We start from the raw sequence: 72,089 nt of genomic DNA on the forward strand, positions 1-72,089 counted from the left end.
TGTTAGGCACCCAAAACGTCCTAGGTACTCCTAGGGAGCCCTTTTCACACTTGTTGTATAAAAATGTTTATTTGTTTATGAAATATTGTGCAAACATGAATGGGAAGATGAGAAAAGAATGTACAAATTTATTATTTTTGTGTTTGAACGGATGAACCCGTTGCCTACGTACCTTCCATGAAAGGTAAGGATCAAAACGCCGTAGTTCGGCTAAAAGATTTCCAAAAATTAGTGAATTCATTTTAAAACACAAGCACTAAGGCTTTTCATTACCAATGGGAGAAAACTCAACCTGAATCAACAATCCACCATGCGAGGACGGCTTCAACATACTAGTGAGGGGTTGACCCTATAATAAGTATGGAAGACTTACAATCAACTCACTAAGGATAAGGCAAGATTTACATCAACCACTATGGTAATTGAAACCTATGGCTAATGCATGAAAGCATATTAACAATGGACAAAGCCACAAAACAATTGAATGGGTGAAGTTAATTGATTATGAGTATTCACAAAAATATGGTCAAAATATGATTAAGATTCAATTCAAAGAAGTGTTATGAAAAGGAGTTTGAAAAGTCAAGGACTTAGGGTCCAGGTTTCTAATTTGAAAGGACATGAAAATGTTTGCACACTATGCATTTACAAATTTTAAAAGTCAACAAGTGAAAAGGGATTTTGAAACAGAAAGGATGCGGATGGAGGAGTGTAAAACTTCCTAGAGGTTCACCTCTTGAAATCATATAGAAGATGATTCAAGTGTGTCATTTGGAATGAGGCAACAAAGCAAGCAAGTAAAAAAAACAAGGTGATACCGGATGCCATCAATGGACTTATACCAATCTCACAAACAAAGGCGGATACCGGATACCAATAAATGGATTTACACCAATCTCTTAAAACAAAACAATGATACCGGATGCCAATAAATGGACTTACTCCAATCTCACAAAGCAAAACAGAACAAAAGGGTGGATACCGGATGCCATCAATGGACTTATACCAATCTCCAAAGAAATCAAGACATGGATGTCAGATGCCAATCTATCTGGACTTATACCAACCTCCAACGGATGATCATAGGAGTATAAAGGCCAATAACAATGGTCTTACAATTGCATCCTCACATACAACAAACAAAATAAAAGCACTAAACAAAGAGGACATGAGTGGCCAATGAAATGGTCTTACACTCAATCCCTTCCAAATCATAGGAACAATGGCCAATGAATGGACTTACAATTGTCCTCAATGGGCAAACTCAAACAAATCACAAAGATATGAAATGATGATCATGCAATAATGAACAATTAATGATGATAAATGCACAAAGGCAAACAAGCAAACATGTACATATGAATCAAGCAATCAATCAAACAAAGTCATTTAGCACACACTATAACCAAGCAATTAGGCTCAAGCAAGGGTTAGACTTAAAAGTCAACTGGAATGGGGTAAGTGGTGCTCTTAACCTTAACATTGAGAGTTAAGGTGAAGCAGATGAAAGGATATGAGGGGTGTGCCTCATTGCTCTTATCCCTGGTCAGGGAGAGCATTGAATATCAGAAGGTGTGGGAGTTCAGAAAGTTGGAACTCTCTCCACAAGTTAATGACTCGATAGATCTTGGGTTAGGATCCACAATGCTTCAACATGTGATGTGAGCAAAGGGAAGACACACAGAATAGTAGGATATGGACTACACATCTCTTCTATCTACCAATTGCCTTATTCAAAGGACTTTTCCTGCTTGGGGACAAAGATAAACAATCACAAACATTGCCTCTTAAGGAGGACTTCAGACAGGTGCCTGGCTAGGTAACAAGCCAGGTCTTCCAGACTACATGAAGAAAAGAGATTCTACCTTAATGCTTAAGCTATCAAGCAAAGCAATAGCAAGTTCACAATGAACTATAGCAACTAAGGTACCTGAAAACATCAAACAAATCAGTATACCAATCACAAAGTCAAAACAGACAAGATAAGAACCAACAGTCAACACAATCAATCACATGTGCAAAGCACAAACTCAAATGAAATGAGCTAGAGGAATCCTACAAAACAAACCAAGTTAGTCCATAACAATCAAATAAACCAAACTCAATCCACTTGAATTAATCTCCTTAAAGCAATTGCTTCTTAACCTGAAAATCAAACTCAAACATGAGAAGCAAGACCACTAGGACAAAGCCTAGGATCAAAGAAGGAGAGATAAACCAAAACAGAACATGAAAGTTGATCAAAATCAAGATTAATCAAATAAGAATAATTTCCAATTGGTCTCATATCAAAACTATGCATTAAATCCATTTCACAAGCAAAACATGTCAAACTATGCAAGTAGGAAGCTCAATGAGGTAAACAGAATGAACACAAGCATATCAATACCAAAATGGCTCAATAAATTCCAAGAAAAATCATGCTTAAATAGAACACATTGAATGAGCAACACACCAAAAATCAAGCCAATTGGATAAAGGGAAGCAAGTCAATTAAAATCCCTAAGTCAAAGCATGTTCAAACAAGCTCATACAAGGCACTAAATCATGCATCAACTTCAAGCAAACATAAAACATAAACCAAACATGATAAATGAATGAAACCAAAGCCATGGAAACCTTCAAGATGTCTACAATGCACATGCAAAATTTCAAGTCCATCCAATAAACACCAAGAATTTCACAAATCATATGATATCATGACTCACAAAAGGTCCACAATTGGTCAAACAGAGGGAAAATTCTCAAACAAATAGAAAATGCATTCAAAAATTCCAGGAAAAATCACAACCAAACTTAACATCCATAAGTATCAACATGCAAAAATCCAGATCAATTCAAGTTCAATAGGCATGGCAAAGAAATTCCACAAGTTGGACAAGAAATGGTGTGACATACATTGTCAGACCTCCAAAGATCAGGTCATATCTCACAATCCAGAAATGAAAAAGTCACAAACTGTATACCAAAATGTTCATCAAAGTGTCTAGATTACACATGTAAAATTTCAAGAATTTTGGATCAACCATCATGATTTTACAAATGAAATGGCAAGCTATATGCAAGAAATGACATGTGAGAACAAACCCTAGGCAATTATTTTTTCCGACCGTGCACAAATTCATTAAAAATCAACAAAAAATAGTAGACTTGATGAGGATCATGGTTGAAAAAATCTCATGTGATTTGGATTATTATTGAGAGAGTTATGATTTTTTCCAATGTGAAAGAAAATAAAAAATGAATGAATGGAAGCATGTTAACATGGAAGCATAATTGAAAAAGAAATGCAAAAGCCAAAAGAGAAAAGTCCTTGGAACGGACTCGAACACGCGCGCTATTCAAATGAAGCACTACTTAAGTGAAACGCTGCGTTTCACTTAAGTACATGGCACGGCGTGATTGGTTACATGGCTCACAAACACCAAAATCACATGCAAACAAGGCCAAGGCAGATTGAAACGCGATCTGGAAACAAAAATTTAGAACATTCATCGTGTTCATCCTGTTCATAATCATCAAGAACTTTTGGTCACAGAAATTAACAAGCAATACACCCGATTCATCTTATCATGCACAACACTATTCCAGCCTCAATTTCAATTAATTCTAACTATATTAAGAGCATCGATCAAAACAAGTTTCAACATCCAGATTTCAAATCAAGATAACTTTCTCAAAACCTAATGAAATTAAGAGATCTAAATTGCAGAATGATCTACATGCTAAGATCTACAAGAACCACATGAGAATTGCAAGAATTGGAGCGATCGAGTTCTAACCTCTTTGAAGATGCAGAACTTGATTCGTGAGTTTCAAGGCCTCAAAGGTGAAAACATATGATGTATGATGATGAGGAAGATGAATGAATGCAAGGCTTTAGTTCAACAGTGCTTGAATTTGAAGAAATCTCCAAATGCCATGAACATGCTCAAGCTCCAACAGTTCCAATTCTTCAAGAATTCTCCAACATTTGCTTCAACAGATCTTCAATACTTCCTGCAGATGATGATTAGCACAAGAACAAGCCAAAGAAATGATGAAATTCGATGAAAAAAAGTTGAAGAACTTTGAGAGAATTTGAGAGAATTTGAGATGAAAAGTGTTTGGATCTGAAATTGTGAATGTGTTCTTTGCAGAATTCTGTTATGATTAGGACTTTATAGTTCCTGTTAATCACACTTGCTAAACATGATTAGGCAAAATGCAATGGATTAGTGAAAATGAAGGTTTATGCCAAAATGCCAAAATCACCCTTATGCATATGTGATCAATGGAACAGTGCAACTTCACTTGAAGCAAGTCCAAAATTCTGTTTTAAGGCAAATGCAATTGGTTTGGAGTGAAAATTATGCATACTTTTCAAAATCACTTTTTCCCACCAAAATTCAAAATGAAGTCAAGTGAAAAATGCACTTTTTGTGTGATGATTTTTGATGAAATGTAATGAATGATTATGATAGAGCATGTCAAAAGGAGATTGTAACAATAAACCCCACTCAATTTGGCCAAATGGTGTGAAAGTTATCCAAGCTTGAAGTTCAAAATTTCTTGACAATGATTTGATCATAACTTGCCAACCACACATGAGAAATGGATGTTCTTGGACTTTTTGGAAAGGTGAGAGCAAGATATTCAACTTTCATGTTGGACAAAATTTGATTTGAAGCATTCTTGGTGATGTAAATTTGAGGAGAACACCTTTCCATTTTTGGCAGTTTGAAATTACAGGTCACCTACTATTTTTGGCAACTTTTTGTCTGACCTCAAATTCCTCAATGTGGATGTTTGACATGTTATATGAGGCTTGTATGGACATGAATGAGACCTCTCAAACCATTTCCCACCTTAAAATCCCTGATTTTATGCACAGTTGACCACAGTTGACTTTGCTAGGGTTTTGGTCGACTGAACAATGCCTTGATGAATTTCAAGCCTCTACCACTTGAGATCTTGATTCCAAATGATGTCATGGTTCATATGAACTCTTGATGAATGATCATGGTGCCCAAATTCTTCAGAATGGCCACCATCTATGGCTCAATGAATGCCTTAACTACCTTGACCTAGAATTTCTTCATCTAGAAGTAACAAGGTTAGATGACAATATTTTTGTACTTTTGGGTTAGTAAACAAATGAAAAGCAATGATATACAAATGCTAAACATGCTTGGGGATCAAGAACCACACTCAAAAGATGACCCACCCACAAAGAGGGAGGCAAGGTGCACAATGATCCTTGAGGCAATGATATGAATGATATGATATGATGCCATGAGGGATCTTAGGGACAAAATTGGGGTCTTACAAACGCCCATTGATTTAATTCGAATTAATATATGCATTTGAATATGATTGATGTTTACCGAAAATACATGCATAAAATAGAAATAGCAGTTACTAAAAGACTTTAGGGTCGAGGATAAAGCCTAACCATGCAATGTTCGCATTTATCTTCAAAAGCATAAAACATCTCATGCATCATGACATGGCATGAGGCTAACTTTTTTCAGGTTAATTATCCTCCCGATACAGTCAAAATAAAGGTTCATTCAGACGGACACCCTCATCGGTTACATTTGAGATTCAGATGCATCTTTCAGATATAATCCATATGAATGTTCATTCTGGCAAGCATTCTGACATCCTTCTAGTGATGGCATCTTTAAGCCCAACCCAGACATTTATTGCAAATACAACATATACAAATAGTATCAGATATAGCCTAACGTACGGTTCATTCTGATTCGGCCTAACGTATGGTTCCTTCAACTATTCCAATACGGTCTAGCGTACGACCCATTTGAATATTCATCCCCTCAGATACTACCTAGCATACGGTACATTCTGAAATGTAGTCTAGCGTATGACTACCCCTTTTATCATCAGATACAGCCTAACGGACGGCTCATTCTGCTCTTCAGATACGATCTAGCGTACGATCCATTCTGATCTTTATTTCTTCAGATACAGCCTAACGGACGGTTCATTCTGCTACTCAGATACTGCCTAGCGTACGGTACATTATGAAATATGGTCTAGCATACGACTCCCCTTTCATCCTCAGATACAGCCTAATGGACGACTCATTCTGCAACTCAGATACAATCTAGCGTAGGATCCATTCTGATCTTTCATCCCCAGTGAAGTCGCCAGCCTAACGGACGACTCATTCTGCTATTCAGATACGATCTAGCGTACGATCCATTCTGATCTTTATTTCTCCGGATACAGCCTAACAGACAACTCATTCTGCTATTCAGATATGATCTAGCGTACGATCCATTCTGATCTTTCATCATCAAACTTCCCGGGTGGCATCTTTAAGCCCATCTCCATCGAGATTAACTCTTAATTAACAAGCGCAAATTTTTGGGGCATTCTAAGTGTTCAATAATCTTCCACCTCCAGATCGCGAATGACATACATACCATTCTAACTCTCTCGGTTTATGAATATTGAACAGGGGCAGCTGTCATACCCCAAAATTTTCCCGTTAAGTTTTCAGGACATTTTTCAAGACATTCTAATCCATTTTCAAGACATTAATGTTAAAGGAACAAGGATCCAGCGCACAGGTTACCAAATCCAGAAGATGACCTAAACTGGCATACTCGCTAGGCGAGCAAACCCTTCGCTAGGCGAAGCCCACGCGTCATTCCTCGCTCCAGCGAGTTTTGATGAATTAGCTACTGGAATCCTTCGCTAGCTGCTCGCCCAGCGAACCCTTCGCTACCTCACTCACCTAGCGAGCTCACGAAATACCAGAAAATTTTGGGCTTAATTCTGAGCCCACCAAGACAATTATTATAAATACCAGAACTTCACACAGAGAAAGATAGAGGGAGGACAGAGAGGGAACAAGCAAACCCTAACAAAGGCAACCGGAAAAACCCTGGAGGCTAACGAAGAGAATTCAGAGTAACCCCCGGATACCCCGAAGGAAACTCATCTGCACAAAGGTTACCTCCACCCAACTCAATCTGGTACAAACCATAAGAGTGATCTGCAAGTCCAACGGTGCAATTGCAATTGCAAACAGGTTTGCCACACCCCACTATTTTATGCTCCTAATTTGACATCTTCAAATACATGAGGCATTATGATTGAATTCCTAAATATATCATTAGGTTCTGCATATGGGTTTAAGTATGCATGAATGTGTAACACGATATCTTGAATGTTTAACCATGTAATTTCTGTAATGAATGCCATAGGGTTTGGGTTTCCTGAAATCACACTGTTATCAAAGAAGAACCCAGAACCCGCAGCCGTTCGCTAGCACTTCGCAGAGCGAACACGCAGCGAGGGTTCGCTAAGCCTTCGCTAGGCGAGGCAGTAGCGAACATGACAGTATTTGTTTCTTCGTTTGCATTCTAATCTGTTATGTACTTGATCGACATGTTTTCTATTGCATCTATACGCTGTTTGCCTGACACTATTATTGTTGTGATTCTTTTGTTTGGTGCAACTCTTGGGTTGCACCCTAGCTTGGTATTCTAACCCGTTTGTTGAATTTTTGTGAGGGTTCACATACTCCTGAAGAGACAGTTTGCTAGGTATTCCACTTTATTTGTGGGATACCCTTGTGAAGATTCATTTTAATTACTTGACTTATTACATTGCCTTCGAACATATGATTTGGGCCCTCTCTTTGTTGCCTTATGATATTACAGTCATGTCCCGCGAATGTAAGGATACCCTTTGCAAAGACCCTTCGGTTAAATCATCATAGTCCCTCGAACGTTGCCTTCGAATACATGACTTTGTCCCTCGATGACCCTTCGTGGTAGCCTACGGTTAAATGATGATCGTCCCTTCGAATGCTAAGGTATCCTTACAAATGTTGCCTTCAATGACCAATCGACGACCCTACGATGTCCCTTTACATCCAAAGGATAAGACTACTTACTTCTCAATAGTAAGGACAGTTTTACCCTCCTAAGGATAGGAAATACCCATAAAGACCTTGGTTAGGTATAATTCTTAAATGCCTACTCGCAGCTTAAAATACTTTTCACACCTCACACTTTTCAAAACATCCTTTAGAAAATCACCATTTGGTATACATTCGCACCAAAATCATTACCGAGTTATAGTTTTTTCTAAACATCTTTCAAAAATCAAACGAGATAAACACTTTGTATACATTCATACAAGAATCATTACAAAGTTAAACTCTCCTTCCAAAATATTTTCTAAACACACCATATTTATCAAACACTTTCTCAAACAAAGAAAACATAAGTGAGTTAAGCAATTAAGAGCCCAGGATAACCATGGATACAAAGGGTGCTAACACCTTCCCTTTGTATAATGTACCTCCCGAACCCAAAATCTAATCAAGGTCTTTCCTGTTCTTTTCCGCCTTTCCTTATTGGATAAAAGAAAAGTCGGTGGCGACTCTTGCTATCCGCGACATTGCTTTTCAAAGCAAAACACAAAAGTCAGTTCACCGTATAACAGTCTGCAACGGTCATATGCTCGTAACGGTCATTTGCATGCCGTGTGACGATCGTGGTAGATCCGTGACGGTCGTCACGACTGTGAGATGGGCGTCACACTATATGTGACGGTCGTCACACGCTTATTTTCAATTTTCTCATCAAAGGTTGCAGCAGTTTTAATTACAGTAGCATATGATAACAGTATAATATGATAATTGAGCAATTGAATTTAAAAGCATAAATGAATAAATAAATAAATATAGAAGCATAAATAAATGAATAGCAATGTTATTGAATTAATAGATTGAAATTAAATGTAACATAAGAAAGAAAAAAATAATAACGCATTAAACAAAATTAATAAAATAATTAAACAAAAGCAATAAAATGAATGCGCTCCCTCCCCACACAAAACAAAGTAGTGTCCTTATTTCTTAGTGCGAGTAGGAGATATCAGTGGTCAGTAGTATTAGCCACAGTTTTGTCCCAATGCAGCTACAGCCTGGTTCAGGTGATGAAACTGCTCGACGACTATATCCATCAGGCCTAAGATATCAAAGCGCATGATTTTTATCTCTTCTTTCACAATTGTGATGTCAGTTTGGAAATCATTCAGACAGGTTAGAAGCATGGTAAGATTATCATCATATGATGGAGGAACCGGTTCATCAATGTTATAGTAGTTGGGAGGTGTTTCAGGGTCAGATTCTTCAACATGGATAGGGTCATTGATATACTCATATATAGGCGGTGTCTCGGGAGGTGAAGGTGGATCAATTGGGTGTTCATCTAAGTCATAAAGCCAGTTGTTACGGTTGTGAAAACTCGTTCTCTCATGGTTAGGCAAGGTAAATAGTCGGACCACTTCGTTATTGATTAGATAATCAAAAGTATCCGGCCCAAGGTTGCCTATGATTCTACGGTTAAGGCTCAGATGTTTCCAAATGGTACATGCTCGTAAAGTGGGCGTCTAAGTCCGATGGCATCTACTATCATGGTTACTAGGCCACCTATTATTATTGGGGTACGATTGTTCTTAGCAAGGTGAACAAATATTTCCATCATGAATGTCACGATCTTGACATGTCGACCTTGATCGACACATAACAAGATGAAAAGTTCATCGCGGGACACTATGGTGTTGTTCTCTTCCTTACCAAATAGGGTATGGGCCAATATTTTATGGAAGTAGCGGATATCTGGGTTATGGATCATTTGTGAGTGCATCTCATTCGGGTTAGGGTTTGATTCTCCAGTTAAGCTACCCCAAAAGTAATCTAGGTCGATGTCCTCGATTAGTTCCTCCTGGCGGGTAGTAAAAATGAAAGGGCCACTAGGAAATCCTAGGAGGTCAGCAAGGTATCGACGGCTATAGGTGAAGTCCATGCTAAACAGCCTAAAGGATATTAACCCTTTGTTAAGTCCGTAACCATGCTCGGGGTTGAAAACCAGGGAGCTAAGGAATTCTAAGGTTAGTTCACGGTAAGTGACAAACCGTCTCCTAATAGCTGCATTCTCCCACCCTAGCTGGTTAAACATAAATAGGATGCTATCTCGGATACCTAACTTATCCATGGTAGGTCCATCATAATATATGGTCAATTCCATATCCTTCCGAGCTAGATAATCATACCGCCGTCTCTGAACTCTGCCTCTAAAAACTGTATCTACTTGTTGCATGATGAAAGTGAGTAACTAACTAGTTAGTAATTTTCCTGTTTATCAGTATCCAATATGTCTAAGTTAGTAACTAGAAGCAACAAGAATGACTGCAAAGAATCAAGAAGAGGGGAGCAAAAGATAAAGAAGAAATTCAAAGAAGGAAAATAGTTTGTAACAAAGATAACAAAAAAAAGGAAAAAGGGTGGGTTGTCTCCCACTAAGCACTTTGTTTAATGTCGTAAGTTCGACAGTAGCATCGCGATGTACTAGGTTTGGGGTTGAGCGAGCAGCTCTATGAGTCTGAGACTGTTCAAATAGTCTCTATTTTCAATATTATGATAATGCTTTAATCGCTTCCCGTTTACTATAAAAGGTTCACTATTCCTACCTTTTATTTGTATCGCACCGCTTTTGAGGACTTTGGTGATCTCGAAAGAGCCGGACCACCGAGATTTAAGTTTTCCTGGAAAAAGTTTAAGTCTTGAATTAAATAGTAGCACTATGTCGCCGACTTTAAACTCCTTCCTAGAAATGCGTTTGTCATGCCATCTTTTGGTTCGCTTTTTGTATATCCTGGCATTCTCATAGGCGTCCAGTCTCAGCTCTTCCAATTCGTGAATGTCCAGAATTCGTTTCTCGCCTGCGGAAGTATAGTTTATATTTAGGATCTTAATTGCCCAATATGCTTTGTGTTCTAATTCCACAGGGAGATGATATGATTTACCATAGACTAGTTTAAAGGGTGTGGTTCCTATTGGGGTTTTGTAAACCGTCCTATAGGCCCACAGAGCTTCGTTTAGTTTAAATGACCAGTCTTTTCTGGATATTCCTACAGTCTTCTCTAGAATTTGTTTTATTTCTCTATTCGAGACTTCGACTTGCCCGCTAGTTTGTGGGTGATAAGGTGTTGCTACACGGTGTTGAACTCCATACTTTAGAAGAAGTTTTCCAAAGATATTCGATATGAAGTGGGAGCCACTGTCACTAACTACTAGTTTTGGCATACCGAGTCTAGGAAAGATGATGTTCTTGAATAACTTAATCACTACTCGTGTGTCATTTTTCGGAGAGGCTACAGCCTCGATCCATTTTGAAACATAGTCGACAGCAACAAGTATGTACTTATTACCAAAAGAAGCTGGGAATGGTCCCATGAAGTCAATCCCCCATACACCGAAGACTTCCACTTCTAAGATTCCTGTTTGTGGCATTTCATCGCGTCTTGAGATGTTGCCAGTGCGTTGGCACCGGTCGCATTTTATAACCGTGTTATGGACATCTTTCCATAGAGTGGGCCAAAAGAGGTCTGATTATAGGATCTTAGTACAGGTCTTTGAGGTACTTGCATGCCCTCCATAGGGAGCAGAATGGCAATGAGAGATTATATCATCTATTTCATCCTCAGGAACACATCGACGAAAAATACCGTCGGTACCTCTTTTGAAAAGTAGAGGTTCATCCCAGTAGTATTGTTTTAGGTCATGGAATAATTTCTTCTTTTGTTGGTAAGATAGGTCCGGTGGAAGTATTCCTACAGCTAGGTAGTTGACAAAATCAGCATACCATGGCAGAGTTGCATTCGCATGTATTTCTTCCACGGATTCTTCTATTTCTGTATCGTTTAATGTTAGTTCAAACATATCACTTTCCATTTGGGCTATGAGTCGTTCGTAAGGGAAATCATCATTAATTAGGATTTGTTCAGGTTTATTCCCTTCGATTTAGGATAAGTGGTCTGCTACTATGTTTTTAGTACCTTTCTTATCTTTTATCTCTAAGTCAAATTTTTGTAAGAGCAGGATCCATCTTAAAAGTCTTGGTTTGGCATCCTTCTTACTTAGTAGATATCTAATAGCGGCGTGGTCGGTATAGATGATAATTTTCGCCCCTACTAGGTAGGAACAAAATTTGTCCAAAGCGAACATGACGGTTAGAAGTTCTTTTTCAGTGGTGGCGTAGTTCATTTGGGTTGGATCTAGTGTTTTACTTTCATAGTAAATAGCATGAAGCTTCTTATCCTTTCTTTGTCCTAGTACTGCGCCTACTGCGTAATCACTCGCATCACACATGATTTCAAAAGGTAATCTCCAGTCACGTGGTTGCATTATGGGTGCGGTGATTAAAGATGTTTTCAGTTGGTTGAACGCTGTTAAACATTTTTCATCAAATATGAAATTAGCGTCTTTCATTAATTAACCCGTAAGTGGCTTGGTAATTTTCGAGAAATCTTTGATAAAACTTCGGTAGAAACCGGCGTGTCCTAAAAAGCTTCGTATTTCTCGAACGGTTTTAGGAGGTTGAAGGTTCTCTATGATTTCGATCTTAGCTTTGTCTACTTCAATTCCTCTATCAGATACTACGTGACCTAACACGATTCCTTGTTGAACCATGAAATGGCATTTCTCCCAGTTTAAAACGAGGTTTACTTTTACGCATATTTCGAGTACCATTTCAAGGTTTGATAGACATCCTTCTAAACTCTTCCCACAACCAGAAAAGTCGTCCATAAAGACTTCCATGATGTCGTCTATAAAATCGGCGAAGATTGCCATCATGCATCTTTGAAATGTTGCGGGAGCGTTGCATAACCCAAATGGCATTCGTCGGTAAGCGAGTGTACCATAAGGGCCTGTGAAGGTAGTCTTTTCTTGGTCGTCAGAATGGATTGGGATTTGAAAGAATCCTGAATAACCGTCTAGATAGCAGAAGTGAGAATGCTTAGCCAATCGTTCAAGCATTTGGTCAATGAAGGGTAGAGGGAAATGATCTTTTCGAGTGGCTTTGTTTAGTTTTCTATAGTCGATGCATATTCTACTTCCGGTCACAACTCTTTGTGCTATAGATTCTCCCTTCTCATTCTTAACAACTGTAACACCCCCTTTCTTGGGTACTACATGAACGGGGCTAACCCATTGACTATCGGAGATCAGGTATATGATTCCAGCATCTAGTAGCTTTTTTACTTCATCCTTGACTACTGTACTTAGGATTGGGTTGATCCTTCTCTGGTGTTCTCTAGAGGTTTTACAATCTTCCTCCAGCATAATGCGATGCATATAGATAGAAGGACTTATTCCTTTTAGATCGGCGATGTTATATCCTAACGCAGTTGGATATTTTCTTAGGATATCTAGTAATTTCTTGGTTTCCATCTGTCCTAAATCAGCATTGACTATTACTGGTCTTTTCAGTTCAGTGTCTAGGAATTCGTATCTTAGGTTCTTTGGTAGTGCTTTTAATTCCAAGTCAGGTTTCTTTGGGCATGGCATGTGGTTGGGTGTAAGTGCTAAGCATTCGCTTAGACTGTCATTTTGGTATGGTTCATGCCAATTATCGTCTTCAAAGATTGGAGGGATTTGGATTTTCATTATATCAGAATATGTGGTTTCTTGCATCTCCATCTCTCTCACGCACTCGTCTATGACATCAAGTAGATAACAAGTGTCGTCTATAGCCGGCGCTTGTAAGAATTGGGCCAAGATGAATTCAACCTTTTCCTGTCCAACTTCGAATGTCAGCTTACCTCTCTTTACGTCTATTATGGCTCCGGCGGTAGCCAAGAATGGCCTTCCTAAAATGATAGGTGTACTGGCATCTTCTTTGATGTCCATGATTATGAAGTCTGTAGGAATGTAAAATTGTCCAACACGTACGGGGACATTCTCTAGTATACCGACAGGATATTTGATTGAGCGGTCATCTAATTGAACAGACATCTAGGTTGGTCTTAATTATCCCATACTGAGCCTTTTACAGATGGTTAAGGGCATTACACTAATGTTGGCTCCTAGATCGCATAGAGCTTTGTCTATGACGAATTTTCCAATGACACAAGGTATGGAAAAACTACCTGGGTCTTTTAGTTTGGGAGGCATGTTATTCTGGATTATTGCGCTACACTCGGCAATAAGTGTAATTGTTTCGTTATCCTCAATCTTTTTCTTATTGGATAGGATCTCCTTAAGAAATTTAGCATAGGAGGGCATTTGTGTGATGGCTTATGTAAAGGGTATTGTAATGTTTAGTTGCTTCAAAAGTTCAACAAATTTCCTAAATTGACTTGCAGATTTAGAACTTGCAAGTCTTTGAGGATACGAAATGGGTGGTTTATAAGGAGGCAGAGGCACATAAGGTTTTTCTTTTTCTTCGGCCTCTTGGGTATTATCTTCTATTTCCTTTGGTTCATTCACCTGCTCAGTTGTAGTTTTGTCTGGTTTTTGGTACATGGCAGGGTTTTGGAGTCTTGGATCTACGGGTCCGTCTATTTCTTTTCCACTTCTCAGTATAACAACATTTGCATGTCCTTTTGGATTCGGTTGCGGTTGTCCAGGAAATGTTCCAGCTGGAGCGGCTGTAGATGCTTGATGTTGAGCCACCTGTGAAATCTGTGTTTCAAGTATTTTATTGTGGGTGGCTCAGGAGTCTACTTTGCTCGCTAGTTGTTTGAGTTGCTCGCTAGTATGTATGTTTTGGTTCAAGAAGTCTTTGTTTGTCTGAGCTTGGGTAGCTATGAAGCTTTCCATCATTAATTCCAGGTTCAACTTCCTAGGCGTGTTAGGAGCATTATTAGCTGGCTTTTGATATCCAAGCGGAACAGCTGGTGCTTGGCCAGGTGCATACAAGGCATTGTTATTCTTATACGAGAAATTATGATGGTTTTTCCAACCTGGGTTATAGGTATTCGAATATGGATTTCATTGTGTGTAATTCACTTGATCGGTTGGGACTCTTGCTAATATTTGACATTCTTGTGCAGTGTGTCCAGGGTTTCCACATAACTCACAATTTGGAGTTACAACAACCACGGTGGCTGTGGGTGGTATGGTCAAGTTATCTAATTTTTGAACAAGGGCATCTACCTTTGCATGAACATGGTCAAGGCTACTGATTTCATACATTCCACCCTTTGTCTGGGACTTTTCCACTAGAGTTCTTTCATCTCCCCATTGGCAATGGATTTGGGCCATGTTTTCATGAGTTGATATGCTTCATTGTATGGCTTGTCCATAAGTGCACCGCCTGCGGCAACATCTACTGTCAGTCTTGTGTTATACAGAAGCCCATTGTAAAATGTGTGAATGATCACCCAGTCTTCGAGACTATGATGTGGACATATCCTCATCATGTCCCTGTATCTCTCCCACGCTTCGTAGAGAGATTCTACATCTTTTTCCCTGAATCCGTTGATTTGAGCTCTCAGCATAGCAATTTTGCTCAGCGGGAAATATCGGGATAAGAAAACATTCTTCAGTTCTTCCCATGTTGTAACGGAGTTGGAGGGCAAGGATTGCAGCCAAGCCCAAGCTCTGTCTCTTAGTGAGAAAGGAAAGAGACACAGTCTTATCGCATCTTGAGATACACCATTCGCCTTTACAGTGTCTACGTACTGCAAAAACTTGGTCAGGTGTTCATTAGGATCATCCGTAGGATTTCCGGAAAATTGATGTTGTTGGACGGCTGATAATAATGAGGGTTTCAGCTCGAAATCGTTTCGATCGATAGCGGGGGCAACAATGCTGTTGTGAGGTTCTTGTTGGGACGGGGTAGCGTAGAATTTAAGAGGACGATTATGTGGTCCTTTTTCAGCCATGGTTGGTTTTTCTTCTGGTTTAGAAGGAGAGAAGATATCGGGAATATCATACTTTTGTTGATATTCGTGTATTCGGGGTCTTACGTATAAGAAACGCTCTAACTCTGGGACCGGTGGTGCTAAGTTATCGCCTTATGAACGAGTACTTGGCATACAATCGGGGAAATAAGGGAGAGTAAATTAGTTTTTATTTTTACCTTAGTCTATACCGTGCAATGAAAGAATTGCACTATTCGACTAAAACAGGTCCCCGACAACGACGCAAAAAACTTGATGCTTGTCGTGACTATATATAAAATATAGTCTACCGGGTACTTGACTGCAAGTGCACAGTCCAATCGCTTTAGTTTTAAAAGATATCGATCCCACAAGGACCTATGGTCAAACTAGTGTTACTAACGTCACTATGTTTAGCTAAGGGAATGATTAGTAGAAGTTCGGGTGCAGAATAGTAAATCTAAGGGAAATTTAGTTTTAAGAAAGAATTGATGGAAGGAATCAGTATGCAACACATTAATTGTCAGGGATTCTATAAGTCACCGGTGAATAGTTTAAATGCCAAATATCTCTCAGTAAAAAATATTTATTTAAAAAGCTCTATCTCACACTCTCGTGATTGTTGATTCGACATATAACTTTAAGTCAGAATGTACGCTCTCGCTGTCCCATTTGAAGTTAAAATTACTTTTTGAAAATAAATAATTTCTAATTGCTTTTAAAGTGCTCTCGCTGTTTTTAAACTCAATGCCTAATTTTTACTATCCAGCTCGAGCCTCACGCTCTCGCGATTGTTGGTTCTCACCTTAGTTAATTTCCCACTCTCGTGGCAAAATCGTATTAAATAGCTTCTCACGCTTTTGTGATAAAGTTAATTACATTTAAATTAAAAACCTCAGCCTAAAAGATTGTTTGAGAAAAAGAGTTTTCACCGATTATTATTAAATCCCATCTAATTAAATTGTTACATACCGATACCAGTAATTTAGCCGGACATGTTAAATAAAGCAAACACAAAGCTTAAACAGATTAACATTGCAGCAAGCATAATTATAATAATAACAAGGAAATAATAATAATTTGATAAAAACCTGGTAATTGAAGTAACAGAGTAGGCGAATCTTGGAGTACTTGAGCAGTCCTCCACAAGTCGGTAGGATTCTGCTTCTTCAATACAATTGCTTACTAAATTAAATAAAGTGTAGTAGTTCCCCATTGTAGGAAACTACTACTATGGCTAACTGGAAAACAAAAAGGAAAAGAGAAAAAGGAAATTCTAAAAAGAATGGCAAATGAACTAAGGCAACGGAAACAAAGTTGCTGAAAAAAGAAAATAACTAAAAAGCTAGAATGCTGTAAAAAATTCAATTGCAGAGCGTAAGTGTAGATGTTCCAATTTTTTCAAACTTTGGTCCTTTATATATTGCCTTGGTAGGTCTTGGCGGTTGAGAAATTTAAGGAAGACTGGTTGAATGAGGAATCCACGGGGGAGTCTTGTTGTTGGAGAGAATTTAGGCACGTTTGGGTGCCTCTGGCTGACTATTTCAAAGCGTAAAATCTGGTCGTGTGACGCTCGTCATGGGCCTGTGACGGTCGTCCCAGGCTGGGTCGTGACGGTCGTCATGAAGCTTGTGACGGTCGTCATCAACAGTTTTTGCATTCTGGTTTTCTGCTTTTTCCTGTGATTTCTCATCTGTTTCTTCTTCTTTTTCTTCCTTTTCTACATTTTGCTCATTAATGCTTGGAGATTTAAATACCTGCAAAAACAACTCGAATACTTGCGGAATAATCGGAATATTAATTAAAATGGTATGATCTTTGAGTGTAAATCAAGGCAAATATCTGATGCATTTTCGCGTTATCAATTGGGAGTCTATATAAAGTGATAACCAAATTTTTAGAAAATAGGCTTAGTAAGGTTATATGTAATCTTATACCAAGCAATCAAACGACCTTTATTTCGGGTAGGCAAATCCTTGATAATGTGTTGGTTACTAACAAAGTATTGGATTATGCTAAAAGGAAATGGAAAGATTGTATGCTGGTTAAAGTAGACTTCCAAAAAGAATATGAGTGTGTCGATTGGGATTTTTTGAGGAAGATGTTGAGGAAAATCGGGTTTGGACATAAGTGGATGGACAAGATGGAGGCAGGAATTTTTACCAGTTCAATGTCTATATTGGTAAATGGGAGTCCCACAGCAGCAGAGGTTTGAGACAGGGAGATCCTTTGTCTCCATTCTTATTCACAATAATAGCAGAAGGTTTGGCAAGATTGGTCAGTGAGGTTATCACAGTGGGTATGTATAAACCTTTTTGTTTGAGTGAACAAGTATCATATAGCCTGTTCCAATTTGCTGACGATACGATATTTGTGGGGTAAAGTTCATGGGATAATGTGTGGGCTTTAAAAGCTATTTTAAGGGCATTTGAGATGTTGTCAGGGTTAAGGATTAACATGTGGAAGAGTAAGTTGTATCGTTGTGGTGTATATGACTATTTTTTGGGGATGGAGGCTTTTTCCATGTCGTGTAGGATTGATAAGATCCTGTTTACATTCCTGGGTATTTGTATAGGGGGAAATCATAGACTTATAAACTTTTGGAAGCCAGTGATGAATATTGTGAAGGCTAAATTATCAACATAGAAGGGTAGGTTGTTATCCGTAGGAGGGAGGATGACACTTATCAATTGAATGTTATCTAAATTGCATATATACAATATTTTCTTTTTTAAAATACCAGCTGAAGTCATCAATGAAATTCATAGAAATTCAAAGAAATGTTTTGTGGAACGGTATATGTAATAAAAGAGGTGTGTGTTGGATAAGTTGGGAATTGATTTGTAGATCTAAATAGGAGGGTGGATTGGGGATAAAATACATTGCAAGCTTTAATAAGTCCCTCCTGAGTAAGTGGATCTAGAGAATTTTGTTTGAGGAACATGCTCTTTGGTCTGAGATCATTCAACTTAGGTATGGGTGTCTAAGTAAGATTTTATGGTGTATTGAAGATAATAGAGGAAAGAAGTTGGATTCTTTGTGGTAGAGGGATCTCATATCAGTGGTGGGTTCAGTTGACTCTGTTGGATTACGTTAGTTAGTGACTTTTAAACTGGGCAATGGTGCTAGATATATTTTCTGGACAGTTAAATGGCTAAGTTCAGTTACTTTTGCAAGTTAATTTCTGGAACTCTATCATAGAAGTGTGGCTCTTGATGTGAATGTCGCAGGCATGAGGGAATGAGGTGGGTTGAGTTGGCATTGGAATGTTTCAAGGAATGTCATTGTTGATAATTTTATAAAGCAAGAGCAGATGGAGGCCTTGGAAAATTTAATTCTTGTTGTTTCCCCAATTTTATCACAAACTGATAGAGATGTATGACCTTTTGACCATTCTTTTTCGGTTAGTTCTTGTAATGCAAAAATGTTACAAGAAAATGAAACAAGTGTACTGACAAATAAAATAAGATTGGAAGTGAGGTGTATTTGGAAGTCCTTAGTTCCTTACAAGGTAAAGGTTTTCAGTTGGAGGTTTGTGCAAGACTGTCTTTCAGCAAGAAGTAAGTTGGAAAGTAGAGGAATTCTTGTTCATCTGTCAGATAAAATTTGTGTGTTTTGTCTCAGGGAAAACAAAAATGTTGAACATGTCATGCTTCATTGCACGGTGGTGAGAAAAATCACTTAGACGAATCATTAACGAAAAACAAAGTTGTTATGAATCTGAGGGATCAGAACCAAGCCTTCAGACTCTGAAGAATCAACTCAAGTATTTCAGATGATAAACCTAAGCTTATTTAAAATTCACAAGTTCAGTAAGCCTTTGAAGGCTGGAGTAGTTTTAAGCAAGCAGACTCTGTCATAAGAAATGACTTTGCAACTTCTGAATAAGCTTCATCAGCAGTTATGAAGATTCAACTTCAAAGAATATTGTCTATATCAAGTCAACAACTCTGAAAGTGTTCATCCAGGTTAGTTCTGATTAAGACTCTGATAATAGGCAAGGTTCAGAACCTGTGTACTGAAGACTCTGAAGTCTCATCAACCAGGTTATGAAGACATAATTTAACTTTTGATCATGCTTTAACTAATTCTATAAAAAGCCTCTAATTTAGGAAGTTAAGTTTAAAGATAACAATGACTCACATCAAGCTTCAATAGACGTCTATAAGAATTCTCATGTTAGAAGTTATCTAAAGAATATCATGTGACAACCATACATTACTTTATGTCTAATCAAGCAAAAAGTAACGTTGTCAGGAACTTATTTCTCCAAATGTTCTGAACTCTACTCTAGTCCTCTCAACGTCTTTATGGTAGCTGATTATATAGTAGACTACATATGCTCTAGCTAAAGGTATTCAACGACTACTTGTACCATGCTTAGTTTCAATCTTCAACGAATATATTCTCAGCATCTATTTAAGAAGAAGATTAAATACATTCAATAATTGGAATGAGGGTTGAAGAATACGTGACTGGGTTCCCAAGGTTGTGATACTAGCTCACAAAAATGGGTTGAGAGAGAGAGACGATGTTACACAAAAACACAGGTGAAAGAAACACACACAAAATGGAAAATATAACCAGAAGGATTAAGTGTGTGAGAGTAGAGTGAATATGATCAAGAAGATCAACAGGACAGAAAGGAACAACAAAGAAGAAAATATGTGCATGAAGAGAAGAAGATTTAAAACTTCATTCTTCCACACTTAGGAGCAATCAATTTATATTCTGCTCTAAAGTGTAAAACCTTTGTGTATATGCTTAACTAAGAAGCACACATATAAACATAAGATTAATACTAGACTCTTTTGTTAACAGTAACTGAAGACTCTAGCCATTGTGCTCAGAGAAAGTCTCTTTTTGCTAGATTGAGCAAAGAAGTCTCTTGCTGAGTGCTTGAGCAAAGAAGTCTCTTTCTAATGATTGAGCATTGAAGTCTTATGCTTGAGGGAAAAGCAGGAGGTCTCTTTCTAGATAGATTGAGAGTTGCTGTCTCATGCTTAAGGGCAGAGCAAAAATTCTCTTATAGTGTTTGATTGAGCAAGAAGTCTCTTTCCCTAGAATTGAGCAGGAAGTCATTAACAGGTTGTTCAAGCAATAAAGTCTCTTGCTTGGGGATTGAGGAAAAGTCTCTTGATTGTAATCTGTTGATTGAGTGAAAATATGTTATGCTGCAAGGGAACTGAACTACTATCATATTGGGAGGAACCATGGTATACTGTATGTCTCTTTATTTACTTCTACATTTTTATTCCGTTGTGCAACAAACTCTGAATTTAGACTCTGATATGATTCAGACTCGTACTTGGATCAGAATCTGAGCTTGACATCTCAGGTTCTGAAATAGGTTTAAGAAAAAGAAGTAAATTTCCCAATACATAATTCAACCTCCCTTCCCCCCTTCTTGTGTATTTTCCCCGCATTCTGTTGGCATCAGAGTCTGGTTGTACGTTTTTCACTTAACAGTGAAACAAAAAAGATTTGGTGAGAAAACTATTCAGTTAATGCTTCAGCTTTCAATGAAGTTTCCTTCATTAGTCAAAGAATGGAAACTACATAAGATAAATAAAGATGAACTGAAGAGATCAAGAAAATTGTTTCTACTCTAAGTCATTTGTTTCGTAAGTATGAAACGATTTTTATTCATTAAGACCGACTCATGGGATAAGTGTGCTTGTTGAAGAACTCAAGAAACCTTTTCTTCTTTGAGTCACTTGCTTTGTAAGAATGAAAGGATTCCTTAATCTTTAATACTGGATCATGGGGGAAAATGTGCTTGTTGCAGGAATCAAGATTTAATATTGATCTTCTTGTTAAGGAAGAGCAAGATTAAGAACTTTTGTAGCTTGACTCAAAGAAAACAATAAAATATCTTGCAAACACTTTCTCTTGTTTATAAGGAAGACTGGTCAAACTTCCAGATCCTCAAAATCCAGAAAACCAAAAGCAGCTTAGGATGAAGAAGATTCTAATGGGGACTCTGATGATGAGGAAATGACATTCTTCATCAATAGGTTTCAACAGCTAACCAAGAGAAACAAGAGATCCTCGGGTAGAAATTGTAACTTCAAAGGTCCCAGTTCCAAAATCAGGGAAGATGAACTTGATGATGAAGAAGATTCAGACAAAGAAGTTGAAGAAGCCAACCTTGCACTGATGGCTCACACGCTTTCTAATTCAGAATCCGAGTCAAGTTTTGGCTCTAAATCTGATGAGGAAGATGAGGTATATTCTAACCTATCTTGTTATGATCTTACTCATGATCTCATTGGTTGTTGTCAAGTTTAGGTATGGAACATAAAGGCTGTTAAGAAATAAATTGATTTTCTTAAAGAAGAATTGAAATCTTCTAAAGAAATTGTTGAGACATTGGAAACAAATCTAGCTACTCAAGCTAAAAATGATTCCCAGGAACCTTTAAATGAGCAACATATGAATCTTTAATATTTCTTGACAATAGGTCTTAACAGAACTAATCTTGCTTCCATGATCTATGGAGAAATAAATATCATAGGAGAAAGTTTGGGATTTCATGAAAAATGTTTTGATTTCAAAACCTTAACATGGAAGAAACCCTCAGAACCATCTTCTTTAAGTTGTGCTGATAAAGGGCTTAATGACTATTTTGTGTTTGTTGCTGAAAGTATCATAGTTATGAACCCACCAGAGTCAATAATAGAGAAGTCAAAAGTTCTGATTGAAAGAGAACCAGAGACCTCAAGGTCAAAAGTTCTGTAGAGGTCAGAACCCGAGATCTCAAAGTTAGTGGCTTTGAAGAAACCAGACACTATGATCCTAAGGTCAAAAGGTGAAAGGAATTTAGAACCTAAGACTCTCAAGTCAAAGGTTGTAAGAAAATCTATACCTAAGACCCCTGGATCCAAGTTTTCTAAGAAAAAAACAGAAACTAAGGTAAAACTTGAAATCATTTATTCTGGAACCTGGATGATGGACATCTATAACCGACAACAAAAGGAGAGCATATGTTTCAGATCCTAACTTAAAGAAGAAGAAAGAAAAGAGGGTTATTGTATCTAGTCTTCTGAAGTTTAAGTCTTTGTTGAACATGAGTCTACTTCAATAATAAATAATCTTAAAGACTGATTCTTCTCAAAAAGAATCTACAAAGGATGTTCAGAATCTGCACAAAGGTATGTAAATCATCTTCATTATTTTTTAGACAACTTCTATGCATGATAGGTTATTTGTAATTGGTATTTATATATAATCTATTTGAGCTTAACCAGTGTGGATAACTTACTCATGTGGGGATTTTCAAACCTATGAAAAGAATGTTTATACCCTTTGGATAAATATTATGGCTAATTGAAGTATATCTTTATTTCTGGTCATTTAAAAGCTTGCTTCTAAGTATCAAAGACTGATGCTGATCAGAAGTAGCCTCATTAAAGAACTGGAGCAGTCTCTGATGATGTGTGCCTTCTGAAATGTATCAGACTCTAAGACTCGGCATATGAATAAGAAATTTCAAATAACATTTAAGTGAAAAATCTTTTTGACACCTGTCTCACTTAGAAAATCACGGGTTTGAAAATTTATCATGCATGTTCTATAGTTGTACGTGCAGAATCTATGGAGTAATGATATGTATCTCCTTAAATCTCTTGCAATCTCTCCTTTGTCAACTCATGCCATTTTCTCCTTGAAACTTTCTTTAATTTCTTGTTGTTCTTTGCAAAAGATCTTCAACTTTTGTATTTTCAAAATATTTTCTTTTACTTTTCTTTTATCCTTTGGCTTTTATTGACCTTTTTCTACTTAACTTGGCCTTCTTCTTATATTTTTGTATCTCATCTCATAGAATCATCTATTTTTTTAAAAAAAAAAACTTCTTCCTGAATCCTTTGTCTTAACCATAGATGACTTCTAGATCTATTCTTGGCCTGAGAAACCAATTGGTTGTCATCAATGAAAGGGTTGTCAACCTTGAAGATATGAGTGCCTCAGGAAATGATCTTCAAAGTTGTGTTTCTAAACAAGGTTGGGATGGCTACTCCAAAAGGACCTTTGGTCATACATGCTTAAGTTTGACCAAAGAATTCTGGATTAAAGCTTCTGATGATAAGCTTGCCATCCTCTCTGATGCTTCTGAAGTACATTTCATCATAACCTCAGCTTCTTCTTCTTATGCAACTGACTGTGAAATTGATGGAGTTACTCTAGATGTTCATGTTTCAAAACAAGTTCAGTGTATTCTTAAGGATATCTCTGATCTATCGAAGATATCTAATTCTTGTTCTCGAAAAATGGTAGTTTGGAATCATCTTCTGATGTCAAACCACTTGAGAACTTGGATTTAATGGAATTTGATAAAATAGATCTCCTGCTTCTTCTCAACACAGATATTGAAGATTTATCCTCTTCATGTTTTAAATGTGAATGAGATTTACTTCAATATCTGAGGAAAGAAGTCGATAGCTGACATCGGGATAATGCAAATTTTTCTAATGTCTAGCTTCAGGAAATGCCTTCTGTTTAACTTTGACAGGCAATGTGTCCTTAAGTTTATCTTTTGTATTTCTTCTTATTTTGTTTATTCCTTTGTAATTTTATATTTCTCAAAACTTGCATGTTCTGATTCTTAGTTTAATTTGATGTATTATTTCTTAGCCTCTGATTGCATAACCAAATCAATTTTTATGGTTAATTGGATGTATCAAATGAAAAAGAATTATCAAGTTAAAAGTGTTGAGTTTTTCTTTCTGAATCATGAACTTCTTAATCTGTTTAATTGAAAAGAAATAGTTATGATTAAAAAGATGGGAAAAGAACTTCATTGAACTAATGGAATGATTACAAAAAGATGTTTATAACATTAATCCTAATTATCCCTAGGTCTTCAGGCGTAGAAAAAGTTTCCCCAATCTAAATTCAATTCCTCTTCTTCATCTGAATCAAAATAAACCACTTCTCTTAATCTTCTTCTTCTCTTGGACTTCTTCTTCTTCTTCTTACTACTGATCTTCTTCTGTGGGTTTAGTGCTTGAGGAAGAGAGGTTGAAGGAATTTCTTTAGCGGGTATGACCTTCTGATCAGAAGTTGCCTCAGAGATTATAGAACCTCTAAAACAATGGGAGTAGAAGATTGTTCAGAAGTTGTATTGATCTTGAAACAAATATATGTCGAATGAATGTGGATTTGTGATTTGACTTAAACATGTTGTGTGCTTTTATAAAAAAAGTTTAGGAAGATCAAACACTTTGCATGTTTAAGTTTCTGACATTTGAAATTCTCAAAGTCAATCCATAATTAAGCATGCCATACTGGATCATAATTACTTCTTGGAAATTGAAACGGTAGTGATTTACCAAAAGAAGTAAAGAATTTCTTTGGTTAACTGTCTTTTCTTTCAGATTATTGAAAAAACTTTAAATTGTTTTAATCCTTAAAATTCTTTTTTTCCAAATATTTCAGTGTTTTAAACTTTTTCAAAATTTTGTGCATTTTAAATGTTTTAAATTTATTTTTATTTTTCTCAGTTTTTTTGTTTTTCTCTTTCTTTTAAAATCTTTTTGATAATGAGAAAGGGGAGAAAATGCATGGAATATTTAAGAAAAGATTAAAACATCACAACTTGAATAAAGTAGTTTCTGCCAAAATAACTTATGAGTTATAAGCTTTAAGTTATTTATATTTAAGCAATTTATCTTACTGAGCTTGAACGACTAATTTGATTAACAAATACGGGACTTAAGGAAATCTTATAAATCTTACCTTAATGAACTGTCAGACCAAAGGAAGAGCTTACAAACCTCAACCAAAGGCCTGTTAAATTCAGGGGGAGCTTACAAACCTCAGACCCTGATGTTAGAATTTGTTGATTAAAATTATGGGATTCAATTGACATAGATAAGGAGTTAAGGGGATCTTACAAACCTCGTCTTAATGGACTATCAGACTTATAGGGGGCTTACAAACTTCACCTTAATGGATTTTATAACTTAGGAGGAGGGGGGGGGGGGGGCTTACAAACCTCAAACTCTGATGTTAGACTATGTTAATTAAATCATCAACCATTATTCTTAAATACATTTGTTTGTCATCATAAAGAATGGGGGGATTGTTGGAACAAGTTTTATTCATACCCTAAAAGGTTTTGATGATAACAAAGTACTTAAAGCACAATAGGGTTTACTAATGGTTGTTAAAGTGTGTAGGATCAAAAGATATTAACCTTGATATAAATCAAGTTAATCACTTAAAAGAATCATTAAAGAAAAGAAAAGATGTTATGAATCTGAAGGATCAGAACCAAGCCTTCATACTCTGAAGAGTCAACTCATGTATTTCAGATGATGAACCTAAGCTTACTTGAAATTCATAAGTTCATAAAACTTCTGAAGACTGGAGTAGTTTGAAGCAAGTAGACTCTGTCATAAGGAATGACTTTGCAACTTCTGAACAAGCTTCATCAGCAGTGCTGAAGATTCATCTTCAAAGGAATATTGTTTATATCAAGTCAACAACTCGAAAAGTGTTCATCCATATTAGTTTTGATCAAGACTCTGATAATAGGCAAGGTTCGGAACCTGTGCACTAAAGACTCTGAAGTCTCATTTCAACCAGGTTCTGAGGACATAATTTAACTTTTAATCATACTTTAACTAATTATATAAAAAACCTCTGATTTCGAAAGTTAATTTTAATGATAAAAATGACTCAGATTAAGTTTCAACAAACGTGTAGAATAAGTCTTCAGTCAGAAGTTATCTAAAGAAGATCACGTGAGAACCGTACACTAACTTATGTCTAATCAAGCAAAAAGTAACATTGTCAGGATCTTATCTCTGGAACTGTTCTGAACTCTACTCTACTCCTCTCAACGTCTTTATGATTGCTGAGTTTATAGTACACTTTGCGTGCTCTAGCTAAAGATCTTTCAACGACTACTTGTACCATGTGTAGTTTCAATCTTCAACGAATCTATTCTCAGTATCTAATTAAGAAGAAGATTGAAGACATTAAATAAATGGAATAAGGGTTGAAGAATATGTGATTGAGTTTACAAGGTTGTGATATCAGTTCACATAAATGGATTGAGAGAGAGATTGTGTTACACAAAAACACAGGTGAAAGAAACACATAGAAAATGGAAAATATAACCAGAAGGGTTATGTGTGTGAGAGTAGAGTAAATATGATCAAGAAGATCAACAGAACATAAAAGCACAACAAAGAAGAAAATATGTGCATGAAGAGAAGAATATTTAAAATTTCATTCTTCCACACTTAGGAGCAATCAACTTATATTCAGCTCAAGAATGTAAAATCTTTGTGTATCTGCTTAACTAAGAAGCAAACATATAAACACAAGGTTAATATCATACTCTTTTGTTAAGAGAATTTGAAGATTCTAGCCGGTGTGTTCAGAGTAAGTCTCTTTCTGTTAGATTGAGCAAAAAAGTCTCTTGTTGAGTGCTTGAGCAAAGAAATCTCTTTCTGATGATTGATCATTGAAGTCTCATGCTTGAGGGCAGAGTAAAAACCCTCTTTCCGGATAGCTTGACATTGAAGTCTCATGCTTGAGGGAAGAGCAAGAAGTCTCTTTCAGGGTTTGAATGAGTAAGAAGTCTCTTTCTGTGAGATTGAGTAGGAAGTCCTGAACAGGTTGTTCAGACAATGAAGTCTCTTGCTTAAGGGCTTGAGCAAAAGTCTCTTTCTAGTTTGATTGAGCGAATTGTAATCTGTTGATTATAGTGAAAATCTCTTGTGGTGCAAGGGGACTGAAATACTCTCAGATTGAGAAAATCAAGATATATTGTGTGCCTCTTTATTTACTTTTGCGTTTATATTCCGTGGACAACTAACTCTAAAGTCAGACTCATACTTGGATCAGAATCTAAACTTAACATATCAGATTCTAAAACAGATTTAAGAAAAAGAAATAAATTTTTTAATACACAATTCACCTCCTCTTTCTTATATATTTTTCTCATCTTCAAATTTTATTGGTAATACCATGAACATTTTTAATCATAGATATGTTGTAATCATGGACTTTTTTTTAAAGATGGTTTAGGTAGGGATTAATTTTTCTTGAACTTTTCTTTCAAAGTCTACAAATAACTATTATTCCTGTCGGTGAATAAGTTGGGCCCCGGTATTTGTTTTTCAATGTCTAAATGCCACTTTCACTCGAGTAGACATTGATAAAAAAAAAAAACTAGCTGACAATGTTAAAATAAAAAGGTAGCTAGTAATAGTATGTGAGTGCAAGGGCCAAATACTAGACTCGTTTGATCTGAGTAGTTTCAGGTCAAATAACATGAGAACTGTTTTTGTTTTCTTCAACCTTTGTGCTTATTGGTTGCTAAGATGCTCTTTTCAGCTGTGTTTCGCGTGGGATACTTTGAATGCTGGCCAGAAGATTATAGGCAGTGAAACCAACCTTGTTTCCGCTGGAAAAATATTTGAACTAGGCTTTTTTCCTTCTAGCACCACCGGTGGTTCACATAGATACTTAGGCATATGGTATTATCACATGCAAGAGGGGTTAGAACAACCTCAAAAACAAACAGTTGTCTGGGTTGCCAACAGAGACAACCCTGTAGCTGTTGGTTCAATTGGTGTTTTCCAAATAGCAGAGGATGGGAATCTTGTTGTTGTAGACACATCCCTTAATGGTAAAACCTACTGGTCATCCAATTCCAGTTCCGATTCGAAAGTCAAAGTCTCTTCTAATTCTTCACCAAAAAACAGGACGGTGAAACTCATGGATTCTGGTAACCTTGTGTTACTAGATGATGATGAAGACAAGGAAGTGAAAGTCTGGGAGAGTTTTGAAAATCCAACAGACACGTTCCTACCCGGAATGAAGATGGATGGGAATATGAAACTGACCAGTTGGAGAAGTGGCGATGACCCAAGAAGTGGAAATTTCAGCTTTAAGATGGAACAAAATGAGGTCAACCGCTTTATCATCTCAAACAGAGACCAAATTTATTGGGAGAGCGAAGAGTACGGAACAACAACGAAGAAATTTGAAATAAATAATGGTGAGGTTGATGATATCAGCTTAGAGGTTTTCAAGTTGTTGACCAACTTCAGCCTCTCTATACTGAGCAATACAAGGTTGTTCCTCGATTCAACTGGTGTGATAGAGTGGGTGGACAATTCGTTGGAAGGTGATTCGTCAGTTAGATGGAGGCAGCCAAAAACCAACTGTTTGAGATATAATTTTTGTGGAAACTTTACTAGCTGTAACGACAATGATTATGATTACCGCCCATGCAAATGTTTACCTGGATTCTACAATGATTTGTTCACAGATTCTTCTCTACCATACAAGGCAGATTGTACAAGGAGAAAATCAGCACCCTGTACTAGAAATGACTACGCGTTCTTGAACTTGACTATGATTAAAACAGGAAGGCCGGATATAAAGTCAGCAGCACAATATGTAGAAAATTGCAAATCTATGTGTCTTGGGATGTGTCCAAAGTGCCAGGCCTACTCTTTTGCTCCATTTCCTATTCATTACCAGCGTACTAATCCATCAAACTGTTGGATCTGGACACACAATTTAACTACTCTTAAAGAAGACTATACCAATTGGGAGCATGATCGTAGGCTCTATGTCCTTGTTGATAAATCAGACATAGGTATATTTATGCATATCATGACTAAATTAGAGACATATTTCAAAATCATTTCATTAAAATTAAAGACCATTTTATCATTATTTCTTTTGAAATTGTGTTTTTGTATCTCAATCTCAACAAACGCATGTGAAAGACTCATTTTATTCACTTTTACAGCACCAACTCCAAGAACTTGTGAGACTTGTGGTACAAACTCAGTTCCTTATCCTCTTAGTACCGGACCCAATTGTGGAGACCCCACATACTTCAACTTCACATGCAACACCTCCACGGGTCAACTTAGCTTCACCACCAATGCCGATAACGTTAGTTACAGAGTTATTCGTGTAGAGCCTGATTTAAGGAAATTTACCATTTATCATGTCAAGGAGAATTCGTTTAATCGATTTTGTGATGAAGGGTCGAAGGGTGCTGGAAATCTAAACGTTTCTTCACCATTTGGCTTGTCTAGTGACAAACTATGCTCTAAACAGGTGGAAGTTAGTTGGGAACCACCTTCCAAAGAACCCATTTGTCATAACTATGCTGATTGCCATGGTTGGAACCAGTCTTCTACATGTAGTAAAGGAAACAGGTGCCTTTGCAATGCAAACCATCACTGGAGTGGCGAGTTTTTAAGTTGTATCCAAAGTAAGTATCATAATAATGTAGTTTAACAATATTGGCATTCTTATGATGCTGAAATTTGGTTTATAAGTTAAGTTTAAAGTTAAACTAGTGTTAATTTGTTCTCTGCAGATTCTTCAGAACCTGGATCCTTTTCTAATGATACAAAACCCTCAACAAAAAGAAGCTCTTTCTCTTTGATTCTTGGCTTAACTATTACGGGTGTGGTTATTCTAGCATGCATCATTATTATAGTTTATGTATGCAGAAGGAGAATAGCTCATATGGTTAAGCAAGGTGGTTGGTTACTCTTTTCTTTTTTTGATTATTGTTTTTGAAAATTTTCAATCTTTGTAAGTTCAATCTTGTCTAATGTTTCCCTTTAATGATTTAGACAAGGATAGCATTCAGAGAAACATTAGAGGGCAGTTTACCGACAGTGAAAGGCGTGTGAAGGACTTGATAGACTTGGAGGGGTTGGAAGAGAATGACAACGAAGGAATAGAGGTTCCTTACTTTGATTTTGAGAGCATAGTGTTGGCAACTAATGACTTTTCAGATGCAAATAAGCTTGGAAAAGGTGGTTATGGACCAGTTTACAAGGTGATTGATTTTTCCTCCATTTTATCTTTCATATGATATATGGTTAGTCTTAACTGAGAATGTTGTTTCAACAATTACTAAATATAGCATTTCAATTTATACTATACATCTGTGAGTATATCTAGTTGTACCATACGGATATACAAGTATATAGTTCGATAAAATAATTAGTTTTCTATATACACTATACATTAATATGGGTATGTAGTCTTGTTTATTAGTTTGTAATCAAGTTTGTTAGTAGTTTACACTAATTAACTTATAAGTGGTTAATTAGTTAGTTAGTGTTAAGAATATGTTATCAATCAATTAGTATTGATTGATATTCAATTAGTCATAACTGTAATTGATATTATTTCCTATTGTATATTCCCTATTTGCATATAAATATACACCATGTGTGATCATATTAGATACATAGAGATACAATTACAATATGGTATCTAGAGTTGGTTGACCTACTGTCTTCTAAAAAATAATTTTTTTTTTCTTTTTCTTTCCGGCCACCCACAGCGCCGCCGCCGTCTCCGCCGCTCCTGTCGACTTTTCGGCGAGATTCCTATACGCCGGAGTCGTCTCCTACAGATCGGCCAGATTCACTGCCTTCCGCCGCCGCACGCGTCCGCACACGTCTCTCCTTCATCGCACGTGAATCTCACGCGCCGGACAATCAGCCGCGCATCCGCTGCCCCCAACCGTCGCCGTTTTTCCAGATCTGCTCTCGGTTTTTCGTTCCGAGCCATCAAATATCATGGGAGATACTGATTCCATCATGTTCACTAAAATTCCACTTATTCCGTGTGAGAAACTGACCGGAACAGCCAACTACAACATATGGGCTGGTGCTGTCAAGATGTGGTTTCACGGTCAGGGATATAAGGATCACTTAACTACAAAAGCTGATACTATTCTCGCCGCCAAACGCGATAAGTGGAAACAAACCGATGCTTCTCTATGCACTGTGTTATGGTTTTCCATAGCAACTAATCTCCAAGCACAGTACCAAGCCTATACCACTTGCTACGAGGTTTGGGAAAAGGCCAAGAAAGTCTTCTCAAATGATGTCCATAATCTTTACAGTGTCATCACCAAACTCCGCTCTTTGAAATTGGAGAATATGGATATGCAAGGCTATCTGACTCAGCTTGACGCGTTAAAGGCAAATTTCACAACCTTAATGCCCTTTACAAAAGATGCAACAAGTTATGCTGAACAACAAAGTAAGTATTTCATGGTCATGGCACTTGCTGGACTGCCATCTGAACTTGATTCCGTTCGGAATCAAATTTTATCAGGTACCAACGTTCCTAACTATGAAGCAGTTAGTGAACAATTGTTACGCTTGGCTACACCTCATGCTTTTGGACCGGTCCCTACTTCCTCTCCCACTGAATCATCTGCTCTTGCTTCCCACTATCACGGTCGTGGTGGACGAACCGGTGGACGAGGTGGACGTCAAAGTATTCGTTGTAACTATTGCAATCGTTACGGTCACATTGAAGCCGATTGTCGTACAAAGGCAAGAGAACAACAACGACAACCACGGATCGCTGCTGATGCTCAACCGGATATCACTAAAGATGTCACTATTCCCGCCGCTGATTACAATGATTTCCTCCAATACAAAGCAGCCCATCAACAATCATCATCTGCCGCTGTTGCTCAGTCGGGTAATCCTGTAGCTTTTGTCTCTACATCTTCACTTGGTCCTTGGGTCCTTGACTCTGGTGCATCTGATCATATGACTGGTAATAAATCTCTTTTATCTCATTTGTCTTATTCTGATTCTTTGCCTTCTGTCACTGTGGCGGGTGGTTCTAAAGCCAAAGTTTAAGGCCTTGGTCAGGCACATCCACTTCCAAACTTGTCTTTAGAGTCTGTCCTTTACATTCTTGGTTGTCCCTTTAATCTAATATCTGCTCACAAGCTTATTCGTACTCTTGATTGTTCAGTTCTTTTTTTAATGCTAATTATGTTCATATCCAGGATTGATGTATAGGACGGACGATTGGAGCAGGGAGTGAAGCTGGAGGATTATATCATCTTTCTCCACCGGTGGCCTGTGTTTCTATTGCTTCTCAAGAACTCACACATCAACGTTTGGGTCACCCTATTCAAAATAAAATGCGTCTTTTAGTTCCTAGTCTTTCTAAGCTTTCTTCTTTTGAGTGTCAGTCCTGTCAATTAGGCAAACATACTCGTAGTACTTATTGTCAACGAGTAAATAAAAGTGTTGCATCACCTTTTGCTTTAGTTCACTCTGATATTTGGGGTCCTAGTCGTGTGAAGTCTACTTTAGGATACTATTACTTTGTAACGTTCATCGACGATTACTCACGATGCACTTGGTTATTTCTAATGAAAAATCGTTCAGATGTTTTCCGTATATTCCAAGAGTTTTATGCTGAAATTAAAAACCAGTTTAATACTACCATTAAAATTTTACGCACAGATAATGCTCGTGAATATATGTCATCCCAGTTTCAATCTTTTTTAACATTACAGGGAATTATTCACCAATCATCATGTGCTCATACACCACAACAGAACGGTGTTGCTGAACGGAAGAATCGTCATTTAGTTGAAACTGCACGGACTCTTCTTCTTCACCACAATGTACCCTCTCGTTTTTGGGGTGATGCTCTCCTCACCGCATGTCACCTTATCAACCGAATGCCTTCCTCGGTCCTTCAAGATCAGATTCCATACTCTATCTTGAATCCGGAACACAATCTCTACCCCATTCCCCTTCGTGTGTTTGGTTGCACATGCTTTGTTCATGATCTTAATCCAGGTAAAGACACACTTTCCGCTAAATCTCTCAAATGTATTTTTCTAGGATACTCACGTATACAAAAGGGATATCGTTGTTTTTGTCCTCAACTTCAACGGTATATTGTCTCTTCTGATGTAACATATTTTGAAGGTTCTCCTTTTTTCTCTGCCTCTTCGTCCTCCCAGGAGATTTGTAATTTAGATGATCAAGATATCCCTTCTGTCATCCCCACACCCATTAAACCTCCTTTGCAGGTATATCAGCGACGCACAACGCGTCCATCGGCAGTTAGAGATGATATTGATCCACCAGCACCATCTCCTACTCCAATTGTTCCTCCAGCTACGTCACCTGAACTTGACCTTCCAATAGCATTACGAAAAGGTATTCGATCTCATAATCAAAATACTAAATATGTCTGTGCTTTAAATTATGACCGTCCATCTACTTCCTATGTTTCTTTTGTGTTTGCTTTGGATTCTGTGTCTATTCCTAAGTCTACAGGTGAAGCTATGACTGATCCTAATTGGCGTCAGGCGATGGTGGAAGAAATGACTGCATTGCATTCAAATAACACTTGGGACATTGTTCCTTTACCTCCAGACAAAACTACAGTGGGCTGTCGATGGGTTTATACAGTGAAAATTGGACCAGATGGTCAGATTGATCGTTTTAAAGCTCGTTTGGTAGCCAAGGGATACACACAAATATTTGGCCTTGATTATGGTGACACCTTTTCTCCAGTGGCCAAGATTAGTTCAGTCCGTCTCTTCCTTGCATTGGCTGCTATTAATCATTGGTCGCTTCATCAGTTGGATATTAAAAATGCATTCTTACACGGAGAATTGGAGGAGGAAGTGTATATGGATCAACCTCCAGGTTTTACTATTCCTGGTAATTCAAGATTTGTTTGTCGGCTCAATCGATCTATTTATGGGCTAAAACAATCTCCACGTGCTTGGTTTGGTCGCTTCAGCTCTGCCTTGATATAGTTTGGTATGACTAGATGTGAAGCAGATCATTATGTTTTCTTCCTTCACTCTTCCAACGGACAACACATCTTTCTTGTGGTTTATGTTGATGATATTTCACTGGAGACGATACAGACGGTATTCAGCGACTCAAAACTCATCTTTTCAAAAACTTTCAGACAAAAGATTTGGTTCCACTCAGATACTTCTTAGGTATTGAGGTTGCACAGTCCTCATCAGGCATTGCAATTAACCAACGTAAGTATGCATTAGACATCCTAACTGAAACTGGTATGCTTGACTGTCGGCCGATTGATACTCCTATGGATCCCAATGTCAAGCTTCTTCCGGGTCAGGGGGAGTTGTTGAAAGACCCGGGAAGATATCGACGTCTAGTGGGTAGACTCAATTATCTTACCGTTGTAACACCCTTCTAAAATACCCCAAATATTTAATTAAAATATAACAACATATATCAGAGTAATTATGCAGTTAAGGGTGTCACATAATCATTCACACCATGTTCCAAAATAACTGTCATGCTCTTTATTTAATCAATTAAACATTTGCATAAATCGCAGCGGATATAATTCAAATTAATCAAAACATGTAACATACTACATGTAAACTGGTTCAACAATCTTTAACAATATAATTAAAAAGGTTCCCTCCCGATGTTACATCTATCAGAGCATGACCCACTAAGGAGACTACACTAGACTCCAAGCATTCGCTTCTACTCAACTCATTTCTCGTTACCTGAAAAATAGTTGTAAGGGTGAGTTCCTCAATCAATATAATAAGCATTATAGAATATCATGCAATGTTAAGTAATTTAACACATTAATCACCCTAATCACAACATACAATCAGTAACAGCACATCAGCTCACATCATACTCAACATTCCATAACACACAAGTATAACTTCAAATCATACTCTACAACAACACAAACACGCGTATAATATTGGAATACATCCATTCATATTATACGCCATACATACATTATGCAATGAGACTCCACACATGCGGTACCGACTATTCTTGAACATATAGTTCAAGCTCACCGATCAAATCCAGATACGGCTACTAAGCTCACTAGTCCCACTCATTTGAGATCTAATGACTCACTCACTAATTCCTCACCATGGGAATTAGCTACAGCCCCGAAGGCTATGCTATGCACACTAATCATCTAGCATGCAACATCAACAACAAATTCAAAATGATTCACTCACTAATTCCTCACCATGGGAATTAGCTACAGCCCCTCAGGCTATGCTATGCACGCTAATCATCTAGCAATGCAACATCAACAACAATTCACAATGGACATATGCTCACACTCTAAGCCATACAACAGTCCATTCACAAATACAGGCATAATATATACATTCACATCATTATGCACGTAAATCAATTAAACATAGTATTAGCGCACTCTACTAATACCTATACTGCTCAAAACAGCGGGATACAATCCCTATTACATCATACGCCAACATAGGCCAACTCTCAATTATGTACACAACATTAAAAAGCCAATTTTTCCACTCTGCAACAGTGTTAACCGGTTAACGCCCTGGGTTAACCGGTTAACGCAGGCAAAAACACATTGTCTGGCAAAACGTAACAGTGTTAACCGGTTAACGCCCTGGGTTAACCGGTTAACGCAGGCAAAACAGCACATTTTCACCAATTATAACAGTGTTAACCGGTTAACGCCCTGGGTTAACCGGTTAACGCAGACAAAACAGCAGTTCCTGCGCTAACACAAGGCAGAATGCAGAATTCTCCGCACTTTCCGCCGTTGGAGGACTTCCGGACCTCCGATTCCGATTCCGTAAAAAGCTATACGTTCGGAATTTCACAACCAACCCAAACACAGATTCAATTACAGTCTAAACACCATTTATCCAACATAATTCTTCAGCATCAACAATCCCAATTAGGGTCAAATTAACGGCTTATCACTACCCATCACATATTATCCCATAATACCCATTAATCGACGATAAACCCCCCTTACCTGAGTTAATCCGGCGAATCTCAAGCTCCAAGCTCTTCTCTTCTCCAACCTTCTTCCTCTTGCTCTGCCTCTTTGCCCTTTTCCTCTTTCACGATCGCTTCTCTGTTTTTCACGTGAAACTTTCGTTTTACCAAAATGGGATTCTTTCTCTTATTTCCAACATATATATATTTTCCAATTAATAATAATAATAATCCAATAATATTTCCAATTAATTAATTAAATTAATAAATATTATATTAATTCAAATTAAATAATTAGCCTTATTTTATCGGGGTGTTACAACTCTCCCCCACTAAAAGAGTTTTCGTCCTCGAAAACATACCTCAAGCGAACAACTCTGGGTAAGACTCCTTCATCTTACTCTCAAGTTCCCAAATCACATTGCCACCTGCTGGTCCTCCCCAAGCTACCTTCACCAAGGCAATCTCTTTACCCCGCAACTGCTTCAACTCTCGATCCTCAATCCTCATAGGTGATGTTTCAACAGTCAGGTTATCTCTCACCTGTACATCATCTATTTGGACTACATGCGACGGATCATGAATGTACCTCCTCAGCTGAGACACATGAAAAACCTCATGCAAATTCGCAAGCGACGGCGGTAAAGCGATACGATAGGCTACCTCCCCTATCCTCTCCAAAATCTGATAAGGACCAATAAATCGAGGTGTCAACTTCTTCGACTTCAAGGCTCGACCAACACCAGTTATCGGAGTAACACGAAGAAACACATGATCTCCCTCTTGAAACTTAAGTGACTTCCTCCTCTTATCATGATAACTCTTCTGACGACTCTGAGCAATTCTCATCTTCTCCTGAATCATCTTAATCTTTTCCGTAGTTTGTTGAACAATCTCCGGTCCAACCACAGCACTCTCACCGGACTCATACCAACATAAAGGTGTCCGACATCTCCTACCATACAAAGCTTCAAACGGTGCCATACCAATGCTCGAATGAAAACTATTGTTGTAGGTAAACTCAATCAAAGGTAAATAACAATCCCAAGCACCTCCCTTTTCCAAAACACAAGCCCTCAACAGATCCTCTAGTGACTGAATCGTCCTCTCAGTCTGACCATCAGTCTGCGGGTGATATGCAGAGCTCAATCTCAGTTTAGTTCCCAAAGCCTTCTGCAAACCTTCCCAGAATTTTGATGTAAATCTAGGATCTCTGTCCGAAACAATACTCGACGGAATACCATGCAAACTTACAATTTTCTCAATATACAACTCGGCTAATCTCTCTAACGGATAATCCATTCTGATCGGAATGAAATGAGCCGACTTTGTCAATCTGTCAACAATCACCCAAATAGCTTCAAAATTCTTAATTGTCCTCGGTAAACCAGAAACAAAATCCATACTGATACTATCCCACTTCCACTCTGGAATAGCCAACGGTTGCATTAGCCCAGACGGCTTCTGATGCTCAACCTTTGACTTCTGACAAGTCAAACAAGAATAAACAAAACTCGCAATTTCTCTTTTCATTCCCGGCCACCAAAATAACTTTTTCAAATCATGATACATCTTCGTAGCTCCAGGATGAATACTCAGGCCACTACGATGTCCTTCTTCAAGAATACTCTTCTTAAGTTCGATAACATCCGGAATACACACCCGCTTACCAAATTTCAGAATACCATTTTCATCAACTCTGAATTCACCACCTTGACCCTGATTCACCAGAGTCAACTTATCAACCAAAAGCACATCCGATTTCTGACCCTCTCTGATCTCATCCAGAATACCACTTGTTAACTTCAACATTCCCAATTTAACACTATTGTGAGTACTCTCACACACCAAACTCAAGTCTCTAAACTGCTCAATTAAATCCAATTCCTTAACCATTAGCATAGACATATGTAATGATTTCCGACTCAATGCATCAGCCACTACGTTTGCTTTACCCGGATGGTAATTCAAACCAAAGTCATAATCCTTCAGAAACTCTAACCATCTTCTCTGTCTCATATTCAGCTCTTTCTGATCAAACAAATACTTTAAACTTTTATGGTCACTGAAAACCTCAAATCTTGACCCATACAAGTAATGCCTCCATAACTTCAGAACAAACACCACAGCCGCCAACTCTAAATCGTGCGTCGGATAGTTCCTCTCATGAACCCTCAGCTGTCTTGAAGCATAAGCTATAACCTGCTTATTCTGCATCAACACACCACCCAAACCCAACAATGAAGCATCACAGTAAACCTCAAATGGTTCCGACGAACTCGGTAATATCAGAATAGGAGCAGTAGTTAACCTTCTCTTTAACTCTTGGAAACCTTCTTCACATTTTGAGTCCCAAACAAACGCTTGCCCCTTCCTAGTCAACATCGTCAATGGTAACGCCAACTTGGAAAATCCCTCAATGAACTTCCTGTAATAACCAGCCAAACCAAGGAAACTTCGAATCTCAGCAACAGACTTCGGAGCTTCCCACTTAGATACCGCTTCTATCTTAGAAGGATCAACAGCAACACCACCTCTTGAAATCACATGACCAAGAAAACTAACCTCTTCTAACCAAAATTCACACTTGGACAATTTAGCAAATAACTTCTTTTCTCGTAGAACTCCCAAAACCACTCTCAGTTGTTCAGCATGCTCTTCTTCAGATTTCGAATACACCAAAATATCATCAATAAACACCACAACAAACTTGTCTAGGTACGGATGGAAAATCCTATTCATATACTCCATAAATACTCCAGGCGCATTAGTCACCCCAAAAGGCATTACAGAATACTCATAATGTCCATACCTTGTTCTGAAAGCAGTCTTCTAAATATCCTCAGTTTTCACACGTATCTGATGATACCCAGATCTCAAATCTATCTTGCTGAACACACTCGCACCAACCAACTGATCCATCAAATCATCAATCCTCGGCAAAGGATACCGATTCTTGATCGTCACTTTATTCAGTTGCCTGTAGTCCACACACAACCTCATAGTACCTTCTTTCTTCTTAACCAACAACACTGGTGCACCCCACGGTGACACACTCGGACGAATAAATTTCTTACCCAACAGATCTTCTAGCTGACTCTTCAATTCAGCTAACTCAACAGCAGACATACGATACAGAGCCATCGATATCGGTCTAGTACCAGGTATCAAATCAATCGAGAACTCAACTTCACGCTCTGGCGGCAATTCATTCACTTCTTCTGGAAACACATCAGGAAAATCACACACCACTGCTAGATCGCCAATCACCAGTTTATCTTTAGCCTCCAGAGTCGCTAACAGCATAAACAACTCCGCCCCATCTGCTACTTCCTCATTCACCTGCCTGGCTGATAGAAACAAACTCTTTCCTTCTTCAATCTCAGGAAATATCACAGTCTTGTCAAAACAGTTGATAGAAACTCGGTTAAACACCAACCAGTTCATTCCCAAGATAACATCAATCTGTACTAATGGAAGACACACAAGGTCTATCCCAAAGTCTCTACCAAAAATACTCAAAGGACAATTCAAACAAACTGAAGTAGTAGTCACTGAATCCTTTGCAGGAGTATCAATCACCATACTACCAAGCATCTCAGATATCTCTAACTTAAGTTTCACAGCACAATCCAAAGATATAAAGGAATGAGTAGCACCGGTGTCAATAATAGCTACAAGAGGAAAGCCATTAATATAACACGTACCTCGGATCAAACGATCATCTGCAGAAGTCTCAGAACCCGATAAAGCAAAGACTTTGCCTCCTGACTGATTCTCTTTCTTCGGCTTAGGACACTGTGGACTGATATGACCCAACTCTCCACAGTTGAAACAAGTTACAGTCTTCAACCGACATTCTGCAGCCAAATGACCACCTTTTCCACACTTGAAACACTTCATCTCAGCACTGGTACACTCATGGACACGATGTCCAGCCCGACCACATCTATAACACTTAACAGGAGCACTAGAGTCTCCCCCACTGGGCCTCTTCATCCCACTCTGACTCTGGAAACCTTTGCCAGCTGCATACGGTTTCCCACGATCATTCTGATTCTTGCTTTTCCTATCAACCCTCTGCTGATAGCTCTCTGCTCTAGCTTTGGAATCCTGTTCAAAAATCCTGCAACAGTCAACCAAGTCAGAAAACACTCTGATCCGTTGATATCCAATAGCCTGCTTGATCTCGGGACGCAACCCGTTCTCAAACTTCACACATTTCGAAAATTCTCCAGCAGCCTCATTATAAGGAGTATAATACTTTGACAGCTCTGTGAACTTAGCAGCATACTCCGTAACAGACTTGTTACCCTGCTTCAATTCCAAGAACTCTATCTCTTTCTTTCCTCTGACATCCTCTGGAAAATACTTCCTCAGAAACCTTTCTCTGAACACTGCCCAAGTGATCTCAGCATTACCAGCAGTTTCTAACTCAGTGCGGGTAGCAACCCACCAATCATCTGCTTCCTCTGACAGCATGTGCGTACCGAACCTGACCTTCTGGTTATCGGCACACTCAGTCACTCGGAAGATCCTCTCGATCTCCTTCAACCACTTCTGAGCACCATCTGGATCGTATGCCCCCTTGAACATTGGAGGATTGTTCTTCTGGAACTCACTCAGTTGACGAGCAGCTCCCATTCCCACAACATTCGGATTTCCTCCAAGTACTCCAGCTAGCATACCCAGAGCCTCAGCAATCGCAACATCATCTCTACCTCTTCCAGCCATCTCTATTCTGAAAACCCAAACAAACTAAAACAATGAGTACTGATAGGGTTACACAACACCTATACCGTACAGGGGAAACAGAATAATTACGACTCGACTCGACCGACTATGCTCTGATACCACTAATGTAACACCCTTCTAAAATACCCCAAATATTTAATTAAAATATAACAACATATATCAGAGTAATTATGCAGTTAAGGGTGTCACACAATCATTCACACCATGTTCCAAAATAACTGTCATGCTCTTTATTTAATCAATTAAACATTTGCATAAATCGCAGCGGATATAATTCAAATTAATCAAAACATGTAACATACTACATGTAAACTGGTTCAACAATCTTTAACAATATAATTAAAAAGGTTCCCTCCCGATGTTACATCTATCAGAGCATGACCCACTAAGGAGACTACACTAGACTCCAAGCATTCGCTTCTACTCAACTCATTTCTCGTTACCTGAAAAATAGTTGTAAGGGTGAGTTCCTCAATCAATATAATAAGCATTATAGAATATCATGCAATGTTAAGTAATTTAACACATTAATCACCCTAATCACAACATACAATCAGTAACAGCACATCAGCTCACATCATACTCAACATTCCATAACACACAAGTATAACTTCAAATCATACTCTACAACAACACAAACACACGTATAATATTGGAATACATCCATTCATATTATACGCCATACATACATTATGCAATGAGACTCCACACATGCGGTACCGACTATTCTTGAACATATAGTTCAAGCTCACCGATCAAATCCAGATACGGCTACTAAGCTCACTAGTCCCACTCATTTGAGATCTAATGACTCACTCACTAATTCCTCACCATGGGAATTAGCTACAGCCCCGAAGGCTATGCTATGCACACTAATCATCTAGCATGCAACATCAACAACAAATTCAAAATGATTCACTCACTAATTCCTCACCATGGGAATTAGCTACAGCCCCTCAGGCTATGCTATGCACGCTAATCATCTAGCAATGCAACATCAACAACAATTCACAATGGACATATGCTCACACTCTAAGCCATACAACAGTCCATTCACAAATACAGGCATAATATATACATTCACGTCATTATGCACGTAAATCAATTAAACACAGTATTAGCGCACTCTACTAATACCTATACTGCTCAAAACAGCGGGATACAATCCCTATTACATCATACGCCAACATAGGCCAACTCTCAATTATGTACACAACATTAAAAAGCCAATTTTTCCACTCTGCAACAGTGTTAACCGGTTAACGCCCTGGGTTAACCGGTTAACGCAGGCAAAAACACATTTTCTGGCAAAACGTAACAGTGTTAACCGGTTAACGCCCTGGGTTAACCGGTTAACGCAGGCAAAACAGCACATTTTCACCAATTATAACAGTGTTAACCGGTTAACGCCCTGGGTTAACCGGTTAACGCAGACAAAACAGCAGTTCCTGCGCTAACACAAGGCAGAATGCAGAATTCTCCGCACTTTCCGCCGTTGGAGGACTTCCGGACCTCCGATTCCGATTCCGTAAAAAGCTATACGTTCGGAATTTCACAACCAACCCAAACACAAATTCAATTACAGTCTAAACACCATTTATCCAACATAATTCTTCAGCATCAACAATCCCAATTAGGGTCAAATTAACGGCTTATCACTACCCATCACATATTATCCCATAATACCCATTAATCGACGATAAACCCCCCTTACCTGAGTTAATCCGGCGAATCTCAAGCTCCAAGCTCTTCTCTTCTCCAACCTTCTTCCTCTTGCTCTGCCTCTTTGCCCTTTTCCTCTTTCACGATCGCTTCTCTGTTTTTCACGTGAAACTTTCTTTTTACCAAAATGGGATTCTTTCTCTTATTTCCAACATATATATATTTTCCAATTAATAATAATAATAATCCAATAATATTTCCAATTAATTAATTAAATTAATAAATATTATATTAATTAAAATTAAATAATTAGCCTTATTTTATCGGGGTGTTACAACCGTCACCAGACCGGATATTACTTTTGCAGTGAGTATTGTGAGTCAATTCCTTAATGCTCCTTGTGATACTCATTGGAATGCCATTATTCGGATTCTCAGATATATAAAGAATGCACCAGGAAAAGGCCTATTATATGAAGATAAGAGTGATGCTAAAATCACTTGTTACTCAGATGCAGATTGGGCAGGATCACCGTCGGATAGGAGATCCACTTCTGGATATTGTGTTCTTATTGGAGGAAATATGATCTCATGGAGAAGCAAGAAACAAAACACAGTTGCATTATCTAGTGCTGAAGCTGAATATCGGGCTATGGCAGCAGCCTCAAAAGAACTTGCTTGGCTTAAGAATTTGCTCTCAGAACTTAGGTTCGGCGACCTTCAGAACACAAAACTCATATGCGACAATCAAGCGGCACTCCACATTGCGTCCAATCCGGTTTTCCATGAACGGACCAAGCACATAGAAATAGATTGTCACTATGTAAGAGACAAGGTACTGTCGGGAGAAATAACCACGGAATTTGAAAAATCTGAAGATCAATTGGCTGATATGTTTACCAAGTCTCTCAAGTGTTCTCGAGTGAATTATATTTGTAACAAGCTCGGATCATACAATATATACGATCCGGCTTGAGGGGGAGTGTTAAGAATATGTTATCAATCAATTAGTATTGATTGGTATTCAATTAGTCATAACTGTAATTGATATTATTTCCTATTGTATATTCCCTATTTGCATATAAATATACACCATGTGTGATCATATTAGACACACAGAGATACAATTACAATAGTTAGGTTGAATGCTTAAACAACATACTAGAAATCCCGTTGCGCTAACAATGTGACATTGAGAGTTTGGTTCTCTCAAAGGAAAACACAAGAGAACTACGAGGGGATTGCTGAAATGGGAAACTCTTTGTGAGGTGTGTTAATTTTTCACGAGTCCTTGCAACAATCATGAACACAAATGATAGATTTTCTTCTACCATCTTTATTCATGATGGATGTAATTGGGAAAAGATGGAGTGCCTTAATGAGTCCATTCCTTGGAGCTCAAGATGTGCTTGAGATGGTGCAACATGGCTATGAAGAACTGGGAGCAGAATCTACTTATGTACAAAAAGTCACATTCAAGGGTTTGAAGAAGACACATTGCAAGGTTTTGTTTTATATTAAAAAATATGGATGATCATCATTTTGAAAAGATTTCAGAGGTCTCAAAATCAAAGGAGGCGTGAGATATCCTAGAGAAGTATCATGATGTTGGGAAAATGCGAAGCAAGTGAAACTTCATTCTTTAAGGAAGAAGTATGAGTTGATGCATATGGAAGATGATCAAAGATAAGTAATTACTTTTCTCAATGTATTGTAGTGGTAAATCATATGAAGACTTGTGGTGAGACTAACGTTGATAAACAAGTGGTTGAGAAAGTGATGAGATGTCTGACTTCAAGATTTGATTTCATACTGGTGGAACTCCAAAAAAAGATAAAATAAGTGCATATTTTATTGGAGGCTTGTGAACTCGTTGTGATTGATAGAGGAACTTAGAGATCAGTTCAAGAAGTCTTGCAATTTTCAGTAATGTCATTGTTAAGATTTATTTTCATCACCTTGGTAAGATTTATGTTTGTTTTTAGTTGCATTTGAGTCAAGTATCAAGTTTTGTTGGTTTGGTATTACATTACATTCGATTACGAGTTTAAGTCAAAAAGACCTCGTTTATGCTTCGTTTGGGTAGTGTCATTGTTCCAGGTTCAAAAGCAAGAATGGTGAAGTTCGGGACACTCTGAAGGACGAAAATATGACAGAACAGCAGGTCAACACGGCCACCCGTGTGCCACCACACGGCCGTGTTGTTGGCCAAACAGAGAAAAAGATGAAGCAGACAACAGGGATCAACACGGGCACCCGTGTGTACACACACGACCGTGTTGATTAAAACAGTGCATCTACACGGGCACCCGTGTGTAGGGACACGGCCCGTGTTGTTGCTACTGTAACAAATGATGAAATTAATTAATGCAGGAGAAAAAACACGGGCGCCCGTGTGTACACACACGGCCGTGTTGATTGCACGCAGCCTGGAAAACCTAATTTTGCATTGTGAACCGATTCTTCTCATTAAGGGCAGTATGGACCTTTTGCTTGGAGAGGAGGCATCTGAAACTATAAGAAGGCTTGGAAGAGAAAGAAAAAAGGGAGGTTTTTGACAGACGAACGAAAGCATTACAGTGGAGAAGAGAGCGAATACAACGGATTCGAAGACGGCGAGATTCAACGGTAGCCACCATTGAAGATCAAATTCTCCTAATTCTTTGTAATGTCTAATCTTTACTTTATGAATTCTTTAAGTACTATGAGAGGCTAAACCCCCTGATGCTAGGGGGTGGTCCTGATGTTATCGTATGTTATGAATGTGAACCAATGATTCCTTGATTACTATGTTATGTCTTTCAATTTAATTGTGTGATGTTATTATGCTTTTGTATCGGACAAATACAAATTAATCTATGACTTCCAATAACAGGACTGTGATTGGTAGGGTTTTCACACAATTGGGTTTATGAATGCATCATCTAGGACTAGTAACTTTCATAAATTACCGTAAACCTTGATATATTGTATGATTAAAACCAATGATTAATTGAATGGACATTTGAGTAAGAATTGGTAGTTTAATAGTTTCTCACTTAAGGACTTAAGTAAGAACATTCTGAGGTTAGGTGATTGAATGTATCATAGGCATTAAGGAAATCGGGATAAATTCATAACGGGCTAACTCAACCACTTACCCTAGCATCTTTTATCTTAATCAGTTATTTTTACTATCTTCGTGTCACTATTCGCAATTCCAAAACAAACCAACCATTACCTTTTTGTTTGAATAGAATCGAATTGAAATAAGTAATTCCTACGCAATCCTCGAGATCGATACTGGGAAATAAACTCCCTATTACTACATCGGTGAAAATAGTACACTTGCTATTTTTCCGATCAAGTTTTTGGCGCCGTTGCCGGGGATTGCCAAACTACATATTTTAATTTCTATTCTATCGAAATTTTATTGCTCGCCAACCAAAATTTTATCTGTGACAATTTTGTTATTCAATTTTAATCTTTGTCTAACTTGTTTATGCGAGGTAAGTCCTCAGCTGATTTTCATTTTGACGCAGAACCAGAGAGAACATTGCGGGCAAAGCTCAGAGAAGCTAGAAGAAAGAAACTGGCAAACTCTGACAGCGAAGAACCGGACACACCGAGAACACCAGCTTCTGTTCACTCCGAAAAATCTGAGTCAAACACAGATTCCCATCCAGACACTGTTAATATGGCCGCAGACCCACCTCCACCAGAAAGACTTTTAGGTGACTATGGCAGACAGAATAATCCAGCAGTGCGGTTGACCATTGTGAATCAACCTGTTAATGTTGCTCACTTCCAGTTGCACCCGTCTACTATCCGCCAGTTAGAAAGCAAACCTTTTGCAGGAAAGATCAATGAGGATGCAAACAAGCATCTGCAGAGGTTTCTGACTATGACTACATCATTGAAAATTGATGGGCATTCTGAGGAAGCAAAGAGATTGGTCATGTTTCCATTCACGTTATCTGAGGACGCTGAGGAATGGTTTTATTCCCTACCTGCAGGAAGCATTACTACATGGCAACAAATGGAAACAGCATTCTTGAATGAGTATTTTCCTGCTTCTGTGTATATCCGTAAGAGGTATGACATTGTGAATTTTAAACAGAAAGAAGGAGAGACACTTGGAGATGCCTACAAAAGATTCAAAAGATGTTTAGTTGCATGCCCTACACATAATCTGGATGAAACTGAACAAATGCAGAATTTTGTGAATGGGCTGAAGATGAGAACTAAGCAACTCATTGATACAGCTGCTGGTGGCTCGTCTAATTTTTCTACAGCAACCGGTATCAAAAAAATCATCGAAGCTATTGCAGCAAATGAGCATTTGGAATTGTATGACCGTACTGTAAATCAGCCGGAGGGAAAAATTGACTTGAAATTAGCAAATCAGGTAGTGAAAATGGAAGACCAGATTGCTGCTGAGGTTGAAAGGAGATTGAAAGCTATGAATTTAGGTACCCAGACTGTTGCTCAAGTTCAGCCGGTTCCGACCATGATTTGTGAAATTTGTAGTGGACCACACAATACTGTTCATTGTTTTGCAACACCGCAACAGATTGAAGAAATAAAATTTTTAAAGCAGAACAATCCCTACTCCAACACATACAATCCGGGGTGGAAAAATCATCCCAACTTTGCATGGAAAGATCAAAGAGGGAACGTGCAACAGCAGGCACAAGGTCAATATCAAAATCAATATCAGCAGTAGCAACAACAGGTACCTCAGAAGGCAGATTGGGAGATTGCAATTGAAAAGATGGCAGCTCAAAATATGCAATTTGAAGAAGAGACTAGAAACAATCAGAAAAACACCACCGCCTCCCTAAGGAATCTCGAAGTTTAGCTGGGGCAGATAGCACAACAACTGTCAAGTTCTAGAACACCAGGTTCCCTACCAAGTGAAACAGTGCAAAATCCGAGAGGTCAGGAGAATGTTAACATTGTCACGACGACAGAGAAAGAGGTTGCTAAGAAGAAAAAAATTATATCACCGAGCGAGCCGACTAAAGAAGAAACTACAAAAGGAACTAAACCGGTGATTAAGTTGCCCTACCCTCAGAGAGTGACAAAGAAGGAACCTAGTGAGTCAGACCTCGAGAAATTCATAAAAATGTTTAAAAGGATTGAGGGTCATATGACTTTGTTTGAAGCACTTGAAAGGATGCCCATGTACAAGAAATTCGTGGAAGAGGTAATGGCTGAAAAGAAACCAACCACTGAAGAACAGGTATCTGGTAAGGAACAATATAATGCAAACTCCCTGGAGCAGAACATTCCTAACAAACAAAAGGATCCAGGAACCGTCACAGTACCGTGCACAATCAAAGAAAGAACCTTCAAAAAGGTACTAATAGATTCGGGAGCCAGTGTGAATCTGATGCCATTATCGGTCTATCACAGGTTGGGTATTAAAAATATTAGTGATATAAAGACCAATCTGAAGTTTGCGGATCACTCAAGGAAAGATGCATATGGTATAACTGCAGATGTGCTGGTAACAATAGCGGACTTGACTTTCCAAGTTGATTTTGTAATCCTAGACATACCTGAAGACAAGGAGGCAACCATTATTCTGGGTCGACCTTTCATGAAGACGAGTCGATGCAAGCTCGACATGGATGAGTGCACGCTAACCTTGAAAGTTCACAACAAGGAAATAACATTGAATGCTATTGAAAATCAGGAGATGGAAGAAAATACAAAATCTCAGTATCAAGTAGGCTTAATCAAGACATTGAATACTATCAAAGGCTCACCACTGCCAGTAGCCACCCGAAATGGAAAGATTCCTAACACTGAAAGGATAGTTAAAAAGGAATCGTGGTACAAAGGAGTCCACACTGATAAAAGAGACAATTTCCGTGTTGTAGACAAGAGGTGCAAAAAGGTTTTGAACCGGAAATATCCCCCATGATAAGGGAAATGAACCGTCGAGCCATGCGACGTTAAACGAAGCGCTTCGTGGGAGGCAACCCACGCGTTTGATTTCTAATTTATTTCGTTTTTATATTTTTGGTGTGTGCTAAAATTTTGTGTAGGGGAGGAGGAGAATTAAAAGGGCAAAGTCACAAACACCTCCAAGTGGAAGGAAATTACACAAGTGCAGTAAACCAACAGTAGTCGCTGTGAGTCCCCTTTGTATCGGGATTTAAACATTGAGGTCAATGTTTAGTTCAGGTGTGGGGAGGTTTGTCCTTTCATGTTTTATTTCCATCGCTTTTGTTTTTGTTGTCGTCGTATTGTTTTTGTTTGTTTTCGTTGTTTACTAGTGTGTACAGGGTGATGAGAAACAGTGGACGAGTCTGGGGTCAATGGTAGTGGATGAATGACACCCCTCAAACTGAGGCTGATAAGGCACCCCGGAAGTTGATGCAACCTTGAGAAAAGAAAGTCAGACACATTTTGGGAACACCGGACCAAGAAAGCGGTAGGGAAAGACCAAGTCAGGAAAGAACCACATAACACGAAGAGACTTCAGAGCTTGCAAGCTAACCAACATGGTGAGATCACAAAAAGCCAAACACGAAACATCAATATGAGAGTTCAGCCAGGTATAACTTTATCACTCTGATTTTGCGTATGTTCTGGTGACACGTCACAGCATGACAACACACACTGAGGCAAGTTGTTTGTTTAGCCAGGGCCTTTCTAGCCATCCCTATATGTATGTTTCCCTTCGTAAAACCCCGTTGAGCCTTAGCCATTTGTTCATTGTAAACCCCATGCTAACGTCAAGCATTATTCCTCATAAATCCATGTTAACTTTTAATTATCCATTCCCTTTTGTGTCATAACTCGGTATGATTGTGTGAATTGCAAGATGTGCAATGAAAATAAGTTTGGGGTGAAAATTTTGAAAGGGAAGGCAAGTGCATAAGATGAGATCATACAAAAAGAAAAACAGTATGTATGTCCTTTATAAGAAAAAAAATGCACTTGCCGAGACCTTAGAGATATGAAAGGCTCGGAAAGAGAAAAAAAAAAATAATAAGAAAAGAAAAAAATGCACTTGCCGAGACCTTAGAGATATGAAAGGCTCGGAAAGAGAAAAAAAAAAGAAAATAAGAAAAGAAAAAATGCACTTGCCGAGACCTTAGAGAGATATGAAATGCTCGGAAAGTGAGTAGAAAAAGAGGCAAAAGAGTTTTTACCCCAAAAATATATGTGATGCACAGGAAAAGAAGAAAAAGTGCACAATATGATTACCGAGTTCAAAACCCTTTGTTACCCAATTTTTTTGTTTATCCCACCGTACCCAAGCCCCGTTACAACCTAAAAAGACCTCAAAAAGTGTGTGAAATCTGCTGTGGTAATGACATTAGAATGTGTTCAAAGTTAAGAGTCTGATACTGTATACTGTGCTGTGAGTGTACACACTTAACCCCGAGAGATATTGTGAGTGTGTGAAAAGCTTGCAGGTGAAGAGGTTTCGGATATGGAAATGTGGTAAACTGCCTGAATCGGAGGGACCTGAAACTCGATTGGAAAAGTGGAACGCGAATGGTGAAAGACTCGGTTGCATTGTGGAAAGCAAATTCGGGGGGTGACCTTTGTTTGGACTCAATACATCACTTGAGGACAAGCAATGAGACAAGTTTGGGGTTGTGATCGGTCACCATTTCCATTGAATTCCCGACGGTAATCTGACATATTTTCATCACCTTGGTAAGATTTATGTTTGTTTTTAGTTGCATTTGAGTCAAGTATCAAGTTTTGTTGGTTTGGTATTACATTACATTCGATTACGAGTTTAAGTCAAAAAGACCTCGTTTATGCTTCGTTTGGGTAGTGTCATTGTTCCAGGTTCAAAAGCAAGAATGGTGAAGTTCGGGACACTCTGAAGGACGAAAATATGACAGAACAGCAGGTCAACACGGCCACCCGTGTGCCACCACACGGCCGTGTTGTTGGCCAAACAGAGAAAAAGATGAAGCAGACAACAGGGATCAACACGGGCACCCGTGTGTACACACACGGCCGTGTTGATTAAAACAGTGCATCTACACGGGCACCCGTGTGTAGGGACACGGCCCGTGTTGTTGCTACTGTAACAAATGATGAAATTAATTAATGCAGGAGAAAAAACACGAGCGCCCGTGTGTACACACACGGCCGTGTTGATTGCACGCAGCCTGGAAAACCTAATTTTGCATTGTGAACCGATTCTTCTCATTAAGGGAAGTATGGACCTTTTGCTTGGAGAGGAGGCATCTGAAACTATAAGAAGGCTTGGAAGAGAAAGAAAAAAGGGAGGTTTTTGACAGACGAACGAAAGCATTACAGTGGAGAAGAGAGCGAATACAACGGATTCGAAGACGGCGAGATTCAACGGTAGCCACCATTGAAGATCAAATTCTCCTAATTCTTTGTAATGTCTAATCTTTACTTTATGAATTCTTTAAGTACTATGAGAGGCTAAACCCCCTGATGCTAGGGGGTGGTCCTGATGTTATCGTATGTTATGAATGTGAACCAATGATTCCTTGATTACTATGTTATGTCTTTCAATTTAATTGTGTGATGTTATTATGCTTTTGTATCGGACAAATACAAATTAATCTATGACTTCCAATAACAGGACTGTGATTGGTAGGGTTTTCACACAATTGGGTTTATGAATGCATCATCTAGGACTAGTAACTTTCATAAATTACCGTAAACCTTGATATATTGTATGATTAAAACCAATGATTAATTGAATGGACATTTGAGTAAGAATTGGTAGTTTAATAGTTTCTCACTTAAGGACTTAAGTAAGAACATTCTGAGGTTAGGTGATTGAATGTATCATAGGCATTAAGGAAATCGGGATAAATTCATAACGGGCTAACTCAACCACTTACCCTAGCATCTTTTATCTTAATCAGTTATTTTTACTATCTTCGTGTCACTATTCGCAATTCCAAAACAAACCAACCATTACCTTTTTGTTTGAATAGAATCGAATTGAAATAAGTAATTCCTACGCAATCCTCGAGATCGATACTGGGAAATAAACTCCCTATTACTACATCGGTGAAAATAGTACACTTGCTATTTTTCCGATCACTAACGTTGATAAACAAGTGGTTGAGAAAGTGATGAGATGTCTGACTTCAAGATTTGATTTCATACTGGTGGAACTCCAAAAAAAGATAAAATAAGTGCATATTTTATTGGAGGCTTGTGAACTCGTTGTGATTGATAGAGGAACTTAGAGATCAGTTCAAGAAGTCTTGCAATTTTCAGTAATGAAGAAAAATGGCCATGATAGGAATTTTAAGAAGAAATTAAAAGAAAGTAAAAGAGAGCTTCAAGAATGCAAATTGGTCAACAATAGAATATCAAAGGTTGATGAAAAAGGTGAATCCTCCAAGAGAGGAAGAGGCTTTGGTACTAACCAATCAAAGAAAAAAGAATTTGATAAAAGGAAGGTTGGAACAATTGTGCATGTTTGGCCATTTTCATGATGAATGTTGGCATAAGAAAGATGAGAAGAAGAATCAAAGGCCCATATAGATCATGATCTCTATAATTCATAAGTTATTTTCTTGATTGGCATAACTCGTGAAGGAAATCTTATCTTGATTCAGGATGTTCAAGTCACGTGATTAGACACAAGGAATGCCTCAAAAAAATTTACTCAAGCAAAAAAAACCAATGTCAGACCTCTAAATATTAGAGACTATGCACTAGAAGGCATATTTGACATTATTATCAAAGGAAAGAATGGGAATCATGCACTTATTGAAAAGGTGTTCCATGTACTTTGAACAATGTGCAACCTATTGAGTATAGGGCAACTGGTAGAAAATGATTTTTCAAGAAACATGAATGGTGATATACTTCATGTGTTTGATTCACACAAGAAGTTGATAATAAAGTTAAAAATGTAAAAGAATAAAACATTCAAATATAGTAAGACTGTAAAAGAGGTGTGTATCTCAAGCATTGAGGAACATGAGTGACTGTGGCATATGAGGTAAAGTCATCTACATTTTAGAAGACTAAGTGAATTTATCTTTAAGAATTTATTGTGTGGCCTTCCTAAACTTAATGCAAACACAATGACATGTGAAACCTTTTTAAGAGGTAAGCAAAGCATAATATGGTCTTTTTGAAGTGACATCACTAGGTGGAAGGAAGTATTTCATCCCTTTTACTTTTGGACATGTAAGAATGTTGTTGTTGTATACCATCAAACTCAAAATTTAAGCACCTGAAGTGCTCAAGATGTTCAAAACGTTAAGAAGAAGAAGTGTGTGAAAGATATAAAGGTTTTGACGGTATATGCTAGTGGTGAGTATAAGACATGAAGTTACCTTGCCATATACTCCTCGACATAATGGTCTAGTACATAGAAGAAACATAACCATACTAGACATGGCCAGAAGTATGTTAAATCACAAGAACATGGCTCACATGTTTTGGTGTGAAGCAACCAATAGAACCACCTATATACTAAACAAATGATCCACCAAAAAGTTGAAGATGAAAGTGCTTGAAAAAGCTTGGAGTGGAAGAAAGCCAGGTTCGAAGCATCTCAATGTATTTGGATCAATATGTTTCTACTATGTTCTTGGATCAAAGAAGAAGATGGACGAGAAAATCAAAATCATGGAATTCATAGGATATCAATCCACATATGCGTAAAACTATATTATCCTTTGGATAAAAGGGTGCACATCAGAAGATATATGATTTTCAATGAAACATGGGCATGTAAGTCAGAAGATATACCAGATAAAGGGAGTGATATCAATCATTTTTTTGAAGAACATGTCCAAAGTGAAGGTTTATATGAAGAAATTGATACTAAATTCATTAAGGTTGAATTGGAAAGTGTAGTTGATGCTTAAGTGAGTGTTTGTGGGAAAAACAAAAATTATTGCGAATGATAATGGAGTAAGTGAGAATATTGATATGGAGAGATGCAGGATGTGTAGTTAAATATAGTAAAAAACTTAGAAAAATGTATTAGTTGAGTCTATTTCTGATATTGTTGTTGAAAAGGATTTATATGAGGTTGAGGGGAGTGAATACACCAAGGGGGTGCGATTCCGGGAGATACTACTGAATTGGAAAAGACAATTGAGATATCAAAACCTCAAGTGGCTCTTCAAAGAAATGATTTAGCATAATTAATCAAGTCAAATTCTTATAATTGATGCACCGATAATGATAACGTAGAAGCAGCTACATATAAGCATATTGTGGGATATTTGAGGTGCTTAAGCATTAGCGAACCTAACATCTTCTAAGTAGTAAGTAAAAAAAGTAGGCTCATGAGTGATCATAATAACTCACACCAAGGGGTTGCAAAGAGAAAACTAAGGTACCTAAACTGAGCCTAATAACTCACACCAAGTGGTTGTAAATAGAATACTAATGACCTACTACTTTTATTTAAAATTGTTGTTTCTTTTGGATTAGTTGCATTATGCAAAATAATATGGAGTGTACACAATGTTTTGGTGAAGAAAGGACGCATGTGGGACTAGATATTCCAGCATATGTGCAACATCTGGCCCTTATCAGCATACCATGATGGATGTTGTTCCGAGTGTATTTTTCTGGTTGTGTTTCAATTAAATTTGTTGTTATATTTTAGGAATGCATTTATTAGATTTATTTGAATGATTAAAAGAATAAAATCAAACCAATTACAGATTTAAATTTGAATTCAAATTTAAATCATATCATTTTGGAGATTGTTGAGAAATAAATAAAAACTAAGTCCTCTAAAAATATGGATGTGATAACTAAGTTTGTCCAGTGGAGAAAAGTCCATAAGATTGCATTGCTATTTAAGGAGAATCAAACTTAATGTTTGAAGTGTGCAAGTATTGGAGATTCGTGCGTTAGAGTTTATACCTTGAGTCTTTGTTTTTATTTTTGTTTATGCACCACTCTAGCACCTACATTCATATCTAAAGGCATCGAGTTTGGTTTATTTAGTTGAGTTATAATTCAATATCCATATTCTTATTATTGTAGTTAACATTTGGGATTAGTAATTGAGAGAAAGTGAGAGAGATTATCATATTTAGGGGGAGTCCTAAATAGAAAGATATTGGATAAAATTAAGAAGAGTGACATTGAACCTGAGGTTTTTCATCTAAGACCGTTTATATTAATTCTACTGTAGAGGCAATTTCCTTTCTTGGAATGGAAGCCCCTTAGATATAGGTGTTGTTTGCACTGAATTGAGTTTTTTGTGTTGTTTTATTACTTTATCATTTATCATCTTATTTATCAATAATCTGTCAATTCTGGTTTAAGATGTTGAACATCTTGACTTAAGAATCTGGTCCAACATTTATCCCCTTAAAAACATAATTTCAAATGTTAAGAAGAAGAATAAGAATAAAGCATGATCGATAATATATTAAAATTTATATTGGTGTGGTGACAGAACTTATCGAAGAAGCACGTCAAACTATATTTTCATGTATAATGATGTTTGTATTTCTTATTATATAAAGAAACAATAGTTATTGGTGAAGATCAAGATGAATAGATTTGAAAAAAGAGTCTTGAAGATAATAGGAATAAGACATGTGTTGTATTACTATGTATATTTGAGGGAACAAGTAAGATTGATGCATGTTTAGTCTTATGAGAGAATGTTGTTTGATAATTCCTAAACATAGCATTTACATTTACACTCACACGGGTATATAGTTCATCTCATTTATACTATACACTCGTACGAGTATATAGTTCAATGAAATAGTACTACTATACAGCAATGCAGATAAATAGTTTCGTGAAATAGTTATACTTTACGCTTGCACACATATATAGTTAAGTGAAGCAATTGGTTTTTCATATATATACTATACACATGTGCGTGTGTATAGTTTATCTAGTTAGTTTGTAATTAGTTGCTTATTCTAACTAACAAACAAGTGGTTAGTTGGTTAGTTAGGTTGATTGCTGCTTACCCAACAAATTATATAAATGTTATAAATTCTGAGTCGAGAATAAATGAAGTATACCATAATTTTTTTCAAATCTAATAAGTTACTTTGCTGCATAAAGAATCTTTACTGGGGTAAAATAATTACTATCTAGTTTTTAAATAATGTATCTTAATTTTTTTGTTTAGGGTACTCTACAAGGTGGTCAAGAAATTGCAGTGAAGAGACTTTCAAGTGTGTCATCGCAAGGTTTACAAGAATTTAAGAATGAAGTTGTTTTGATTGCCAAACTTCAACATCGAAACCTTGTTAAATTACGCGGCTATTGCATAAAGCGAGAAGAAAAAATTTTACTCTACGAATATATGCCTAATAAGAGTTTGGACTTATTGATCTTTGGTAGGTTTCTAAATCTCTTTTTTTATTAGATGTGGTCTTTTATATGTTTACTTTATACTAAGTAATGATTTTATTTTTTATATGGAAAATTCGAATACTCAAAAGATCCTACAAAAAGCATAATTTTGGATTGGAGAACGCGGTTTGATATCATTCTTGGAATTGCTCGTGGAATGCTCTATCTTCATCAAGACTCCAGACTTAGAGTTATTCATCGAGATTTAAAAACTAGCAACATTCTTTTAGATGAGGAGATGCAACCAAAAATCTCAGATTTTGGATTGGCAAGAATATTTGGCGGCAAAGAAACAGAGGCAAACACCGAGAGAGTTGTTGGGACATAGTAAGTTCAATTTTTAATATACTTTTTCTCTTAATTTGGCTTACTTTTATATATGGATTTTTTTTTGAATAAAATTATTTTATTGGGAAAAATAATGTTAAGACAATATTGTTATGATGAATCTCTCAACATAGTTTGTTTAGATATGTACTCATTTATATTTACATATCTTTTGTTTTAGTGGATACATGTCTCCCGAATATGCATTAGATTAGATGGACAGTTCTCTACAAAATCAGATGTTTTTAGTTTTGGTGTTGTCTTGCTTGAGATCATCAGTGGAAAAAAGAACACTGGATTTTATCGAACTAAAGAAATTTCAAGCCTATTGGGTTATGTATGTTCCACCCTTTACATTTATTTCTTATCTTCTACTATTGAACTTTTATAAAGATAGTTATGTCTTCATATACCAGGCATGGACACTATGGAGAGAAGAAAAACTGCAAGATTTAATGGATTCATCTCTATGTGATACATATGATGCTTACCAATTCATTAGGTGTTCACAAATAGGACTTTTATGCGTGCAAGATGAACCGGATGATTGTCCACACATGTCAAATGTTGTTACCATGCTAGACAATGAAACTACAATCCTTTCAATTCCTAAACAACCTACTTTTTTTACACGTAAAACCCTATCTAACACAGCTTCTTCAAGTGTTCAACTTGAAAGTAGCATTCAAGAAGGCAGGTGAAGATTAAGCATGTTTCAATTGGACACTGATAAAAAAGAAATTGGTTCAAGAAATCAATAGTTCACTTTATTTTTTACTTCTAAGTTACACCTACAATTCAAGTTCACGTAATTATTTAGCACAATTGTATTGATTTAAGGTCACAACACAAGCATAATAATAAGATTGTTTGCAATAATTTCTTTCTTGTTAGAGATTTATTTTTGTAAGGAAAAAAATGTAATATATTTCCATATTAATAAAACAGTTAGAATTAGTTATATTTTGCTTTGGTCTTGATAGAGTATTGATTATTAACATCATCTATAATTTGTATTAAAATGAGTTAAGTTTACACAAGGAAGAAGACTAGTATTTATATAGCTCCAAGTTCTATGGCATCATGCATGCTCAACTATATCATGCACTACATAACATTTCACCATGCATGGCTTTACATGTCTTAATGCTTCCATAGCTTTATGTACATGTAACACATGGAGTGTTATTAATTCTCCTACTATTCCCCTACAAGATCAATAAGGGAAAAAGGTGATGACCTTGAGCTTGATTCTAAGGTCCTGAAATGCATATGTACCAAGAGGTTTCGTGAGAGTATCTGTGAGCTTTAGTGAGCTAAGGTGTTGAAACTTCATTGACTTCACAATGACACGTTCTCAAACAAAGTGAATGTCTAGTTAAATTCTTATTGCATACATGAATAATAGGATTATGAGAAAGATAAACGACACTAAGGTTATCAAATAACACAGTTGGAAAAAGTAGGGCACTATGAGTTCTTTGTTTAATGATTGCAACCATAGAAGTTTAGACGTAGTATGGTAAAGCGCATGATACTCAACTTCAATACTAGAGAGTTCTATAAGAGGTTGTTTCTCTGAGCTCCATGTTATGAGACTCAAACAAAAAATTACATGAACCAAACGTGGAACGACAGTCATTTGGATCATTGACCCTATCAAAATCTCTATAAGCATGCAATGAAAAAGCTTATGAGACATAAGAGCATGAGAGAGAGTAGGAGGAAATGAGTTATAGTGCCACTAAGATACCTCATGATTCATTTCACAATTTCCCAATGCGAGCCTAAGAGAGATGACATGAATTGGCAGCATTTGTTCACGTTTTGTTCACGTTGAAAGCAATGTCAGGGCGTGTGTGAGTATTTCAATAATAGAACGATATATGTGAGGATTTGATAAAGTATTTATGTCATGCATAATAAGTTGAAATTAGTGAGCATAAAAGTTGGAGTACCATTTTCATTCCACATTTTTTCTTGAGAGAGTAAGTCACGAATGTACTTGGTTTGAGTCAGAAGAATGCCGCCTGTAGATACTCGTTTGATTTCTATCTCAAGAATATTCAGGAGCTCCCTAATTTTTAGTGAAAATGTGGCATGCAAGGAGTTTATATGTTTATGAATAAGTGTATAGGATGATCAAGTGATGATTATATCATCAACATAAACTAAAGCATACAAGGTGACTCCTTGATGAGAGTAGATGAAGAAATAATGGTCACACTTTTTATGAACAAAGCCAAAGTGCACAAGATGAAGAAATAATGGTCACACTTCTTGAGTAAGTTTGTCATACCATAGTCGTCTGTTTGAGGCCGCCATATAGGGATTCGTGCAACTTGCATACAAGAGCAGGTCCTTATTGTTCAAAACTAGGAGGCTAGATCATGTATACTTCCTCTTGTAGGAAACCATTCAAAAATGACTTGTTGATGTCAGTTTGTTGTAGTTTCCAATTGTTATTGTTTCATGAATATCTTCCTCTTTTAGGGAACCATTGTTGATACATTTATATCCTCTATGTTGAGATGAGAAACCCAAGTAGGCACACTATTGACTCCGAAAATCTAATTTATGTTTGTTATAGGGTCGAGTAAGTGGGAAGCAGGCACAACCAAAGACTTTGAGGGACTTATAACTAGGTAACTTGTGTAAAAGGCATGATAGGGAGAGTGAAATTTAGGTAGCCCTACAGAGGGAATTCTATTGATAAAATGAATTACTGTAGAAAAACTATGATCCTAGGAGTTAAGTCGAATATATGCACGAGCTAACATTGTCAGACCCATTTCCACTCTATGGCGATCTTTTCTTTCAACAAGTCCATTTTGATGTGAAGTGTGTGGACACGTGAGCCAATTAGAGATGCCTAGTTTTGACAAAAATTGGTGAAAGGCATGAATTCTCCCCCATAATAAGATTGGATGACTTTAATAGTTGTATAAAACTAGACCTGCACAAACTATAGAAAATGTTTGTATGCATACACTACTTCTGATTTGTTCTTTAAGAAGTAGATCCAAGTATACTTGGTATAAGCATCCGCAAAGGGAACATAGTATAAAATTTTTGAGCTTGATGGTTGTTGACTGATGACACAGGTTTCAAGCCCCTTAGGAAGAGAGTAAGCATTAGTGGATGCCATCAGAGAGATTTCTTGAGAATGAGATGTGAAGGTTTCATACTTTTTAGTAGGCCCACCTGAAGAATAATCTAACTTGGGTTGAGTTGTGTAAAGGCTTCATCAAACCTGTCGCAGTAGTCAACAACCACATGACCATATTTTTCTACACAATTGACATGTAGGTCTAATACCAAGATATAATCGGCCTCTACCATGGCGACGACCTCGATAAATACACTTCATCCTCGAGCTTGATTTGCATTTCCATGCACACCAACTGTTTGAACATTTGTGTACTCTATATTTTCAATAGTTTTTGACACAACAAGTTCCTGCCTGAACTTGTCAAGTTGCGCCTCCTAAACATTAGTAATGCCTCTACATCATACAATGTCGGTGGTTAGGGGTGGAAATAGGCTTAAGATAGGCTTTAGAAAGCATAATCCTGACCTACAATAAAGTTACAAGGTCTGAGCTTGGCTTATGGCCTACTATAGGCTCTTTTTTTGGCTGGCCTGGCCTTTTTAAAAGAATGGTCTGACCTGAAAGCCTATTTAAAAGCATGTTTCATATTAAGGTTTTCAATTAATCCATATTACTTAAGAAGCCTTATACGTCAGTGTATATATGCATATATAGGCCGACCTATTTAGCATTTTTTCTAATATATATGCATATGTAGGTCAACCTATTTAGCATTTTTTTCCTAATATATATGCATATATAAGCCAGTCTATTTAGATTATTTTTAATATATATGAAAATATAGACCGACCTATAAGGTTTCATAGATTTTTTTAATAGCCTAAATCTAACCTATTTAATTAAATATGCTTTTAAAAAAAGCCTAAGTTTGACTTTTTTTATTAAATAGGTCTGACTGGGCCTGACCTTAAATAGGCTAGGCTATAGGCCCCTGTAGGTCGACCTGGCCTATTACCATCTCTATCGATGGTTCATCAATGCCATACATTTTCATAATGAAGGAGTTATATTCTTTAGGAAATCCATCAAGAATTGAGTCCACTTGTTCTTGCTCAGATACAATATCACCAACTGCTAGCAACAAATTAGCAATAACTTTAACACGCAACATAAATTCAGTGACTGAGCGATTACCTTTCTTGATAGGTTTCAATTTAACTTGAAGCTATCGAACACGAACTTTCATGTGAGTATTGAAGTATTTTTTGATTCTATCCCATACTTCAAATGCATGGGTGCACGATAACACATGAGGTAACACAACTTCAGAAATAATGGAAATAAGACGAATGAAGATTGCTTGATCTTCCACTATCCATGCCTCACATTTATCTAAGTTTTCCTTGAACACTTTCTAGCTTTATTTTGTATTGCTGTGGAATATGTGGATTCACCATAATCTTGTGCACTCTGTGCAAGAATCACACCCTAAACTTGTTAATTCCATAGTAAGTAGTTGTTTTTTTGCAATTGATAGATGTTTTTGGTCCAAAGTGATGTGAAGAGGACAATGAGTCAGCTGAGAGAACCAGAAAACTCGGCATTATAGTTCTCGGAGATACAGTAGGAGTGACCTCTGAGGATCTAACCATGGCGGAAAAAGAACAATAAAGAAGTTATAGTTGATGAAATGGTGAAAACTGTAACATAAACAGTCAGAGTAGTTAGAAAATGAATGGGATCGTACACTTTAAATGATATCATACTAAAGTATTGATTAACAACATCATATATACTTTGTATTAAAATGATTTAAGTTTACACAGGGAATGAGCCTAGTATTTATAGAGCTTCATGGCCTATGGTATCATGCTTGTTCAACTATATCATGCACTATATGACATGCATGGTTTTGACACATCTTCATGCTTCCATCAACTTTACATACATGCAACACATGCAGTTTTAGTACTTCTTCTAATAGGTCTATTATGATAATTGCAACACACTATATAACATGCATGGTTTTACACATCTTCATCCTTCCATCAGCTTTACGTACATGCAACACATGCAGTTTTAGTGCTTCTCCTAATAGGTCTATTATGATAATTGCAACATAATAATATACGTACTTAAATGAAGAGTATGCTACAATAATTATGATAACTGTGACCTAATAGTATAAGTAGTTAAATGAAGGTTTAAATAGTCTCTTCGTCCCTGTAAGTTAGCGTGTTTTTGAATTTGGTCCCTGTATCTTTTTTTTGGGTCTGAGTCCCTATATCTCACTTTTATGTTGGCGTTAGTCCTTGGTGTTAAATTTCTATTGAAAAAGGTGATTGGGCAAACAGTGCACACGTGGAATTGTTTTATAATTTTATGCAGATAATACGTGAAAAATCAAGTGGAGGGGAATTAAAAAGGAGGACTAAATTAAAAAAAAGACACAATTTTTAATCTCTTCTTCCTCTCTTCAAATCTTCGTAGCTTCTTCCTCTCTTTTCACTTTGTTCAAACCTTCAAACCTAGTGCAGATTCAACCATGGCAACATCATTCAAAGGTAACTTCTCTGTGTCTGAACTCCCAGTTTATGGTTGCAATAAAACAATGAGGATGTTCATCTCAAATTCAAATAAAACCCTAAAAGAAGATTCTGGAAGTGTTCTAATCCGGGAATAGGTTGCTCTCTTTTCATATGGGATGATGAAGTTGAACGTAGCACATCAATGAAACACAAAAACTCAATCAAATGCAATTGCTCAGAGTTAGTTCAAGAGTTAGGTTGCATCATTAAAGATCTTGAATCTAGGAAAAAGGATAAGACGAAATTGAAGTTGGAAAACGAAAGGAAGAAGACCAAAATGTTTAAGTTTTTGTTGACTCTTTCATGGTGTTTGTTCTTTGCTTACCAGAAATGGTAGTGATTGTCATGTTCATGCTGTCTGTAATTTATTTTTGGTTTTAGTCCCTAATAGAAGGGTAGTTGTTAAATTTTGCCCCTGTAAGGATTAATTATTGAATGAACCAGAACATTTAAATTTTTTAATTTTTGTCCCTATATATTTGTAGCTTTTTGTATTATATTCCTGTTTTTTAATGTTATGTTTCTATGTCATCACTGTATTTCATGCGTTTACTTAATATTGTAGAATATAAAGACATATAAATTTGTCTCAAAATAGAACAATGACACACCATACATACACCACAAAAAAGTATCAAAATTACATAAATCCAAAAGACAAATAATTTTGTCTCAAAGTACAAGAAATACACACCATAAATAAACCATAATGATGTTATATGTCTTAGAATTACATAAAGCCAAAGGGCATAAACTTTAGTCTCAAAATACAATAAAGGTGCAAGACACCAACAAGATGCTTATGGAGCCTTGTCCACATCCATAGGTTGTGATTGATTACTTTATTCTCCTTTCAGGTTTTTGCATCTTAGGACCCTTGTCCTGTCACTTCTCCTCAACTCCAATTTTCTTGCAACTTTTGGTTTGTATGTCTTATTTTTCTATAAATTATAGAATATTAGAGGTGCAAGACATCAACAGAATAATTCCAAATCATTGTGAAATGGTATATTAAACTCAACTAGCTTAAGAACTCTTGCAGCAGGTACATCATCAGTTGTTGGAACAGGTGCACTCAAAATATAGTCTGGTACATCATCAATTTATGAAGATGTAACAGGTTCACCTTGAGCTGATGTAACTGGTGCACTATGACTTAGTGCAGATGCAACTGGTCCATTAACAACAATATTTGGTTGAGTTTGAGTTGCCTCAAATGCTGCTGCAAGATTTGCAGTAAGCATTTCAAACTCAGGGTCAACATCAATTTGAGTTTCATTTGGTTGTGGTTGTTCTTGTGTTGCAGTTTCAGCTTCAGTAGGTTGAGCTTGTTCTTGTGTTGCAGTTTGGTTGGTCCTTGTCCTGTTGTTGTTTTCTTTGGCTTTCTCTGGACAAACAAGTCAGAATATTAGTAACATGTCAATTAAATTAATAACATATCCATTACAGAGAGTTAAATACCTTTCTTTTTTGAGCTTTAGGGTCAACTACTTGACTTGTACAACTTCTTGCATTATGGACATGTACACCACATCTTGTGCAACAATAAGTTGTTTGTGTTCTTATCTTATGAAGGTCCTCATCAGGTTCCCTCCTCCTTAGCTTCTTTGGTCGTCCAGGTCCTCTTTTATATGATGAAGACAACATCTCTTCCATGTCAACCTTCGGCCACATGTCTTGTCCATTAATAGGACTTACATTATAACCATAGAATTTCTCATAAGTATCTTTGGAATAGTAGTCATCAACAAAGTCTTCGGCGGGTTGGTTCCTAAAATCTAATGCATCGACTGCATGTCTACAAGGAGTTCCCACTAGTTCCCAAAAGTTACATGCGCATGTTTTCTTTGATGTATCTATAATGAAACAATTCCTGGTATGGGTATGTTCAACTTGCCATAATGTGTCACCTGAATAATAAGGAATCCAATTTCCTGAATGTTCCATTTCCTTATCCAACCTAAGTCTAGGTCTAGGCATTATCCTATGATTCCATCTATCAAATCTTTCTCTTAAGTTGGCATTCCTATTTTCATGAGATAGTTTCTTATCCTTTCACACATAATTAATATTAGTTTATCTCTTTCTACTAATATAATGATATTAAATGCCTCATATAGATTATTCATAAGAATATCACATCTAGGATAAAAAGAAAATGCATGCTTACACCATGCTTTGGTGGGTATGCCTAACAGCCACTCCCAAGCTTTCACATTGAGCTCCTTCAATTTTTTTATCTTAGCATCCCAGGCTTGGATATATGCGTCTTTTGAAGCAACCATCATTAGGTCTCTTATCTGTGTCCCTCCACCAAACTTCTTCTTGAAAATGGCATATAAATGCCTAAGACAAAGTCTGTGTTCTACCCTCTCAAACAATTCTTCAAAGACAAGGATCAAGCCCTGCAAAATTAGGGATGAAAACCAAAAACAATTAACATAGTTAGGTATGAAAACCAAAACATATTATATAATTAGGGATAGGATCCAAAAAACATTACAGTTATAAAAGTACCTTTTGTTGGTCAGAGATGAAAACCCACCTCTTTTCTTGACCAATGTCCTCCAAAAGCAAGGTAAAAAACCACCTCCATGACTCCTTCGTTTTAGTTTCACGTAAACCAAAAGCTATGGGATAGTATTATTCATTTTGATCTCTACCAACTACAATAAGAAGAGTCCCTCCAAACTTAGTCTTAAGATGACATCCATCAATTGCAATGAATAGCCTACAAGATGTTGTGAAGCCTTTCTTAAGCCCATCTAAGAAAAAATAAAAGCTGCTAAACCTTGGTTGTATTGTTGGTCCAACCCTTGTCATATTAATTTTACAAGTGTTCTCAGAATTGATTCTCCTTAACTCTGTGGAGTATCTCCACAAAAGGTTGTATTATTTTACTACATCACCTTCAATAAGAGCTTTGTAAATTTGTTTGGCCTTCCATGCCCTACTCATAGTTATACATACAGAGAAGTTACTCCTAATATTAGAGACTATATCACGAATCTTAACACCATCTAAAGATGCCATCCTAGCCTCTACCGTTTTTGCGACCCACCTAGAAGTGGAAGAACTATTATTCAATACCCTATCACATGTATGTGTTCCAATCCATTTCTTCATTCTATGTGTGCTTATTCTCAACTTTACTTACAAGTGCTAAAAACCCACATTTTCCCTTGCAAATTACCCTTACTCTAACTTTGTCATTTTTCACATACTTTATTTGTCTCCCATTTAATACTGACCATTCAGTTATTGCTTCTTTAATTCTTCAAGTGATACAGACTCCAATCCCACTTTGAATTTGCAATTCTTGTCTAAATCCTCCATCTTAATCCTTGGATATTTTGGTTCCTTCTCCCCACCAGAAGCATCAGGGTCACTACTACCAAGCTCATCACTAGCATGGTTAATGATCATCTCCTTAACCACACCACTACGTGACCCGACAATATCAACACCAATTGGTGAATTTTTTTTAAAATAACCATGTTTTCGAAATAAAATACGATAATAACCGGGTTTTCAAAAAATTTCCCAAAATAACCATGTTTTATAAGGGATGCGCCGGAGGAGTTGGCGCATCCCTTAAAATTTTTTGGAGCCTTAAAGGGAGGCGCCAAAGGGGTAGGCGCCCTAGTTAAAGCCCCCATAAGGGAGGCGCCCCTAGGGTTGGCGCCCTTGTGTGCCCCTTAAGGGAGGCGCCCCTAGGGTTGGCGCCCTTGTGTGCCCCTTAAGGGAGGCGCCCCTAGGGTTGGCGCCTGTGTGTGTGCCCTAGGGTTTTTTTTAGGTGCCTTTTGTGTGTTTTTTTAGGTGCCCCTTCTGTGTGTCTTGTGTGTCTGATTTATCGCCTCTATAAATACGATCACCTTGTATATAAATTTTCAGTCAAATTCATCTCTCAGTTTATATTTTCACTCAAACTCATCTTCTAGTCTAGTGCAACCACCATTTTTAATTTTCTTTGTTTTAACAATGTCTAGATATATTCAAAAACGAAATGCTGATGTAATATTTTCTGCCGTTGCGGCTCCGATACAGGTTCGACTTTGGAACACAGATACTTTTGAACGTCTTAATCGGACGTTGTATAGTTGGTTAGAGGGAGAAATTGGAGAGGGTGAACGGATTAGAAGAATACAATGGCTTGTATCCACGTTCAACCAAAGCGGAGAGGTGCGTGATTGGGTGGATATTAAGACCGACCAAGACGCTCGTAGGATGATGCAGTACATGTTCAAAATTGTTTTGATGGTTGTAATCGCATAGTTTTTGTATTCTAGTTGTTTTAATTGTTTGTGTTATTTTTTATGAACAACTGTCTTTTCGTCAAAGCCGTCTACTATGAAGTAAAATTAATTTTCCATATATTGCAACAGAGATACTTTGAAATAAATTTAAGTTTCCATATATAGCAATAGACGTACATCTGAATTTATCTGGTTGTGCTAGTTCTAACACTAGGACAGTTATTACGATTGTGACCTGGTTGACGGCATGAACTACATAGTCTAACTATTTTGTTCGCCGTATCCATTTCGGTTCGAATTCGGGTGCTGTTAGGGCGACCCTTTTTCTTCCTTCGCATAACTTCGTTGTGCCAGATGATGTCCCCTTGATATTATGGCCAATAATCCTTTTTTGCCACTACTGAAAAACTAATTTTATAAACATTTGAAAGGCTGGCGACTTTGTAAACTTCAGATAGCAAGTAGGATGGATCTCTTCGAACCTTTGAGCACGCCGCTATGACATGGGAGCAGGGGGTACGGAAGGCTTGGAACCTTCCGCAGTCGCACCAACCTCTATCTAATTCAACTCTGTACTGTCCCATTGGCATGCCCTCATTGTGATCCATGGACTCGGCAACACTAAACCAACCTTTTGTTCGGTCAAATACCGTAACCACGTGTGTGTTTGCTTTGGCAGCTTCATGTTTGATGAATTTCATTGAAGCATCACTAAACAACTGTTCAGATTGCAACACGGAACTCCATTTTGAGCGTCTGGTTTCAAACAACGCCCCAAGCCTGAAATATGTAGCTTGGACCAAAGCGGTTATTGGTAGGTTACGAATTCCTTTGAAGACAGAGTTCATTGATTCCACAAGATTTGTTGTCATGTGGCCCCAACATTGTCCTCCGTCGTATGCCCTAGTCCACTTCTCCAACGGAATACTATCAATCCACCGAACCGCATCTTCGTTCGACAATCTTATTTCGTCGTGGTAGTGTTTGAAAGAAGGTTCCGTCAATGCGTAACCTGCATTGACAACCTTCTTAGGCAACGTCTTATATTTGATTTCTCGCATGAAATTCTGAGCAATATGTCTAATACAAAACACATGCGTCGAAAGAGGACTTTGCCAGCCATTGTCAATGTTATTATATGCACTGATCATTGAGGGGTGTCTATCAGAGATCAAACACAAGTTAGGTTGAGGTGCTACGTGTAATCGGAGATTTCTTAGGAAAAAACTCCATCCCTCAGCTGTCTCCCCTTCAACTAAGGCAAAGGCGATCGGAAAAATATTGCTGTTCCCATCTTGTGCCACTGCCATCAATAACGTTCCTTTTTATTTTCCATACAACCATGTACCATCAATTTGTATAATTGGTTTACAGAAAGAAAAACCTGTGATACACGGTTGATACGCCCAAAATAGACGGTGAAATATTCTATTTCCAACAGCACATGTACCATTTGGTGTATATGCAGGAAATGTTTCCATCTTGAAAATTGTACCGGGAGCATAGTGTTTTAGAGCGAACATGTATTTTGGAAGTTGTTTGTAAGATTCCTCCCAATTGCCAAACACTTTTTCAACATCTTTTGTTCTAGCTATCCATGCCTTCCTATATGATGGTGTGTAGTTGTACTCTGCCCTAATATGCGAGATTATTGTACTCACCTTTAAAGAAGGATTATCGGCAATGACAGACAATATTTCATCGCATATTAGTTGGGAGCTTAATTCACGATGATCCTGCATTGGGTTGGTCAGGATGCATGTGTGATCTGGACCCATTGATCCAATCTCCCAAGACTCCTTCCTCTTCCTGTACGAAGCTGACAACTTAAAAAGACAGTGCTCATTCGGACAATAAATTTTATACCTCAATGCGTCAGTTCTGTCAACTCTGAAATCTGCTGATAGTTCCATGTGGAATATTTTTATGGCTTTTACACATTCCTCTTTTGTGCGAAATGTGTCTCCTTGTTTCAGAGATCCTTGCATTTGCACGTAAGGATTGTACCATACATCTCCCGAAGGTTCATCCGAACCCAAATTTAACCTTGTCATGTGTTGGGGTGGGCAATATACATGACCTACTGGTATTGCCTCCTCTTCCTCTTCAGCGTTCACCATCGAATCAACGATGATCTCAGGTTCCTCTTCTTCATCGTCTGGAACATTCACCTCAACTTGTTCGTCATCAGTCTCACAAAACACTTGTGACTGATTAATGTACTGGGACTCCTGTTGTTGATGTGGTAATATATACAACTCTATATCGTTATAACTGGATTGTTCGTGACTGCCAAACATATGTTGAACATCATCATCATCTCGAATCTTCCTCTGATAGAATTTTACCTGGTTATCTGCAAAACAAACTGGATTTTTATAGATGATCTGACCGACATTATTGGACTGCAACTTCTTTTCTATTCTTTGTTTTAGGTGTGAAAAATTTGATCGCCGATTTATTGTAAAACGAGTCACCTGTGTGTCTCGAAAACAAAAACCGAACAACTGATGATCAAATATTTCACCGTCAACATGTGCACTGATCATATATTGTTGTGTGGAAGACATTGTGTTGAATGGAATTGAACTAAATGATTTGTAAATCTTGTTCAACCGCACAACATAAATACTTGGCCAATGCATTAATAAATTCATAAGTCTGTACAGACTTGACTATACTTGCACGCAAAGGAAAGACTGAAAACAGACTTGACTGTACTTCCACGCAGAGGGAAGAGTGAAAAGATTGCAGAGGGAAGAGTGAAAAGAATACTCAATACAGAGAGAATCAAGAATCTCTGTGCCCTAATTTATTTTGTGACCTAACACTGAACATAGGCGCCCATTCCCTTGGCAAAAACATAGGCGCCAATGGTTTGGGCGCCTCTTCCTTAAATAATGCATAGGCGCCATTAGGAAGGGCGCCTCTTCCTAAGCCTTACACTAAGGCGCCTAGAGGAAGGGCGCCCCTTCCTTGCATGTGAAAAATCACATGTAGGCGCCATTAGGAAGGGCTCCTCCTCCTATTGCATGTGATTTCTTCACATGCGCCTACTAGATTCCCTTATGCTACTTTTGTCATTCACTTTGCGTGATTCCCTTCCATGCTATGCCATTTTAGTCATTCACTTTGTGTCATTCATTTGTCTTTTGTCTTTTGTCATTCACTAGGTTTTTAACCTCATATGCCTTTGCATGCAACCAATCATAATTCATTATAGTTTCTAAACCTACTCATTTATTCATCTATAAATACCCTCTCATATCAACATTATCAAACCATCTTCATCACACTTTTTCCTTCTACCACATTTCTTTCATATAACAAACTTAAGCTTTGCAAAATCGAATCATGTCTTTGTTAACTATGGGCGATGAACACAGAGGCATAATCGAGAATATCTCGACATTTGTATGTTATCTCTCTCTTTTAGTTACTATTTATGGATTACTTGTAATATCTCTGTGTTATTTGTGTTATACCTTTCAAATCTCTTTCTTTTTAGTTTCTATTTATGGATTACATCTTGTACATATTTCTTTAGAATGTATTTCTTCTACTAATTGTATTTTTGTTTTTTTGTTATTAGGATCCGAAGCGGTTTAGATGTCGTGTACATGAATATCTACCCCACGATCCTTTAATAGAACCATATATTAGAGGATGTGGATTTGGAAATCTCCTAAACATTGTTTCGTACTCGGTGGACTACAAGTTCATCCTAGCTTTGTTGGAGAGGTGGAGACTCGAGACCCACACATTTCACCTTTCGATTGGTGAGTGTACCGTCACACTTGAGGACGTGTACATGCTGTTGGGTCTTCGTATAGATGGAAAGGCAGTCAATGGGAAAGTTAACCATGTCAACGACATATGCAATGAATTACTGGGTGCCCCTTTGTTAGACGACGAACCTGAGGGAGACACATCCAGTCAAGCAAGGGGGCAAGGTATAAATTTAAAATACCTTAGACAATATTATAACAGTATAGTACTGTCTGAAGATTCAACCGAGTATGAGAAGATAATAAAAGCTCGGTGTTATATTATGATTTTATTTGGTAACTTTTTGTTTCCAGAAAGTACAGGTAATTCTGTGAATATAATGTATTTACCTTTATTACGCAACATCAATAAGGTAAACACTTATAGTTGGGGTTCAGCTGTGTTGGCCCATCTATATAGTGCATTGTGTAAAAATGCAAAAAAGAATACCTGTACTTTTTTTTCATGTGCTTATTTGCTTCAAGCTTGGGGGTGGTCTAGGATGCCGTCGCTCGCCCCAGAAAATGAGCGTCCATTCGCGTTCCCCTTTGTAACCAAGTAAGTCTACCACTTTACTATTTACCATTTTGTTAATTATATCTATTATTTAAATTAACAGTAAATAATATTTTCACTCCTTTTTTTATCTTAGGTGGTCAGTAAGGGGAATGAACTACAATAGGTGTCCGAAACACGCTATTGTAGTCTATCGAAATCTATTGGATCACATTGGACATGATGATGTAATACTCCTACCAAACTATAGTTAATCTTAAAATAGTTCTCAAATTATTTCTCATCTAACGATTTGTTATTTTTTTCAAGTTTGTATGGAGGCCATATCTGGGTCTGGATCATGATGTGAACCATGACGATGTTGCATTTTGGACAGCGAAGACACCAATTATCCGATTCACTACAGTTGAAATGCACCAAAGTGACAGGGTCAAACTGCAGTTCGGAATGGTACAACATATCCCAGAGTCTCCCACATGTTTGGGGAATTGGCATCAAAAAAGGGTCGATGCACAGTGGGATTTTTCGGACTGGAGAGACTTTGCAAAAGACATGTGTCGTCAATGGAGAAATCGACGACAACACATCCTCAACGAACCAGTCATCCAAGGTGTAAGACCGACTCAACAATATATGGCGTGGTTTAGGTCTGTAACAACTCAGCAATTCGTATCTGAGTCGCGGTATTTGATAGATCCGCGCCAACTTGCTTCATCATCGTATGTCCCACATCAATTCACCACCCAACACCAATGTGAACCCACCCAAACCCAACAACCAACCACACAACATCAACCGACCACATACTCAAACCAACCAAACACCCAACATCGCAACCCGTTCATGCCAACCACCCAACAACGAACCATCCAACGTCGCAATCCCTTCATACCACCCAACCAAACACAAAACCAAGAACCAAACCCCACAACCACAACCGTCTACTCCCCCGATGATTCATATGAGTCACGTCATCGTAGCCCCCCACCATTTAACACCCAACCACTGTTTAACTATAGTACGCCCCAAGAACCATTGCTTCGTTTTCAAAACGACTCAATGACCCAATTTGGGCAACTATACCGTCCCCAATTCACCCAATTCACCCAACCCCAACGCCCTAACTACGATGACATGGGCACCGAACTCCATTACGGAAGCGTCGTTGGCCACAGCCCCTCCGGGTATTGGGAGCAAATGATGACACATCTTTCGAATACCGCCGGAACCTCTGCCGGACCTTCCAACCAGCCATCGCTCGATCAGGTCAGCACCCAAAGACCACAAACACCTCAAGAAAATCGTGGGAGACCTCGGAGACAACCTAACGCACCGGGATGTGGAACCGGGGGACGTTATAATCGGGCGGGTCATTAGGGTTTTGGTCATTCTAATGTAATCATTTATTTATTATTTATTTAATGAAGTCATTTTATTTTTATTTTTATTTATTACGTATTAAATAATTAATATTAAATAATTAATATGAAATATTAAAAAAAAAATATTATAAATAATTATAATTAAAAAAAAAAACATTAGAAAAGTGGGAGCTTTAACTAGGGGCGCCTCCCTTATGGGGG

The 72,089-nt window shown here is 37.6% G+C and overlaps 1 non-coding gene and 1 pseudogene across 1 annotated transcript; both read left to right on the plus strand.

Annotated features, from left to right (window-relative positions):
* The first annotated feature begins 15,205 nt into the window (after positions 1 to 15,205).
* Positions 15,206 to 15,312, plus strand: LOC127109036 (small nucleolar RNA R71). Its single transcript, XR_007796523.1, has one exon. It is a non-coding gene; the product is annotated as a small nucleolar RNA R71 (small nucleolar RNA).
* A 12,554-nt stretch (positions 15,313 to 27,866) lies between these two features.
* LOC127100609 (G-type lectin S-receptor-like serine/threonine-protein kinase At4g03230) lies at positions 27,867 to 57,175 on the plus strand (annotated as a pseudogene).
* The last annotated feature ends 14,914 nt before the right edge of the window (positions 57,176 to 72,089 follow it).

The sequence above is a fragment of the Lathyrus oleraceus genome, chromosome 7 (assembly GCF_024323335.1).
Source record: "Lathyrus oleraceus cultivar Zhongwan6 chromosome 7, CAAS_Psat_ZW6_1.0, whole genome shotgun sequence".
Lineage (NCBI taxonomy): Eukaryota > Viridiplantae > Streptophyta > Magnoliopsida > Fabales > Fabaceae > Lathyrus > Lathyrus oleraceus.